Source organism: Leuciscus leuciscus (assembly GCF_965113295.1).
Source record: "Leuciscus leuciscus genome assembly, chromosome: 12".
NCBI classification, from domain to species: domain Eukaryota; kingdom Metazoa; phylum Chordata; class Actinopteri; order Cypriniformes; family Leuciscidae; genus Leuciscus; species Leuciscus leuciscus.
The window spans coordinates 22,442,981-22,515,069 of record NC_138736.1 but is presented as its reverse complement, the minus strand read 5'-3'; the positions used below and the strand labels follow the sequence as shown (position 1 = coordinate 22,515,069).

General features: G+C 39.2%; 3 protein-coding genes and 3 long non-coding RNA genes across 6 annotated transcripts; 4 read left to right on the top strand and 2 right to left on the bottom strand.

Annotated features, from left to right (window-relative positions):
* The first annotated feature begins 28,028 nt into the window (after positions 1-28,028).
* Positions 28,029-50,148, top strand: LOC309511566. Its single transcript, XR_014210678.1, has 3 exons — positions 28,029-28,256; positions 30,530-30,761; positions 50,037-50,148. It is a non-coding gene; the product is annotated as an uncharacterized lncRNA (long non-coding RNA).
* LOC309510319 lies at positions 32,390-33,374 on the top strand. The gene is made up of 3 exons (XR_014210310.1): positions 32,390-32,465; positions 32,558-32,774; positions 33,302-33,374. It is a non-coding gene; the product is annotated as an uncharacterized lncRNA (long non-coding RNA).
* LOC309510684 (uncharacterized protein) lies at positions 33,490-34,534 on the top strand (the record flags this gene model as incomplete). Its single annotated transcript, XM_082185557.1, has 5 exons — positions 33,490-33,776; positions 33,963-34,047; positions 34,183-34,271; positions 34,465-34,493; positions 34,526-34,534. The coding sequence occupies exons 1-5, from the start codon at positions 33,638-33,640 to the stop codon at positions 34,532-34,534; spliced, it is 351 nt and encodes a 116-aa protein (XP_082041683.1). The 5' UTR covers positions 33,490-33,637.
* On the top strand, positions 34,527-36,921 carry LOC309510392 (G2/M phase-specific E3 ubiquitin-protein ligase-like). The gene is made up of 7 exons (XM_082185137.1): positions 34,527-34,662; positions 34,752-34,838; positions 35,083-35,336; positions 35,617-35,745; positions 35,851-35,991; positions 36,096-36,207; positions 36,619-36,921. The coding sequence occupies exons 1-7, from the start codon at positions 34,560-34,562 to the stop codon at positions 36,837-36,839; spliced, it is 1,047 nt and encodes a 348-aa protein (XP_082041263.1). The 5' UTR covers positions 34,527-34,559; the 3' UTR covers positions 36,840-36,921.
* LOC309510863 (uncharacterized protein) lies at positions 37,757-48,056 on the bottom strand. Its single transcript, XM_082185799.1, has 7 exons — positions 47,424-48,056; positions 43,228-43,901; positions 42,772-42,817; positions 42,587-42,678; positions 39,384-39,494; positions 38,678-38,954; positions 37,757-38,186 (listed from the first exon to the last, which is right to left on the bottom strand). The coding sequence occupies exons 1-7, from the start codon at positions 47,460-47,462 to the stop codon at positions 37,971-37,973; spliced, it is 1,455 nt and encodes a 484-aa protein (XP_082041925.1). The 5' UTR covers positions 47,463-48,056; the 3' UTR covers positions 37,757-37,970.
* A 5,547-nt stretch (positions 50,149-55,695) lies between the features above and the next one.
* LOC309511828 lies at positions 55,696-66,476 on the bottom strand. The gene is made up of 2 exons (XR_014210786.1): positions 66,084-66,476; positions 55,696-56,522 (listed from the first exon to the last, which is right to left on the bottom strand). It is a non-coding gene; the product is annotated as an uncharacterized lncRNA (long non-coding RNA).
* Between the last annotated feature and the right edge of the window lie 5,613 nt (positions 66,477-72,089).

The following is a 72,089-nucleotide window of genomic DNA, read 5'->3' as shown; positions in this document are numbered from 1 at the left end:
ATTATATATATATATATATATATATATATATATATATATATATATATATGTATGTATATGTATATATATATATATATATATATATATATATATATGTATATGTATGTATATATATATATATATATATATATATATATATATATATATTTATATATATATATATATTTATATATATATGTAAATATAGCTGCGAGCAGCGATGGAGGGCCCAAGCTGGTGGAACCGCCACCCCGGTGCCTTTAGTGTAACTAAAGGCACCAGGGTGGCGGTGCCACCGGCTTGGGCCCGCAATCGCTGCTCGCAGCTATATTTACATATATCTATTATTATTCTTATTTTTCTGTCAATCTTTCGGGCACTTTTGAGACCCTTAACGTGCTCGAAAACTCTTGAAACTTTGCACACAGGTCAGAACCCGCGGCCATCAGGGTCGGGCTGAAGCTGGTACCCGGGCGTGGCAGGGGGGCTCAACAGCGCCCCCTTGAACGGGGTCCAAAAACTTGGTCCATAAATCAGACACGCTTGCATGTAATAATATGAAACTCGGTACATATATAGATCTCATCGGGCCGAACAACTTTCATACTTTTACTTTTTACGCCAGCCCAACAGGAAGTCGGCTATTATGGGTTGTTTGGAAATGCATGCTGTGGAATTTAATGTACTCCTTCTAGAGAATTCATCCAATCGCCTCCAAACTCGGTGTGCATGAAGACAAGACATTGAAGATGCTAAATTGCGGACGGATTTTTGATATCTTGAACGGTTTGGCCGTGGCGAGGACACGAATTGATGGCGAATAAGGGACACAGGAAGTGTATTATAACTTCAGCATACATTAACTGATCTTGATTAAACTTCAGCAGTGTGTTCGTTGTAAGAGGCCGATCACATGGATGTGACTATTGTGAGTCAAAGTTATAGCGCCACCAACTGGCAGCAGGAAGTGTGTCCCTTTCAATATGCTTTGAAATCACCCTCTTATTTTTACCCGATTTGCTTCAAAGTTTATGTGTATAATGTAAACACACGGCAGATGTAGACCTGTGAAAGGATTTTTGATATCTTTAATACTGTTGCCATGGCAACGCTTCAAACTTTAATATTCTTTTTTGATGCTTTTGAGACTCTTAACATACTTGAAATTGGATGAAACACGACAGACACATCACATTTATTAGCCCGTAGACATGTGCAAAGTTTCAGAAACGGGCGTGGTGAGGGGCTCAGTAGCGCCACCTTTAGTCATAAGTGGGGGGGTTAGTTTTATCAACAGCAACAAAACTTGGTATGTGTATTGTTCTCATCAAGACGGACAACTTTCTAATTTACATTAACGATCTCCGACCAACAGGAAGAGAGATATTTTGGTTTGAATGTGGATTTTCTGAAAAAATTTCTCTACCTCTCTCTGTGTCTCTGTGTGTGTGAGGGGAGGGGGGATTTGACTATTGCTTTTATATTGTTAATCAAGGTTTCAGGGGCTTTTGGGGTCCTTAACGTGCTCAAAAACTCTTGAAACTTTACATACAAGTCGGAACCCCCTGCCATCAGGGACGGGTTGAAGCTGGTACCCGGGCGTGGCAGGGGGGCTCAACAGCGCCCCCTTGAACGGGGTCCCAAAACTTGGTCCATAGATCAAACTAGCTTGCATGAATTAATATGAAACTCAGCACACATATAGATCTCATCGGGCCGAACAACTTTCGTGCTCTAAGTTTTGCGCCAGCCCAACAGGAAGTCGGCTATTATGGGTTGTTTGGAAAACGCTTGCTGTGGAATGTGAAATACTCCTCCTAGAGAATTCATCCAATCCCCACAAAACTCGGTCAGCATGAAGTCAAGACATTGAGGATGCTAAATTGCGGACGGATTTTTGATATCTCGAACGGTTTGGCCGTGGCGAGGAAACGAATTTATGGCGAGAAAAGAGAAACACGAAGTGTTATAACTTCTGCACACATTAACTGATCTTGATGAAACTTCAGCAGTGTGTTCGTGGTAAGAGGCCGATCAGATGGATGTAACTATTGTGAGTCAAAGTTATAGCGCCACCAATTGGTAGCAGGAAGTGTGTCACTTTCAAAATGCTTTTGACAAAAGTGGGGGGGTTAGTTTTACCCACAGTTATAAAAATCAGTACGTATATTGGTCTCATCAAGCCGGACAACTTTCTAATTTACAGTCATTAGCTCAGACCAACAGGAAGTCAGATATTTTGGTTTGAATGTGGATTTCTTTGCAAAATCAGCCTCTGAATTTTTACCCAGTCCTCTTAAGTGGTTTATTTTATTCCCACAAAACTTTTTCAACATGATGCAGGAAGTCAGATATTTTGGTTTGAATGTGGATTTCTTTGCAAAATCAGCCTCTGAATTTTTACCCAGTCCTCTTAAGTGGTTTATTTTATTCCCACAACACTTTTTCAACATGATGAAAATACATTAAAGATGCTAAATTGTAAACGCATAATAAATATCTCAAACGGTTTTGCTATGGCGAGGGATTAAAGTAATGTCAAAAAAGGAAACACTAAAAACCTCCTATCTTCTAAAAATGTAATTATACACCATGTATTTCTATATAAAATTATACAAATATCAGAACTAAACCCATTTTATTCTTTTTTTTTTCTATTTAATAATTGTTTAAGTTTAAAAACATCCAGAATGTTTTTTTAGTCCAAATTTTCTTTTTTAAATATGTCATTCATAGTGCTATACTGCCCTCTTGTGTTCAAAGTCAGGTAGGCCTATTGTATCTATATAAAATATACTAGGTACCGGTATGTGACGGTGAGGAATATTTTACCACCGGTTAATCAACGTGTGACACTGCTGGGGGCTTTTGAATTGCTAACTTAAAAATGAAAGTAAAATATGTTTGTCCGCACTGACATGGATAATGGTGCAGAGCGAGCGTTTTCAATTAATTCCTATGGAAGTAGGAATGAACTAAAAAACGTTCGCTCTTCTCTGCCCGTTCCTCGCCGTGGATGCACACCATATATACAGTATATATATATATATATATATATATATATATATATACATATATATATATATATATATATATTTATTTATTTATTATGACCGCCGCTAGCGTAGCTAGCCGGTCATATAGGGATTGTCAAAGTTTTTTTTTTTTTTTTTTTTTGTCACCTTACTGAATTTTTCGTCAACGATACCAGGGACACCGAAGCACCGGGGAACATGAAATTTGGTGGGCATGTAGCCCCACTAGACTTCTAAGGAAAAATTTCGTTTGGTCCCCGGGGGCCACTCCCCCCCCGCGCTGGGCCCCCCCAAACCCCCAAAAATGCAGTTTTTCCTAAATAACTACCTGAACCGTGGCACCGAGGATGAAGACATTTTTATGGTATGTTGGTCTACTAGACTTTTACGGAAAAATTTCGTTTGGTCCCTGGGGGCCACTTCCCCCCCCGCGCTGGGGCCCCCTTAAATTTTTCGTCAACGATACCAGGGACACCGAAACACCGGGGAACATGAAATTTGGTGGGCATGTAGCCCCACTAGACTTCTAAGGAAAAATTTCGTTTGGTCCCCGGGGGCCACTCCCCCCCCGCGCTGGGCCCCCCCAAACCCAAAAAAATGCCGTTTTTCCTAAATAACTACCTGAACCGTGGCACCGAGGATGAAGAAATTTTTATGGTATGTTGGTCTACTAGACTTTTACGGAAAAATTTCGTTTGGTCCCCGGGGGCCACTTCCCCCCCCTGCGCTGGGGCCCCCGTAAATTTTTCGTCAACGATACCAGGGACACCGAAACACCGGGGAACATGAAATTTGGTGGGCATGTAGCCCCACTAGACTTCTACGGAAAAATTTCGTTTGGCCCCCGGGGGCCACTCCACCCCCGCGCTGGGCCCCCCCAAACCCCAAAAAATGCAGTTTTTCCTAAATAACTACCTGAACCGTGGCACCGAGGATGAAGAAATTTTTGTGGTATGTTGGTCTACTAGACTTTTACGGAAAAATTTTGTTTGGTCCCCGGGGGCCACTTCCCCCCCCTGCGCTGGGGCCCCCGTAAATTTTTCGTCAACGATACCAGGGACACCGAAACACCGGGGAACATGAAATTTGGTGGGCATGTAGCCCCACTAGACTTCTACGGAAAAATTTCGTTTGGTCCCCGGGGGCCACTCCCCAATGATTAACTTGACAACCTCTGGGGGTATCCTCTGCTAAGTTTTGTAGAATTTCATCCATGGGGGGGTATAAAATAAATTCATTTATGTGCACATTTAGTGACTGTACACTCATCGGCCTGTAGATGGTGCTGTTGAGCGAAGGGTTGCTGGTTTAGGATGATACTGTCACACACACACATGCAGGAATACAAACAAACGCAAGCATGCACACACATTGACATCCACACGCACAGACACACACCCATACACACACATACAAATCCACATGCACAGACACACACACACACAAACACACACGCGCACACATGTACGCACACATACATACACGCACAGACACACACACACACACACACAGACACACACATACACAAATACACACACATACACACACACACACACACACACACACACACACACACACACACACACACACAGACAGACATGCACATACTATTACTTTTTTTAGGTATATACATAAACACGCAATACAGCCAAATTACTCCACGTCATTTATTTTTGTGGAAAGCCAGTGCAGGCCTGAGCGGCGGTCATATTTTGTACCGCGATGCGGTACATCTAGTTTATTTATTTATTGTTACATATATATAATGTATATATTTTTGTTACATTTATATATATATATATATATATATATATATATATATATATATATATATAAATATAAAGGCACCAGGGTGGCGGTGCCACCGGCTTGGGCCCTCCATCGCTGCTCGCAGCTATATTTATTATTATTTTTCTTACGACTATTCAAGCACTTTTGGGGCCCTTAACATCCTCAAAAACTCTTGAAACTTTGCACACGAGTTAGAACCCGCGGCCATCAGGGCCGGGCTGAAGCTGGTACCCGGGCGTGGCAGGGGGGCTCGACAGCGCCCCCTTGAACGGCGTCCGAAAACTTGGTCCATATATCAAACACGCTTGCATGAATTAGTATGAAACTCGGTACACATATAGATCTTATCGGGCCAAACAATATTCGTGCTTTAAGTTTTACGCCAGCCCAACAGGAAGTCAGCTATTATGCGTTGTTTGAAAAACGTACCCTCTGGAATTTAAAATACTCCTCCTAGGAAATTCATCCATTCGCCTCCAAACTCGGTCAGCATAAAGTCAAGACATTGAGGATGCTAAATTGCCGACGGATTTTTGATATCTCGAACGGTTTGGCCGTGGCGAGGAAACGAATTTATGGCGAGAAAAGAGAAACAGGAAGTGCTTTATAACTTCTGCATACATTAACTGATCTTGATGAAACTTCAGCAGTGTGTTCGTTGTAAGAGGCCGATCACATGGATGTGACTATTGTGAGTCAAAGTTATAGCGCCACCAACTGGCAACAGGAAGTGTGTCACTTTCAAAATGCTTTGAAATCATCCTCTTATTTTGACCCGATTTGCTTAAAACTTTATGTGTATAATGTAGACACACGGCAGATGTAGACCTGTGAAAGGATTATTGATATCTTAGATACTGTTTCCGTGGCAACGAATCAAACTTTAAGATTCTTTTCGGATGCTTTTGAGACTATTCACATGCTTGAAAATGCATGAAACTCGACAGACACATCACATTTATTATCCAGTAGACATGTGCAAAGTTTCAGAAACGAGCGTGGTGGAATGGCTCAGTAGCGCCACCTTTAGTCAAAAATGGGGGCTTAGTTTTTCCTAAAATCACATAACTTGGTACGTATATTGTTCTCATCAAGCCGGACAACTTTCTAATTTACAGTCATTAGCTCAGACCAGCAGGAAGTCAGATATTTTGGTTTGAATGTGGACTTTCTGGAGAATTTTCTCTCTCTCTCTGTGTGTCTGTGTGTGTGTGTGTGGGGGGGGGGGGGTTGTCTATTCCACTTAATCTTTGTTTTTCAAGGTTTCAGGGGCTTTTGGGGCCCTTAACGTGCTCAAAAACTCTTGAAACTTTTCACACAGGTCAGAACCCACGGTCATCAGGGCCGGGCTGAAGCTGGTACCCGGGCGTGGCAGGGGGGCTCAACAGCGCCCCCTTGAACACGGTCTGAAAACTTGGTCCATATATCAAACACGCTTGCATGAATTAATATGAAACTCGGTACACATATAGATCTCTTCGGGCCGAACAACTTCCGCACTCTAAGTTATTAGCTCCGCCCAACAGGAAGTCGGCTATTATGGGTTGTTTGGAAAACGCTTGCTGTGGAATTTGAAACACTCCTCCTAGAGAATTAATTCAGTCGCCTCCAAACTCGGGCAGCATGAAGTCAAGACATTGAGGATGCTAAATTGCGGACGGATTTTTGATATCTCAAACGGTTTGGCCGTGGCGAGGAAACAAATTTATGGTGAGAAAAGAGAAAAACGAAGTGTTATAACTTCTGCATACATTAACTGATCTTGATGAAACTTCAGCAGTGTGTTTGTGGTAAGAGGCCGATCAGATGGATGTAACTATTGTGAGTCAAAGTTGTAGCGCCACCAACTGGCAGCAGGAAGTGTGTCACTTTCTAAATGCTTTTGACAAAAGTGAGGGGGTTAGTTTTACCCACAGTTACAAAAATCAGTACGTATATTGGTCTCATCGAGCCGGACAACTTTCTAATTTACAGTCATTATCTCCGACCAACAGGAAGTCAGATATTTTGGTTTGAAGTGGGTTTTTTGGAGAATTTTCTCTCTCTCTCACACAGTGTTTTTTAAATAAGTTAGATTTTTTATATATATATTTTTATATTATTTTATGCCTAAACATACCCAGTCACAAAAAAAATATTAAAGCTATTCTATGGCTTTATATCACTTTAACACGTTAAAGGGCTCATACTGTAGGCCTACATTTTGGCTAATTATTTCCAATGCTATCACGGATCATAACCTCATCATCTAGAAACTGCCACTCAGAATACATACATAGGACATAAAGACATCATAGGGGATTGTGAACATATTTCACCATATTTCAACTTCATCTTCATTACATATATATATATATATATATATAATTTTTTTTTTTTTTTTTGTGACAAGACAGAGAATATTACTTGTCTGATATATATATATATATATATATATATATATATATATATATATATATATTGTTACATTTTTACATATATATATATATATATATATATATATATAAATATAGCTGCGAGCAGCGATGGAGGGCCCAAGCCGGTGACACCGCCACCGCGGTGCCTTTAGTGTAACTAAAGGCACCAGGGTGGCGGTGCCACCGGCTTGGGCCCGCAATCGCTGCTTGCAGCTATATTTATTATTATTTTTCTTACGACTATTCAGGCACTTTTGGGGCCCTTAACATGCTCAAAAACTCTTGAAACTTTGCACACGAGTCAGAACCCGCGGCCATCAGGGCCGGGCTGAAGCTGGTACACGGGCGTGGCAGGGGGGCTCGACAGCGCCCCCTTGAACGGGGTCCGAAAACTTGGTCCATATATCAAACACGCTTGCATGAATTAGTATGAAACTCGGTACACATATAGATCTTATCGGGCCAAACAATATTCGTGCTTTAAGTTTTACGCCAGCCCAACAGGAAGTCGGCTATTATGCGTTGTTTGAAAAACGTACGCTCTGGAATTTAAAATACTCCTCCTAGGAAATTCATCCATTCGCCTCCAAACTCGGTCAGCATAAAGTCAAGACATTGAGGATGCTAAATTGCGGACGGATTTTTGATATCTCGAACGGTTTGGCCGTGGCGAGGAAACTAATTTATGGCGAGAAAAGAGAAACAGGAAGTGCTTTATAACTTCTGCATACATTAACTGATCTTGATGAAACTTCAGCAGTGTGTTCGTTGTAAGAGGCCGATCACATGGATGTGACTATTGTGAGTCAAAGTTATAGCGCCACCAACTGGCAACAGGAAGTGTGTCACTTTCAAAATGCTTTGAAATCACCCTCTTATTTTTACCCGATTTGCTTAAAACTTTATGTGTTTAATGTAGACACATGGCAGATGTAGACCTGTGAAAGGATTATTGATATCTTAGATACTGTTGCCGTGGCAACGAATCAAACTTTAAGATTCTTTTCGGATGCTTTTGAGACTCTTCACATGCTTGAAAATGCATGAAACTCGACAGACACATCACATTTATTATCCAGTAGACATGTGCAAAGTTTCAGAAACGGGCGTGGTGGAATGGCTCAGTAGCGCCACCTTTAGTCAAAAATGGGGGCTTAGTTTTTCCTAGAATCAAAAAACTTGGTACGTATATTGTTCTCATCAAGCCGGACAACTTTCTAATTTACAGTCATTAGCTCAGACTAGCAGGAAGTCAGATATTTTGGTTTGAATGTGGACTTTCTGGAGAATTTTCTCTCTCTCTCTGTGTGTCTGTGTGTGTGTGTGTGTGGGGGGGGGGGGGTTGTCTATTCCACTTAATCTTTGTTTTTCAAGGTTTCAGGGGCTTTTGGGGCCCTTAACGTGCTCAAAAACTCTTGAAACTTTTCACACAGGTCAGAACCCACGGTCATCAGGGCCGGGCTGAAGCTGGTACCCGGGCGTGGCAGGGGGGCTCAACAGCGCCCCCTTGAACACGTTCTGAAAACTTGGTCCATATATCAAACACGCTTGCATGAATTAATATGAAACTCGGTACACATATAGATCTCTTCGGGCCGAACAACTTCCGCACTCTAAGTTATTAGATGTAGCACTCTAACTGCATACATTAACTGATCTTGATTAAACTTCAGCAGTGTGTTCGTTGTAAGAGGCCGATCACATGGATGTGACTATTGTGAGTCAAAGTTATAGCGCCACCAACTGGCAGCAGGAAGTGTGTCCCTTTCAAAATGCTTTGAAATCACCCTCTTATTTTTACCCGATTTGCTTCAAACTTTATGTGTATAATGTAAACACACGGCAGATGTAGACCTATGAAAGGATTTTTGATATCTTTAATACTGTTGCCATGGCAACGCTTCAAACTTTAATATTCTTTTTTGATGCTTTTGAGACTCTTAACATACTTGAAATTGGATGAAACTCGACAGACACATCACATTTATTAGCCCGTAGACATGTGCAAAGTTTCAGAAACGGGCGTGGTGAGGGGCTCAGTAGCGCCACCTTTAGTCATAAGTGGGGGGGTTAGTCTTATCAACAGCAACAAAACTTGGTATGTGTATTGTTCTCATCAAGACGGACAACTTTCTAATTGACATTAACTACCTCCGACCAACAGGAAGAGAGATATTTTGGTTTGAATGTGGATTTTCTGAAGAATTTTCTCTCCCTCTCTCTGTGTCTCTGTGTGTGTGAGGGGAGGGGGGATTTGACTATTGCTTTTATATTGTTAATCAAGGTTTCAGGGGCTTTTGGGGTCCTTAACGTGCTCAAAAACTCTTGAAACTTTGCACACAAGTCAGAACCCCCTGCCATCAGGGACGGGCTGAAGCTGGTACCCGGGCGTGGCTGGGGGGCTCAACAGCGCCCCCTTCAACGGGGTTCTAAAACTTGGTCCATATATCAAACACGCTTGCATGAATTAATATGAAACTCGGTACACATATAGATCTCATTGTGCCGAACAACTTTCCCCTGGTCAAGTTTTACGCCAGCCCAACAGGGAGTCGGCTATTATGGGTTGTTTGGAAAACGCTTGCTGTGGAATGTGAAATACTCCTCCTAGAAAATTCACCGTGTCCCCTCCAAACTCGGTGTGCATGTAGTCAAGACTTTGAGGATGCTAAATTGCGGACGGATTTTTGATATCTCGAACGGTTTGGCCGTGGCGAGGAATCGAATTTATGGCGAGAAAAGAGAAACACGAAGTGGAATAACTTCTGCATGCATTAACTGATCTTGATGAAACTTCAGCAGTGTGTTCGTGGTAAGAGGTCGATCAGATGGATGTAACTATTGTGAGTCAAAGTTATAGCGCCACCAACTGGCAGCAGGAAGTGTGTCACTTTCAAAATGTTTTTGACAAAAGTGGGGGGGTTAGTTTTACCCACAATTACAAAAATCAGTACGTATATTGGTCTCATCGAGCCGGACAACTTTCTAATTTAAAGTCATTAGCTCTGACCATCAGGAAGTCAGATATTTTGGTCTGAATGTGGATTTTTTTGCTAAATCAGCCTCTGAATTTTTAGCCACCTTTATCTAAGTGGTTTATTTTATTCACACCAAACTTTTTCAACATGATGAAAATACATTAAAGATGCTAAATTGTGAACGGATATTGAATATCTCAAACGGTTTTGATATGGCGAGGGATTAAAGTAATGTCAAAAAAGGAATCAGAAAACATCTCATATCTTCTACAAATGTAATTATACACCGTTTATTTTTATATAAAATTATACAAAGATTAGAACTAAACCCATTTTATTCTGTTTTTGCAATTCAAGAAGTATAAAAAAAGTTAAAAACAGGCTATTTAGTGCTATTTGGTTCAACAAAAAAGCAAACATAGGGCTATACTGCCCTCTTGTGTCCAAAAGGATATCAAAATAGTATATAAAACGTTTTACTAGGTAGGCCTATTGTATTTAAATATAAATGTATTAGGTATATGACTGTGAGGATATTTTCCCATCGGTTAATCGACGTGTGACACGAGCGGGTGCTTTTAAATCGCTAATATAAAAGTGAAAGTAAAAAACGGACGTCCGCACTGACATTGATAATGGTGCACGTTGGAAAGAATGATACTTTTAAACATAACACTAAACCGCCATTAGGTGTCGCCAGGCGACCATCTTAATGAGCGAGTCATTGATTCATTCGTTCAAACGATTCATTCGAATGACTGAGTCATTCATGATTGAGACAGATGTTTATGGATTGACCATTGAATCTTTGAGTCAACCGATTCGTTTTAAAATGCTGAATCATTCAGTAATGAGAAAACAAGTTGCTGTGAGATGCGCGATGGTTCGGCTGTGATCTTTGTTTAACTATTTATGCTGCTGAAACAGAACAAAAACAGTCAATATTGCATCTAAAATGTAAGTGACTTAATTGTAACTGTTTATTAACCTGTTGTATGAAATCAATGTCACAGTTTCAATCGTGATTGTATTCAGGAAATAGTAGCCTACTCGTCAAGTGAGGTTGCTTAACTCTGTTATAAAATATATAAAAACTCCATATTTGTAATTTTTATAGTCAGTATGTTGTTAACTGGGTTGCTTTTTTGTGTGCTGCGCACATTTGTTTACAATTCTCCTGGAGAAGCTGCATGAGCCTCAGCAGGGCAACCTTGTTACCATTGATCAGTAATACATTTATTATTAACTGCTGATTGCAACTTAAAATGAATGTAATGAAATTAGAATAATCTCTCGTTTTAGTGATTCCCAAGTTATTTTTTTTTGTTCTTGACGTTCTAATCAGGCTATACTCTGGTCGGGCAAGTAAAATTCTCTTTCAGGTAGGCCTATTGTATTTATATATAAATATATTAGGGATGTGACTGTGATAACATTTTCCCACCTATGGAAGTAGGAATAAACTAATACATTTTATTTATGTTTTTATGTGTCCACTGTTCAACTGCAACCGCGTCACACACACACACACACACACACACACACACACACACACATTCCAGAATTGCAATCTTGACATCGCAGCCTGTTCATTATAGCCCTAATACAATATAATAATAAAAATAGTCAACATAACATATACGAATTACACTGCTCTGTTTAAATAGTAAGTAGTACAATTTGTACCATTCACAGTAAGCACTGCTCCACTGTGATGTTTCCAAGCACATTTTTGCGCGTGTGAAGAGGATGATTTTTTCCATCGATATTGGAACACGAGTGAAGTACAAAGCCTATAATAAAGAATAGTTTAGCATCCAAATACATCGCAAATATTGAAACATTTTGATTCTAATGAGAGGGTTACGTGAGACCAACACGGCTTACTTTCGTTTTTATTTTTACATTAAATTTAAAGGATTTGTTGTGGAATATTTTGAGTGTATCATAAAATCAGAATAAGGTAAGACAAGTAATATTTTCTGTCTTATATATATATATATATATATATATGTGTGTGTGTGTGTGTGTATATATATATATAGAGAGAGATATAGATATAGATAGATAGATATTTATATATATATATATATATATATATATATATATATATATATATATATATATATATATATATATATATGTGTGTGTGTGTGTGTGTGTGTGTATATATATATATATATATATATATAAATATAGCTGCGAGCAGCGATGGAGGGCCAAAGCCGGCGGCACCGCCACCCCGGTGCCTTTAGGTAACTAAAGGCACCGGGGTTGCGGTGCCACCGGCTTGGGCCCGCAATCGCTGCTCGCAGCTATATTTATTATTATTATTCTCTGCATTTAATCACATTTTTGAAGGCCTAAACGTGCTCGAAAACTCACGAAACTTTGCACACGCGTCAGAACTGGCGAAAATTTACATCTGATATAGGTTTCAGAATTGGGCGGGGCAAAATGGCTCGATAGCGCCACCTATAAAAGTTCAACGGAGTGCGCCTCCCGCTATGTTCCACGTACGTTTACAAAATTCGGTACATACATGTAAGGACCTAATACCTACAAAAAAGTCTCTTGGAGCGTAGCCCTAAACACAACAGGAAGTCAGCCATTTTCAACTTCCTCTTAGATTTTTGTGCAGTTTTTGCCATTTTCATGCCTCGTACTTTAAGGAACTCCTCCTACAGTTTTAATCTGATCATCTTCAAATTTGGTGAGTGTAATCTTAAGGCCTTTGCGACTTTAAATTGCGAAGATCTTGAGTTTTCGTCGAAGGGCGGGTCCTCGGCGGCCTGACAAATTTCGATGTTTCGCCATGAAACAGGAAGTTGCTGAAACTCAGGCATGGAATGTCCAATCTGCCCCAAACTTCACACGTTTGATAAGCGTTCTGTCCTGAACACATGACCATGCTCATATTCAGTTACAGTCATAGCGCCACCTGCTGGCAACAGGAAGTGACATGTTTAACACTGTTGTGAACTCCTGATAACATATAAAAAAGTGCCAGCAAGTGCTAAGCATGCTAACAACATACTAGACACATGCTAAAACATGCTAGCAAACACTTAGCTAATTGCTAAAGCATGCTATTACTGCAATTAAATAGGAATTTGCTGTAACTCAGGCACGGAATGTCCAATCTGCCCCAAACGTCACACGTTTGATAAGAGTCATGGCCTGAACACATCTACATGAGAATATTCAGTTATAGTAATAGCGCCACCTACTGGTAACAGGAAGTGTCATGTTTAACACGTTGATGCCGTTCTAGCAACATGTTAAAAATGCCATTGACTTCTAAACATGCTAGAAACACGTTAAAACATGCTAGCAATACTTAGCTAAGTGCTAAAGCATGCTAATTCAATGAAACAGGATGTTGTTGTTACTCAAGAAGGCAATGTCCAATCTGCGCCAAACTTCACACTTTTGATAAACGTTCTGTCTTGAACACATGACCATGCTCATTTTCAGTTACAGTCATAGCGCCACCTGCTGTCAACAGGAAGTGACATGTTAAACACTGTTGTGGACATATAAAAACATTAAAAAGTGCCAGCAAGTGCTAAACATGCTAACAACATACTAGAAACATGCTAAAACATGCTAGCAAACACTTAGCTAAGTGCTAAAGCATGCTATTGCTGCAATTAAATAGGAATTTGCTGTAACACAGGCATGCAATGTCGAATCTACCCCAAACTTAATATGTAACATGCAAGAAACATGCTAGCAACACATAGCTAAGTTCTAAATCATGCTAGAAATGCTAAAGAAAGTTGTTGTAACTTAAGCATACAATGTCCAATCTACCCCAAACTTCACACGTTTGATAAGAATTATCTCCTGAACACAAGTCCATGCTCATATTCAGATATAGTCATAGCGCCGCCTGCTGGCAACAGGAAGTGATGTTTAACATTGTTCTGGACTCCTAATAACATACAAAAAAGTGCCACCAACTGTTAAACATGTTAGCAACATACTAGAAACATGCTATCAAATACTTAGCTAAGTGTTAAAGCATGCTATTACTGCAATTAAATATGAATTTGCTGTAACTCAGGCATGCAATGTCCAATCTACCCCAAAATTAATATGTAATATGCTAGAAACATCATAAAACATGCAAGAAATGCTAAAGGAAGTTGTTGTAACTCAAGCATACAATGTCCAATCTGCCCCAAACTTCATATGTTTGATAAAAGTCCTGCACTGAACACATCTACATAGCGATATTCAGATGTAGACATAGCCCCACCTACTGGCAACAGAAACTGACATGGTTAAAACAGTAATGCAGTACTAACCACATAACTATTGTGTACTAAGCATGCTAGAAACATACTAAACATGCTAGCAACTACTATATATACCTCCTTAAATGCACATTGCCCAACCATGCTCTGTCTTTCTAAAGCCACCGAGTGACGATGGCACGAGTGCGAGGGCCCTTTCATCGCTGCTTGCAGCTTTAATATTTCTTTGTATTTTTTATTTTTTTATTTTAAGATTGTTGAATCAACCATGGGGTAATGAATTGGTATGTTTTCCTACTAATGTGATCTATACTATTTCTTGTTTATACTGAGGTAACTGAGGGTCTGATCTAGGTCAGGAGTGCAATAGCAGTGCCTACTCATTTAGCCCGGCTCCAGAATAAACCTTTATTTGTTTGCTAAGTAATTAAGAGCCTATCCTTACGAAAATAGCCTAAGTTTCCTTCTAAAAATCTAATAAAGTAAAATGATCAGATATACGAAAATCAGACATGAAGGGTATAACTGTGATGTAAATGCTTGAATTAATCCTATTATTATGATTTAATAGTATAATGGGTTTGATTAAAATTAGAAAAAACAAGGGTGAATTTTATGCATAGTTTATCAGAGAATGATAAAGAGGAGGAAAACTGTTACGGAAAAATTCAGTATTACTGTTTCCAAACTGTTAATTTAATTTAATCATCTGTTTCTGTGAGGTTTTCTAGCAGCTGGAGGGGGGGACAAGCAAAACAAACGTAATAAAGGCAGATGGGCCAGGAAGATAGACACCTAGGGCACGAGAAGGGATCCAGGCAGGAGAATACAGGGGGTCATTTAGTAATAAAATAAAGTCCCATGCCCCCTCCTGAGGGAAAGCAGGAGGTAATTTAGGTCGTAAACGAAAGCCTTTTGGTATCTCAGAGACAAAGAACAGTTTGACCAGCCAAGGGGGGTTAGAAAACCAGTTGAAGATATCCCATATCTTTAAGGAAAACTACAGAAACTTGGAAGGAGGGGTCATGATGACAGAGAAATTGTATAAAATGTCTATGTTTTATTGGGTCACCAGGCATTTTGTTTCAAGGCTGGGTGGCTGCGGTCTGTGGAAAGAATCCTCAAAGAATAAACCTTTTCTCTTTATAACAATTTTGCCTCTTGAAAGTTTCTTACACCGTTGATGCTGTTTTTATTAATCTCTCAAAATTGCTCTTACAGGTCTCCATTCACAGGTGACAGCAGACAGTAAATGACTCATTCCAGTGGGGGTGCGATCGTGATCTAAGGGAAAATCTTGTAAGGATTTGAAAATGATTGGAGAGTGTTAGACCTGGGTCCAAGCATCTCACCTTAAACTACACCAACCAACATCAGCAACCCCACATGCCAACGCGAAGAATAAAGTGGGAGATCAAGGATATGTGCTAGAAACATTCCTCTCCTGCCCACGGGGGAAAGACCATTGCCACGGCGCGCAAAGTGTCAGAATGGTGAAGATGGAACGTCCATGGTGCAACGAGATGATCAACACATCTGTACAAAGATGTGGACCAACTGATGGTTTAAGTTTAGCAGAAGAATATGTTTTTGGTGATGATTTTGATGATTGTATTTGATTGAATCAAACTATGTATTGATTTGTTTGGTGCAAATGTAGAAAATCTATTAACTGATGTGTAATAAGCTATGAAAGACAGTCCGTAATGGAAGTATTAGAGTTAATTTTGAACAACTACATTGGTTAGAAGGATGCAGGGTTTGAAATGAGGGATTTTTATTCTACTTTTAATCTTTGAATTTTATTGGTAAACATTTTTATTCAAATCAACCAGGGGTGTTAAATTGATATGGTTTTCCTACTATGACAATCTATACTATTTCTTGTTTATACTGGAGTGACTGAGGGTCCGATTTATCGGGAATGCGGTAACAGTGCTTATCCATTTAGCCCGACTTCAGATAAAATGTTTACTTGCTTGCTCCTAAGTTTTTATTTTTATTTTATTTTTCTTATTTCTTTCAAGGTTCAAGTAGAGTGATCAGGTATATGAAAATCAGATATGAAAGGTAACTGTAATGTAAAAGACTTGAAACAACTCATCATTTATGGGTTTGATATAGAATTAGAAACAAGCGTGTTTTTAAGTTGTTATAATCAAAACTAATGTTAATGAAACCAAATCGTTTATCAGAGAATGATAAAGAGGAGGAATTGTTGTGGAAAAAAATTATTTTCTTTGTATTTTATTTTCAATGATTTAACAAATGAAATGCCATACATTTATTTGGCTGTATTTTGAGTTTCTTTTTATGATGTTGATACAGCTGCAGGGTGTGGGTGTGTGGGACTTCAGAGGTGAGAGTATTCCCGGGCTGGGAATGTCACAGTGTCTGGTGGTTCCCTGGGTTAAACACTAGAGGTCCTCAGTTTTCACGGTGCCTATGCATTTTCACTACAATTCCCATGATCCTGTCTGTCACTGATTGTTCATTGTCTTTCAGCTGTTTCTCGTCACCTTGTCAGCACTTGTGTATATATAACCTGTCTGTTTCAGTGTTTGTCACGGAGTCCTTGTCTTTTATCACACCACTTCTGTGGTCTGCCTTGTTGCCTGTTTTGGATTGTTTTATGTTTTGGATTGCTTCTTTGGTTTTGACCCCTGCCTGGACTGGATTATGATGTAACGGATTTCCCTTAATAAATTATACTGCTTTTGGATCTTCTCTCTGTTTCCCGTGTGATGGATCGTGACAGGGAAGGGGTCAAAGGGGGTCCCTTTTGTTTGGGGGGCTGTAAGAGATAGTTTTTGAAAAGAACACTATAAAGAAGCTGGCCAACCTCTGCTCTGGGTCTCACTCCGCCTGCAGCTGGACTGGGGTGGACTGGGAACTATTCTTGCAAGAATAAATATCTTTTAAGGACAATTTGAATCATGATGTCTCTTATGCTGTGATGCTGTTTTGTTAGTTATTGTTTTTGCTGCAACAGTGGTCATATGAGTGGGGTAAGATATCCACAAACAAATCCTGTTACATGATGTTCACGAACAAACGCAAATGTCATGTTGGAAAGTTAACATTATATCAGCAACCAATGGAGAAAGTAAATTCATTTGAGTACCTGGGTTTATGGTTTGATAGTAAATAAACATGGAAAACACACATACAGCACTTAGAAACTAAATGCAAAAAAGTTATCAACCTACCGAGAGCTGTGGCTGGATATGATTGGGGTGCAGATAAAATATCATTAATTGACATCTATAGAGCATGCATGAGGTTATCAATAGATTATGGTTGTATAATTTATGGTGCAGCAGCAAAAACATCATTGGAAAAAATTGACAGATTACAGTATAGAGCATTACGTGTATGTATGCATTGGAGCTATTAAGTCATTACCTACTAACGCAATACTTATAGAAACAGGAGAAACACCTCTGAAGTTAAGAAGAGAAAAACTTGCACTAGCTTATTGGATCCGATTGAAAGGAAGTGGGAAAGAGAATCCTACTGAGGAGACAATACAGGATTGTTGGGAAAAGAGAGTGAAGGAAGATGGAATAAAAGCCTTAGATTTCACCACGTCCACCCCAGTAATATTCCACCATGGTTTTTCCCAGAGGTAGAAACAGATTTTAGTATCCTGGAAAAGAAAAGAGAATGGAGAATGGACGAAGTGGGAATTAAGACAAGTATTTATAAGGAACAGTTACTATAATTATCTAAAAATTTATACAGATGGATCCAAGAGCAAACAGGAATGTTTGGGAGTTGCAATACATATTCCAGAATTCAAAATAAATATTTCCAAAAGACTATCTGACCAGTTATCTATATACAGCAGAAATCGTGGCAGTCATCATTGCATTACAGTGGGTTGAAGAGGTAAGACCTGATAGGGTGGTATTATGCACAGACTCATTAGCTGTCATTAAAGCATACAGTCAATGGAATCTGTCAGAGAAGACCTACTATTAGAACTTCATCACAGTTTGCTAAGATTACATTGGGGTGGCATAGATGTTCAGTTTTGTTGGGGTGCCAGCACATGAGGGAGTGAAAGGGAACGAGAGTGCAGATAAACTAGCAAAAGATGCATTACAGCAGGAAATAACAGTTCCAATTCCACTTGGAAAAGGAGAAGGAAAATCAGTGATTAGAAAGAAAGGTATGGAAATATGGACATTGACATGTTCAGCATTTTCTTTAACCCCACAGTTTTCACAGTATTCACTATTAATTTTCTCCATTAAAAACAAGGTGCCATTCAATCCTGTGCGGTCCACTCTCATTCTTGTCATTATAATTTCCTCCCGCCTAGTCCTTTCCTATTTTGTATTTTATGATATCCCCTCCTTTCGTGTCTTCTTCCCACCATTTCTGCCATATTTCTATACGTTTCTTTCTAATCACTGATTTTCCTTCTCCTTTTCCAAGTGGAATTGGAACTGTTATTTTCTGCTGTAATGCATCTTTTGCTAGTTTATCTGCACTCTCATTGCACTGTATATTATATGAGATGGAAAGACAGGTGTTTCAAGATGGGATTCAGGAAGCAGGGCAGAAGTGGAATCTGATGGGGATACTGGGAACAGAAGGAGAGGGAGAAGGGATAAGAATCACCAGAACTGCACTTTTTAAATTTCTTAAAGACACAGGGTAGATGGGTAGAATACATAGGTAGAATATGAGAACACTTAAATAAATAGCATGATGTTACACACTCCTGTACATTAGGTGGCGGAATGCACCTAAAAGTTGTTTGCAATCCGCCAAGAGAAGAAGAAGGAGAATGAACAAAAGATTCGTAAAGGTTTCGAAGCTTTCATGACGCAGTTAGAAACCATAGACAGTATATAAACTGGACACAGCGGATTCAACGGGGACAAGTTTTTTTAATTTTTTTTAATTTTATTTGTTATTGAACAATTTTTCAAGTACAAACAATATGGTAGTATTAGTAATTCTTTACATAAAAAAAACATACAAAACAGGTGCATGAAATAACCACAAATACAAAATAATAAAAAAATAAAAATTTAAATTAAAATAAAAAAATAAAATAAAATAAGGGGCTAAGGTTTTTCTTTTAAATCATATTCTTCTATGGTGAAAAAAAGACTAATTGCGTTTTTCTTTTTTATCACTTTGAGGGCTTTTGTATAAGAAACAAATTCACCATGAAATGCACAGAACATTGGTTTCATCTTTAGGTATTTTGATTTGTGAACATAAAATTTCCCAAGCATGAGGATATTGTTAACCAGGAAGTTATCCTGGTCCATAGATAATGTCCTTTGCAGTGAATTCTTCGAGGTGAGGTATCTTTGGGTAAAGCCAGTCATAAATATCAGACCATAATGCCTCCACATACATACAATGAAAAAACAGATGCTCTGTGGTTTCAATATCATCACAGAATAAACATTTATTTGAGTCAAATCCAAATCGAAGTCGTAAATATTCACTCGATGGATATATCCCATTTAAAATTTTAAAATGAACTTCTTTAACTTTGGGAGGTAAAGGGAATTTTAAATATTTGGTTCTAAGTATGTGAATGGTATCTTTTGAGAAATAATGTGAAATTGAGTTTCTATAAGCTAATATAGGAAAAGAAATGTTGTTAAATTTGTTTCTAACAGTTTTGTTTGAAAGTTGGCTTCCTTTAAAATCACGGCCTTCAACTAAAAGTGCTGGGATATGTGGGATCATAGAGACAGAATAAGAGAGAATTTCTTTAATTAGGCATATAACAGAATTAGGGATGGCTTTAGTAATAGATTCAAATTTGGCCCGATTGCAAATGAGATTATATTTAACACAGAAATTTTCATATAATTTCACTATTACTATCAATTAAATGGGACACTGACCAAATACCTTTCTCCATCCAGTTCTTGTCAAACAGAGATTTGTTCCTAACCGTAATATATCTATTATTCCATAATGGTGTATTGTGTGGTGTAAAATTGTGATTATATAAAATCTTCCAGTATAACAAAACCTGTTGATGAAATTTGGATAATTTAATTGTCAGACGTTGAACGGTGAAGTCACAACTTAGTAAAAATTCTATTCCTCCTAATTTCTTAAACAGTTCTCTGGGAATATGAAACCAAAAATGATTGTGATTTAAAAAGGATTTCAACCAGTTAATTTTTAGGGTCCCATTTATAGAATCAAAATCAATGGCTTGTAAACCTCCGTCTTTATAATCTTTTGTCATCTCTACCCTTCTCATGTAATGTGTTTTCTTCCTCCAGATGTAACCAAAGTTAACCTGATAAATTTTTTTAATGGCTCTATTTGAAATAGCTAATGTGTATGCAGGATAGATTCATCTTGAAATGCTTTCCATCTTAGTCAAAAATACTCTACCTAATAAGCTTATATCACGCAATAGCCAAGAGTTAAGTTTAATTTGACATTTATCTAATATTTTCCACACATTCATATATTCATTATCAATAGAATCTTTTGAAATAAACATTCCTAAGTACTTAACTTTAGATTTTATAGGGATGTTATAAGCCTCAGTTAAGTGACATTGATGAATTGGCATTAGGTCACACTTGTTCAAATTCATTTTTAAACCTGATGCTTGAGAAAAGGTGTGGATTATTTGTAATATTTTGGGGACCTCTGTTAACTGTTTCATGAAAATGGTAGTATCATCTGCAAACTGGCTGATGATTACTGGCTGGCCAAGTACCTGTAATGGGGCTATGCTTGAGTTCCTGATAAAGATAGACAGCATTTCTGTAGTTATAATAAAAAGAAATGGGGAAATAGGGCAACCCTGTTTTATGCCACGATTGATTGGAAATGTTGGTGATGTACCTCCTGATAAAGAAACCGAACTATTAGAGTTTTTGTAAATTTATCTCCAAAACCAAACAATTTTAAACAATCAAAAATAAAAGGGTGTTCAATAGAATCAAATGCCTTGTAGAAGTCAATGAAGAGAATAAAGCCATCAGTTTCTATTAGATGTCTGTAATCTAAAAGATCAAGCACTAAACGAATATTGTTGTGTATGGATCTCCCCTTCATAAAACCGGATTGAGAATCACTTATGATTTTGTGTAAAAATAATTTTAATCTGTTAGCATATAAAAGGGTTAAAATTTTATAATCAGTATTTAATAAAGTGATTGGTCTAAAGTTATCTACACACTAAAAAAAATGGTTCTTCAGCGGTTCTTCAGGGGTTCTTTGCGGTGGTTAAGGTGCTATATAGCACCACTACCATTTAAAGAACCTGTTAAGCCCAGTTTGGTTCTTCAGCGGTTCTTTAGCGGTTCTTTGGGGTGGTTAAGGTGCTATATGGCACCTCTTGGTTCTACATAGCACCATTTGACAAAGGTAGGTGCTATATGGCACTTGAAGTGGTTCCCCTATGATTACAAGCCAATGAACCACTTTTAGTGCTATTTAGCACCATTTTTGTTTAGAGTGTAAGATTTTAGGGTCCTTATCAGGTTTGGGGATTACGGTTATGATACCTTGTTTCATTGTGACAGGGAAAGTCAAACTTTCAGTTGCTTCCTTTAACATGAGCAAAAAAGGGTCTTTTAGTAAGGTCCAAAAGTGTTTATAGAAATTGGCCGTAAGGCCATCACATCTTGGAGATTTGTCCAAAGACAAACTACCAACTACTTTATCCAACTCAACAGAAGTAATATCAGCATCACACAGCGCTACAGATTCATCATCTATATGGGGAATGAGATCTTTAATATGGTCGAAAAATAATATTTCATCGTCCAGGGAAAAGGATGAGGAATATAATTTGCTGTAGAAAGAGACAACTTCCTTACTTATTGAAGCTTGATCTGTAATTACCTGGCCCTGGACCAATAAGGCTTTAATTGAAAGTTTCTCTTGCCTTCTTTTTTCTAAACGACAGAAGTATGAGGTACTTCTTTCACCATCCTCAATCCATTTTGCTCTGGACCTTATAAAAGCCCCCTCTGCTTTACGAAGATAGATTTCATCCAGCTTATTTAGAAGATTTTGCAGTTTCTGTTTATCATTATTAGTAGGTGAAGTTTTATTATAATAGATATTTATTTCTTTAATAATATTAATTTCAGATAATCTGTTACTTTTATTAATTGTTTTTCCAAAATGAATAGAATATTCTCTAATTTTAAATTTAAGGAATTCCCATTTGGAGACAGGATATTATAGAATTATCAGACATCACACTACAGATTGTGGCTTCGATACCTTCATTAAATGATTGGCTTTTTAATAAACTTGAATTGAATTTCCAATACCCTTTATTCTGAGGATTAAAAGTCAATTTAATAACAGCATGATCTGTGAGGGGAGCTGCTGACATACAACAGTCGCCGACAAAGTTTATAGCGGAGACTGAGGTTAACCAAAAATCTATTCTTGACTTTTCTACATTGTTTGGTTTAAACCATGAATATTGCATAGCATTAGGATATTTAAATCTCCAGGGATCCAATAAATTGTGAGTGCGACAAAGATCAGTTAAAACAGGGTTGTAAGAACTGTGACTACATCTGGAAGGACATCTATCAAGCCATTCATCACTAACCATGTTAAAGTCACCACCCATAACTATAATAGCTGTTGGATAAATTAGTTTGAGGTTTACTATGACATTAGAAACATCTGAAATCAACTGTCTATTTTGAATTAAATTATTGAACCCATAAACATTAACCAGAATAAAGTAGTGATCATACATTTTCAGAACAGAAATTAGCCAGTTACCATTATTGCTAAATCTAGATGTCACTATTTTACCAGGTGAGTTACATAACAAGATGGCCACACCTGCTGATCTAGTAGACCCATGATCAAAGATAATTTTATCACCCCATTGGTTTACCCAAAACTTTTCATCCTCTGGTTTTGAGTGTGTTTCTTGCAACAAAATAAAGTGTGCTTTTTCGCCCTTGCAAAACAAAAATATTGATTTCCTCTTAGTGTTCTCTCTTAAGCCCCTAGCATTAAGTGAAATGCACGAGAAAAAAAAAAATCATAACAAACAAGCAAACTACCTAACAACCGTCAGAAAATATTAATGTCCAACAGACTACGCTTTGAAAAATGAGAAAAGAAGCCCAAACAGGCAATGTCCCTTAAGTATGGATTAAATGTAGATGAAACCATCCAAAATTATCATAAAGTCAAAAGGCCATTCCAAACCTTGAACAACAAGGCCCCTTGATCCTATCACGTTACCTTGTGTGCTCCTAAGTGACTCTCTGTCCGTTAATGTATCCAGCACCACCTCTGAAGTATGCACGCTTTCCCGCATCTCTTGCTTATTTTATTTTAGGCCACAGAACAGCTCGGGTCTCCCTGTCGGCTTTGCAGAGGTCTTCGATGAAGCTGATACGAAGATACGTGATCCTTGGTCATTCTCCACAGCGCATCTCGATGCAATCTCTGAGTGAACTGAATTATGACGTGCCTTGTTTTGTTTTCTTCACGCCTCCCTATTCGATGAACTGAGTCCACAATCTGGTTGATGCTCGAGGACCATGATGGTGAGATTTTAACTAGTAAATCAGCGACCGCCACACGTATGTCTTCACCTTCTTTTTCTTTTAGTCCTCGAATCCTAAGATTCCACCGGCGTTTGTATCATTCAAGCTCAAGGACACGCTCCATTAGCTCTGCGTTGTCTTTCTTTACATCCGATACGTCGCGAACAGTCGATTGTAACTGGGTTTTGCAATCTTTAATTTCTGCCGCGTTGAACTCGACAGCCTTAGCAATGCTAGTCAACATGATTGAGTTCTGCTGCAGCTGGGTGCCTAGTCAGCTAGCTGCTTTATTAGTTAGCTGCTTTATTGCTTCCAGGACCGCATTCATACCTTCTTTCCCTTCCGTCCCTATATCCTGCCTTTTAGCAGTTGGTGTGCTCTTTAACAGTGAGAACGGATCTTTTCTTTTAGTTTTCTCGGTGGAATCCACTTCCATCCTTGCAGCATACTCATGGTCGTCAGTTGTGTCGTTGCTGCGGGACAAAGCCAGATTCTTTTTTTTTTCGACGTCATGGTGCACAATCTTTTTCGGTGGTTTAAAATTCGCTGTTATTTGTCATATCAAACGGAGCACATTATGGCCATTTGAATAGCGAAATTTTGTTAAGATCTGGGACAGGCCTAAGGAGCTCAAAACATACAATGCACCCAGTCCGCCATCTTGCCGGCCGCCCGGAGACAAGTTAAGTCAATTAGAAGCACTAACTTCCTGATGGTCGAGCGTACTGCGCAGACTCACACTGAGCTTGACGACGTAGATGTGACGTGAGCAACCCGTCTATCTACTAGTAGCTGTGCCGAGAGAAATCTGAATCATTCCCTTCCGAAACTTGCAGAGACGGAGAGTGTGAGTAGGAGGTGTCCATGAGCTAGAAGCAGGAGAAACTTTTGCCAAGTATTCTGATGAATTACTTTGTCATTTTGCCTCCACGTCCCCCCGATTGCGCGCGAGCTTCTCCTCCTGTCCATACGGTAATCTCTCTACAGTTCGACAGAGAGTCGCGTGGTTATGACGCAATCGTTAGCTTCTACGGGGCCATAACGTAAGATACAAGGTAATGGAGCCTTTTATACATTTTCGTGTTTCTTTAGAAATAAATAATGGACAAATGGAGTCTTTAAACGCCTCAGATGTAAAGTTATTCGCTGTCAAAGTGACGCCAAAATGAATGGGAGTCAATGGGATGCTAACAGCAGGTGATGGTCCGCTAGCCAATGGCGGCGCCCGGGGAAACTTCAAAATAATATGAAACCCTGCCCCCCTGTTAGAAACAGGTTAGAAATCGCCCATCACCGCCATTTTCTGCAACCAGATGATTACGGTCGTGATCTTGAGTTCTTGAGTTCAGACTGACACAGTAAACATCAGTGGAATTAGCCTAATCAGAAGATTATAAATCATGGAAACGGGTGTCGTGACAAAGAGTTTTAATTTGCTCTGCTTTGCTTTTTCTTTCTTTGTGGGACTTTGTCTTCAGTTCAAACGGGTAACGTTAAATGATTACATTATGCTGCGTTTGTTGGAGAAAGTGAAAGTAACATTTTACGCATCCGGTCTAAAAAATGCATTGGAGCAACAGAATTGAAATTTGATTACGAATTTATGTTACATAGTACATGGAATTTAAAAGTGTATCTATACTTAGCCTACATAATTAAATATATAGGCTAAGAGTTTTGTCAAATAAAAAAAGCTTACTTTCCATAATTTGACATCGATCAACATGGCAGCATGGCATGGCAGCGGCCTAGTTATAATATTGACAATTGGAGACTAAATATGTCTTTTAAACAATGACTATAAAATCATGGCTTTAGTGTTGGCCAGAAGAATAAAAGTTGTATTAGATGATATTATAGACGAAACTCAATCTGGCTTTATGAAGAATAGGCATATCTCTAATAATCTCAGACTTGTTTTTGACATTTTGGATTACTCAGATCTGATACAGGATGACTCATTTATCCTCCTCTTAGATTTCAACAAAGCTTTTGATTCTATTGAGCATGAATTCATATTTCTCTCTCTTAAAAAATTTGGCTTTGGTGATATGTTCTGTAATGCTGTCTTGGCCCTGTATTCAAATGCTAATAGCTCCGTTAGAATGAAAAATGGCACAACGTCAAGATTTAATCTTAAACATGGGATCCGACAAGGATGCCCGATCAGCCCTTATTTGTTTTTACTTTGCATGCAAATTCTTGCCTCTCATATTTCTAATAGCATCATGAAAGGTATTAGCATAGCAGGTAAAGAAATACTGATCAGCCAACTAGCTGATGATACGACAATTTTTCTTAAAGGAACACTCCACCGTTTTTTGAAATAGGGCTTATTCACATTCTTTCATACATTTAGATAGGTGGGCAAATGCATTTTTGTCTCAGTGCATGCATTGTTTTAGTTTGACAGGGTCGGCGCTAGCTTAGCTTAGCACAATGAATGGAATCCTTTGTTGCCAGCTAGCATGTCCTGAGTAAAAGTGATAAAAATAAAAATAAAAAAAAATAACGTAATTACTTCTTGTGGCCTGCGTATTCACAACGAGTACAAATAGTGATGCAGATTAACACTAGGTGATTTCCTAGGCAGATATTGACTTGGGACTATATTATGGGGAAGCACAGGCGAAGCCAATGTAACTGGTCTTTATTGTCCCTCTGCGTTGTTTTGTGTTGTTAATAAAACTCGTGCTTCAATAATCAGGTCCAATCAATTTTATTCTCCTGAAAAACATCGTGTAACCAGGGTGAGTGAGTCAAAATAATTCAGCCTGCGTCACACCACTCTGGCGCGCGCTGGCTTTACACGTGTGAACTGGTAGTTACGACACAGGACGCACGCAGCAAAGAGAACCAGCCAGCCAATAGGAAACCATGTCACTCATATATTCTATCCAATCATCCCCAAGTGTGATAATTTAACAGAACATTACCCGCAAGTGGAGACACACACACATTTATATACAACTCTGTTACATTCTCCCCTTCTGAACTCCACTTGCAAATAAGCAAACATAAAGTATCATGGCATAATACATCACCCACGACTAATCAGGTAACACTCAGGTACAAAGAACATCAGTAATCATAACAGATCTGTATATACTTATACACTTGTAAAATAACAACAAAAAATGGAATGCAATGCAAATACATCTCGCAGAAAAAAATTTGTAGATGAGTATTCCAGTTCATAAACTATTCTTACGAAGAATTAGAAGGAAAGGTTAGCTACGCCCCTCCAAACTCATATCTGAAGACTGATAACTGGAGACGCATACAAGACTGATGCTGTAGCTCACACAGTAGAGTGTTGGCGCTTGGAACAGAAGATCATGAGTTCGATTCCCAGGTAAAGCGCGTGTGTGTGTGTGTGTGTGTGTGTGTGTGTGTGTGTGTGTGTGTGTGTGTGATGGCTCAAGGTGGAGTCAGCTGTGTCGTCACTTGGTGGCCATCTTAGGTCAGGAGACTGCGCTGCTGCTCCCTGCTGCTGTGGACGGAAGGTGAGTGACATACGCCAACTAAAATGCTCGTAACTTGCTGAATTCTTGACGGATTTACAAACGGTTTGGTTTATTACAAACCTTATTAACGTGGCTATGATTTGTGCTGATGCCGTTTGTGGCTATAATTTTTCACAAGTATGCAGTTAAATAGCCGCATCCCTGACGTTTATGACACACCAAGCCGTTTGAAAATCGGTTGAAAATTGAGCAAAATATAGTTATTTCAGCACTACATGCACAATAGACTTTAATGTTATAACTGGACGAGCGGTCCTGTCCTAAGATGGCCGCCGTGTGACGTCGTCGGGTCCCATTGGCTCTCAGCGCCGGTAAGCTATCTAGCCTTTCTATACATGTCTATGGAGAAAGACGTCAACATTAGACGTGCGGAAGACGTCGAAAAAAAGACGTCGCCTGGCGTTACAAAACAACCCCTTCAATGGACCAAATTTGGACGTCCAAAAATTACATGAAAATTACGTCACTACGACGTCACATTGCGCAGTGGGTTGGCACAATCGTACAGGTAAGCTTGCTTATAATGTTCGATATATGAATGAATTGTACCAAATCAAATACTGTTAGGCTGATCATTAACATGATGGTTAGTGTAGTAAGTTACTACTAGTAACTGATGCAGTGCTGCAGTCACTGAAATAGATTTTTATTTTACCAACGTGTCAAAATCTGCCAAAAGTACTTCGTGGTTCTCTTCTAGGTTATAAAATTAGCAAAACCTCCGAGTCCAGTCCAGGGGCCTGTTTCAGAAAGGAGGTTAAGTGAAAACTCTGAGTATGTTAACCCTGAAATGAGGGAAACTCTGAGTTTTCTGTTTCAGAATGGGAGGTATGTTAAACCTGAGAAAGCAGAGTAAGTCAAGCCTGTTTCAGAAAGAGAGGTAACTTATACTCAGAGTCAGTTACCATGGTAACTTACTCTGTGAACCTAACCTGGTCGGGAGCAGGTTTTCTTCAGTAAACCCAGAGTTTCTTTCGGTCTCCTCCTCTTTTTAAAGAGGAAGTGGTGTTTAAACACCTCATTCATTCTTTCAGTACATTTTTATTAATAAAATTAATCTTTTATTAATAAATAAAATATTGCTTTTTTTTTTTTTTTTATAAGATGAAGTCTATATAACTCCTTAACTGGCAACTGAAAACACAGTAGTATATTAGAGTTACATAATGTAGTTCTAAACAAATTCTACAGAATTAAACTGTGGCATTTACTGGAAATCACTGAACTGTTCATCTGTGCAACAGAAGTTGATGGACTGTCCTCCTGCTGTTCTTGCACACTCTGGGGGCGCGGGGAGAGATAAGAATACCCGTTTATACTTAGACTTAAACTTAGATTTAGACTTAGATTGAAAAGTAGCTTTCCTGTAGCTCAGTGGTAAGAGCACTGCGTTAACAATGCAAGGTTGTGGGTTTGATCCCAGGGGATTGCACATACCTATGTATAAATGTATAGGATAATGCAATGTAAGTCGCTTTGGATAAAAGCGTCTGCCAAATGCGTAAATGTAGATTCTATAGGCTACTCCACATAAAAATGTGAAAGAATGTGTAGACACATAATGTTAACATTACCTCTGTAGCAGCAGAAACTCTTTATCCCCATGTGATGAGCATTTGGTTGAGTACACTTTATAACACTATTTGTCATAATTTCTGGTGTATTGAGTAGGCAACTTACAACTACCTGGGTTTCTGTTGGGACAGGAGGCTCCAAAAGACAGATATTACCATCAGAATCTATTGGGACCAACAAAAATCCTAACCCAAAGTAAAATAAATGGAAATATCAAAAATAGCCTATATCAAAAATAACACATATGTAAACCTCTTACATTTTATGAAGGCCCTTGGATCTTTGGGAGTGACTGGCTCTGAAGTCCGTCCAGGAATTCCCTCAGCCAAAAATGCTGCTGCACTGCTAGACACTGGATGCTTTAGTTATTTAATATGTCACATGTTTGTAAAGCCAGGTAGCCTACACTGCAGTAGGCCTTACTTGACTGAATTATGTTTTTATATTTAAATTTCAGCTGCTGCCATGTTCTTTTAATGCCTGCAGGATTGCACCTACATGAAAATTAAAATTAGGTCGAATAACATACTGTTCTTCCAGTTTCACCTCTGATATTATAACAGTTGGGCAAGTTACTTGTATTACTAACTACAAATGACATCTTCAACATTGTAATTAGATTAATGTAATAATGACTATCTTTAGAAATTATTGGTCTACTTATTACTAATTACTAAATCCCATGTCAACCTTAAACACTTGAACAATACAAGGAGAGACAAGAAACAGCACTTTTAATGCTTTCAAATAAACAATATACAATTGCATGAATTATTCTTGAATTGACCAAAGTGTGTAGAGGGAGAAGGTTACATTAAAAATATAACTTTTAAAAATGTATGTTAAATAGCCTATACAGAATTGTTCTATAGTCTAATACAATTACATCAGATTTAACTTTAAATTACAGAAGAATTAAGAGTAATCCCTTTAATTAAATTACAGTATTTAGATTACTTGGTAATTAATTACACCCAACACTGTATAACAGTAATTAAAATGTGAAGAAATATGCAGACCTCTTTTTGTCTGGCGCTGTTGCCATGGTGACTCATAATATCTGTGCTCCATTGATAATGGCTTTTTATAGTTGTGGCTCACGCGCTTAACTCAGAGTCAGTCAACTCAGAGTTGATTGAACTAACTCATTTCAGCTGTTCTGAAACCAAAAACTCAGAGTTTCCCATCTCAGGGTAAGTCAACTCAGAGTTCAAGTTTTAACTCAGAGTTGGTTGAACCTCTTTATTGAAACAGGCCCCAGGTAATTTTATATTTGTTTTGTGTGTATAAAAGTGGTTGTTATACATAAACGCGTTAACAATTCCGTTTTTGTGACGCATGCGCATTATTAACAGCTTGTTTACGTTCAGTGTCTTATAGCGCGCGGTGCAAACCAACAAATGCTGTCTTTTTGTAGACCGAGGTGGGGAAGCGTTTAAAAACTTTTTATTCGCCCTTTGTTCTTAGCACTGAATATCATGTCGTCATATCAGCGTCAAGAGTCAAGACACAAACATAGCCTACTAACGTTACGATCAAGTTTTTTTATGACTGTTAAATTCAAACATTGTGAAAGTGAGTTAAAGCTAATCTGTAAATCCGTCTGTCTTCATTCAGTTTACAGGTATTTGTGCAAGCACTGGCAGAGCAAACAGGTACTTTAGCTTGAAATCATTATTTGTCAATTCATACTGCATGTTATTTTGGGATAAATTATGTCCTAACTATTTATCTGTCTGTATTTTATTATTATGAATCTGTATTTTCTGTTCACATTATAAATATCATTAATAAATTATGTGTAAAATAAATTCTAAACATGTCTTAAAATCTTATGTAGTACACCAAGTTCAATTTAAGATGCCTACACGAGTCCCCATGAGTCTGTGTGCATTCAGGTTTAAGTCCCCACCGGTGTAGAAAAACATGTCCACACACACACACACGCGCACACACATACTGTTTAAAAGCAAAAAATATTTATCCAACCCCATTTAAAAACAGTCTGTTGGTGCCATCTTTTAGACATTCATCATATTGCATTGGTTTTCATTTCTTGTCCTCAAACAGAGCACAAATCTGTTTATTTTTAAGTTACTCATTCTACATTGAAAGAAAATCAAATGTGTTTTTAATGGTAGTATTATTTTATACAGAAATAAATGATTTATGATTAAGATGAGAATAAAGTTAGTGTTAATTAAAATTTTAAGGAAAACAAATATATTGATCTGAAATGTAGCAAATTAATTTTAAATTCATTCAGGTACAATTACCAAACATATCTCAAGGTCTTTTTGTCTTTTTATTAATTTAATGAATAAACTAATTATATAAAACAATTGTCAATGCACTACAAATAAACTGGGTCTATGCCTTTACTTTATTAATAAAACCTATTTAAAAAATACAAGGCTTAAGACATTTATTTTCCTTTGGTGGTCCAGCCTGAGACATGCACAATAAAAAAAAAAATTGCCTTCTGCATTTTTGTTTTGCTTTTTCCTCCATTGTACCGAACTCGTACCGAACCGTGATGTCTGAACCAAACCGTGACTTCTGTGTACCGTTCCACCCCTACAACACGTTATAGCTAGCAAGATAACCTTAGAGCTCAACGGTGGCCGCCCACTTTTTGGCTGAAAGCTACATTAACGTTTATAAAAAGGTTTAAGCCTGGAACCAAGCCAACAGCTCTGAGATGAATCTTGACAATAAAACATTTGATTTGGCGCCGATTTTATTTTTAAACGGCAAAAAAAAAAAAAGATTTCAATGGTAGAAGCTCACAGACAGACTGGGAGCCATTAATGTAGATGGATACGGTTAAAAGAGTCAACACATACAGTATAACGTAACGTTACAGCGGGGTATTTGTGTGAAATAAACAGCTGTCTATGCAGATTACACTTTAGCTTTAACATCAGTCGTATGGTCAGTGTGTTTAAAACTTTTTTCTCTCTTGTGATTGTTATTTTGTATTTTCTGTATGATATTTGTGTTGACAGGGTTCTAGTCATGCTGAGCTGTTACGATCAGCCAGGCACTTAATGTCCTTATTGACCGAATCTGAAAGGGGAGGAGGTGCAGCCAGTAGTGATGTTCCTTGCAGCAGTCAGGATATAAGGTTGTGTTTAAAATACATTTTTAAATCTGTTCACATGGATATTTTTCTAATCTGTGATTAATGATTATTTTTGGTTACTATACTGCAGGGAACAGAGGCAAATAGGCCAAAATGAGAGGTCAGGCATTCAGCCGCCAAGACCTTCTATTCAGATGGAACAGAGGCAAATAGGCCAAAATGAGAGGTCAGGCATTCAGCCACCAAGACCTTCTATTCAGATGGAATTGACAAGGTTCAGCATTATATTCTCTGGATTAATTCAATCTTATAAAAACTCATGGTTTGATAGTATTAAGTTTTAACAGACTGTGCTATCTCCTACAGGTCGTTTCCAGGTATGTTCACTAAGGGAAAAGGGAAGAGGCGTTTTCCGGCAGTGAATCTTGTTCCTGCTAAAAGGCCTAAACCAGTAGAAGTTGCTTTCCACCTTTTGCCAAAACAATATGAAAAAACCCCAAAAGAACAAGACCAACTAGTCCACTTGCAGGCAGGACTGGGCCGCAGGACTGTTTATTTAGATGAGAGCACAACACATGATGAGGTAAGCAGATTCCATAGATGTATATTTGTGCTAGTTATACTATGACCATGAAGAATTCTGTTAATTAGTCCTACCCGATTCCTTTTTGAGATGTGGCAACCAGGACTGGCAACCATTTTTTTATTATTATTATTATTATTATTAACCTTTATTTTACCAGGCAAGTTGACTGACATCCTTTTCTCATTTGGAAAGAAATCTGTTTGGAAGAAAGCTTCTTAGTAGTTATGCAAACTACTGTAAATTGTATGAAGTAGTAGTCATCGAGTTTATAATGGTCAGATAACAACTTCCATAATGACTGAATTTAAACTTTTGGGTAAATGATACCTTTAACATAGTCTGCATTAATGTATTTGAAAATTATAATCCTTTGGCACAGGTTTTAATTCTGATTTCTAATAAGCTAAAATGCATCTAATCAAGACTGATGTTCTAGTACAATCATCCTTCATTTCAACAGTTCAGCATCCTTTCTAAGGATACATGCATATTATTAATGTTCTGTGTATCTGCTTTGCTTACAGTTATGTGAGACACTCAAAGGTGTCTTTCCTCAATTGGAGGCTGTAACTGGAGGCTGGATGATTTACAAAGCAGCAGGTATGCACAACTTTTTCTGTGTGTGTAAACAGTTTATATCATATGTAAAGCATTTTTTTTTTTTTTTTTTCATGTTCATGTTTTCTATAGGAGGATGGGGTTCCCAAAAGCTCTCCCTGGTGGCACCTGATCATACTGGATACACAGGCAAGATCGTAAAGGCTGCAAGCCAGGGGGGTAAATCTCCTCTTTACATAGCTCCAATTCAAGACGAACTTAACACTACTCCTTTGCAACTAAGTAATGAAATATTCAGTGACATGCCCAAGGCAATGTGCCAAAAGTGTGGAGCAGCCATTCCACTGCAGCTCCTGATGGAACACTTGAAGTCTTGCAACATCATTGATGTTGACAATGATGAAGACAACCTGGATAATGTGGAGGATAACAGTGAGCAAGGTGAGAGACAATGTAAAAAATAAATGTAGCATTTTCAATAGATTTGACATTCAATATGGATGGCCTAAAATCACTATTTTTGATAAGGGCAAATGGTTTTGTTGAAACATAGAAAGCTATGACTAAATTTATTGGTTCTTGCTGAAGTCAAATTTTTGATGATCTTTGCTAACTCCATTTTCTCAGCACCAGCTCAGGAGCCCTGTCCCATCTGCATGGAAATGTTTACCGCTGACTTTATTGAAGCACATGCCGCTTCGTGTGGTGAAAGGTACATTATACTGCACATATACTGTAATTCAGTTTTATTTGTATGTACTTGTTTCACTCACCATCAGATATAAACCATGAAGCAGTTTCACAAATATAATTATAGTGTTTGACATTGTGTTGTGAATGTGGGCAGTGATGGAATGTATGAGGTGTTGGATAGGAGTACTGTTGAAGAGCAAGCAGCAATGCCTGGACCGTCCAGTAGTGAAAAAGTTACAGATGGTACACATAACCTACATCATATTTGACCATGTGAAACATTATTACGGTATTGTACTGCTTTTAGTAGTTTCTATTTATTACAAGTAAATTTAATGTCTGATTTTTAGAATATGTAATTGCAGAAATACTCTTTCCATAAGTTACATATCCAAAGTAATTTTATTGGTAACATTTTCATTTTATCTCTTACTAGAGTGGCTCACGGTACAAGACCCTACCGAGGCCATGTCTCTGTTTCGGGATTCTATTCTTAGCCATCATGAAAGGCAGAATCCCTTACTTCTCAGCATGGATATTAGAAAGAGCCCTGCTGAACAAGATGCTGCGCTCATCTGCTTCTATAAGAAGCCGAATGTGGAATGGGCACGACCCTTGAATTGCAGACTTGAAGGTAGCTTCAATTTCATGTCAAAGTAGTTAAAGCCTACCTTAAGTATTGATTTTCCCTTTTACTTTATCAAACCCTCCATTGTGTTACAGGTGATGCAGCCATTGGAGAGGGTGTGAGTCGCTTTTTCCTCTCAACTTGCATGAACAAGCTAAAATCTGGGTTTTGCTTCAACTTTGGTATGTTGACTGTAGCTATGTGTAAGCTGACTTGTCATTAGCAAATATCATGTTATTAAAGTCTTGTTTAAACATTTTTTTCTTTTAAACATATTGTAATTCTGTTATGTTTTTATATCTTTTTTTTTTTTTTTGCTGTAACCTGATACTTAAAGTTGATAGAATATGTACTATAATGCCTACTATGCAGAGTATGTAGTATTTGGAATTTTCTTTTGTCTAAATTTGTAAATTTCTTAAACAGCAAACACTGCTGTTACACATCTCTTTGATGGACAGCCAGGCCATTTAGTCCCCTCAGCCTCTCAGTTTCTCGTGGAAAGTGACATGTTCGCCATGGCAGGCAGAATGGTGGGGCACTCCTTTGTTCATGGAGGACCATGCCTGTCAGGGCTTAGCCCTGCTGTTGTGCATGTCCTGTTTGGAGGAAGCCCGGAAACTGCAACAGTAACACCAGAGGACTGTCCAGACCTAGACATCCGTGAAACAATCAGGCTTGTATGTTTTTTATCGAACCTCATTATTTCTTCCCTGTTATATACAATCAAGAAAGAAAGTCTCCACCCCCTTGGCCAATTTGTTTTTTTCAGTGGGCTCTAATATTTTATGGAAAAATGGCTGAGGTGGTGAAGACTGTGCTATTTTAGCTTTTTTTTACATTCTACTTAATGAATGTTTTTACAATTTAAACTGCTTTTTAATGTTGTATGCAAAACAATTTAAATAGTGCTATATAGATAAACTTGCCTCGCCTTTTGCTTCCCTCTCTGTCTTAAAGCTTGAAGGGGAATCTGAACTCTCAGACAAGGACAAAACAAGTGTCCAGGAGTTGGCCTACGCTTGGGATCTCCCTGGCCTTAATGGAAATAACCGAAGATGGCTTTTTGAGAAGATGTTGATCCATGCTGTGTGTAAAATTTAAAGAAACTGTCACATATTGGCAAAAGTCATCCTCAGAACTTGCTTTGGGATAATAATAAAATCATCTTCTGTCCGGTAATGTCATTAACAGGTAATTGGACGTGTCACACGACAAATCAAACAATTCAGGCGTGGTCTTAAAGAGACACCAATTTGGACATTGCTGACCAAACGACCTGACACAGTGGCCCAGCTTTTTCCACAGGAGAGAGCAGTGGATTGTAACCCTGCGGTAACTTTTTACAATTCGATATTATTTGTGTGTATATTATATAGATAGAATCCATGATAAAGTGGTAAGATTATTAAATTCATGTTTTTTTATTGTCAATGTAGATAATCCTGCAGCACATCACCTGGCCTCATGAAGAAGATGATGATGACGACGATTATTCACTTGACACAAAATGCCGCATATCAGGTTATCTTCGCCACTTCATTGAAAATGGTATGTGTACAGAGTTCGAAATCTTGCCAACGTGTTATTAAAATAAGTTAGTCACCCAAAGTTTTTATTTATAAGTGGCAGGTTACTTTTTAAACAGTTAGTTATAGAAATTGTTCAATTCATTATTAAGGTTATTAAGACCATCTTTGCACACCTGTATATAGGACAGGAAGAGTAGATAACCGCACACTCTTCACACACAGCTTTATTAACAGTATTTTTTCATACCTTTTTGACATTTCACCAGGGTATATGGTGTTATGGTATTTCTGTTCAAGAAACTGCTTTATTTGTTACATAACAGAGCTACTATGATACATTTATTGGATACTAAACATTATTTAAATTTTCTAAATTATTAACCATTATTTGTAGCAACCTATCATTTGATCCATTTTGTTTAATCCACAGCATCACCTGATGAATTGACTGACCTGTTGAAATTCTGGACAGGGTGGGAGATTATGCCAAGGAATAACCTATCCATTGAGGTGGTTAAAGGCAGCTTCCCAACAGCCTCCACCTGTTTTGAGACCCTGCGAATCCCAGGACATTACAAGGACTATGCATCCTTTAAAAATGACATTCTGGCTTGTATTGGCACTTGTCAAACAGGATTTGGTCTTGTGTAGGGACAAAGCAGTGGTGAATAATGTTACTGTTACTGAATAACGTTAATGTTAAATGTTTGCATATTAATATGCCAAATTACGAATACAAAGTCCATTATGTTTTTTGATGGACAATTATATTAATTGGCATGCACCCTGCTAGCAATGGCAATGTAGCAACTTCAAAGTTAATGTCCTTTTAAAAAAAAAAGTTTTAAGGAAAGTTAAGTTATTTTAGTTACCTACAAATGCAGTTAAGCACAGAAATATTTGGATGAAGTATATTTTGCTGCCGCTGCTTTTCTCAGATTGCTTCATCAGTATTTGTCTGTGAGGTTCTTATAATAAATGTATCATTGTGTTCATGACAGATCTGTCAGTGTTTTCATTACATAATTCATCAGTGATTGACATTCATCATTTCAGATTACAATGATGGAATCTCATAGATTAACTCATATGCTGCCTGTTTTATATAACTGTGCTTAACATCTTATGCAGAAATGCATCTGTCTCCAGAGTGAATGTTCAATGCCTAGAACAAATCCACTATAACCTTTGTTGCTTTTGCAAACATGCTTTTCCAATCTGTGGTACCAAATAACTTCTAAAGACATGACACTGATCATCTTAACACCCATCTGTGCTTTTAAGGGTTATTTGACTGCAACTTTGCAACAGTTTGCAGTCTGATTAACTTCATAACATCCTAAATATGAAAATAGTGCATGTGTAATCCTCCAGTTATTCAAGGAAAATGTGTATATTGTGATGCAGGGTCAGTTTTGATCTTCAGTGGTAAATAGCACATTTGGCAATGGATGTCTGTCAAAGTGATGACTTGTCAATTGAATAAGAGTCATATATGGTAGGTCACTACAACTCATGTAATGATTAATTTGTGGGGCGTTTGCTCAAATGGACACATTAGCAGCTGCTGCCAGTCTTACAAAGGGGTTTTATTGCCATTTTAATTAAGTTGTTCACATCTGTACAGTATAAAGGCCCGTTCATAAAACTAAAACAATTACAAGAAATGCCTAAAATGTATTTATGTCTTGTAAATGTTGGTAGTTAGCTTGCCCTGATCTGACACACTATGGAAAAAAAGTTTCAAACAGAACAGAAACAAGGGGGGCATGTGTGTGTCTTTCAGTTTTCAGATAGAACATGCTCACAAAATTGAACAGCAGCAACATAGATATCACAGCCAAAGGACTGGGATACAGCTCTTGGGTCAACAACCTCTCTTAAAGCTGCCATTTGTCCATCAGTCAGTGGGCTTTCTGTGTCTGGGACGATGACACTTGAGTAGCCATCAGCAGTAAGTCCACTGTTTTCCCACTCAATGTGAGGAATATCCATACCCTATCAAAGCAAAATAGAAAAATCTTACTTGTTTGCAGTATTATTTATCCTAATGGCTTTATGGCACTTATTGTAACCTACACTTTTGTAAACCACTTTGCTAAATATTTATTAACTTAAAGGAATACTTCACCGATTAGCGTTAGGCTTTGTATCCGTAGTATCTCGGTAGTATTTTCAAACGAACGTGCGTCATTCCCTCATATCCATTTCTTTTTTTCGCATCATCGGAGGGAGGCATTTTTCCCACACACAAAACAGAGATTTCTCATCGCAGTGGGATATGAGGGACCGATGCACTTTCGTTCGAAAATACTACCGGCATACTACGGATACAAAGCTTAATGCTGATCAGTGAAGTATTCCTTTAAGGCCAGCCTTTGGTAAGGGAGTATTGACATACATGCAATATCTTCATAACTAATGTTTGCAAGCACAAATGTAGGGATTTATACTATTGAAAGTATTCAAGTTGTACATTTGGTACATACCTCCAAATTTTCTGGGCCTTGAATTGGGTGATGGATTCGGCCCAGCTCCCACAGCTGATTAGGGGTCATATGGCCTTCTGTTCTTATTGGATGATTGTCCCAGCCACTGCGGAAAGTGTCCAGGGAATCTTGCAGCCGTGGCAGGAACACATAATGGCAACAGAGGAGGTGTGTAGCATTGGCGATGTTGAGGAAGCCCTCTTCTTCAAGGTAGTGGAGAACATCATAGTAGATGTTTGTGACAGCTACCCACAGGTCTCTCCAAAGCCTCTCGATTCTGGAAAACAGTGAAGTTCAATAGGAACCTTTAAACTTAATGTACAGGGAAAATTCATCAGATTGTTCAATGCATAGTTGTGTTTTTCTTTATCTACTTTATTTGTTTAGAAGACACAATGTGTAATGGAATATAATGTCACTGCATACTATCAAAACAGAAGTGACATACAGATGTAATTCCAGACCCATTGCCCAGCAAAAAACTAACTTTTTTAAGGTTGTTGAATTTGCATGCTAAGGAGGTTGCTATTCAGTACCCTTTAACTGACAGCAGCTTCCACTGGAGATAGGACTTTCAGCTCACACTCCTCAAATAGTAGTCCTGCTGCAAGCTGATATACTGTATTTGTAGCAAATAATAATGTTCTTGCATGGCAGCAGTGAGGTGGTATCTTTCAGCTAGCATTATCTGAAGTTTTGGACTGACCGTTGATTGTGAACACTCTTGCCGGATATGAAGCTGCCCCTTCCAGTGCCACGGACTGTAAACATGAGGCGTGCAATGTCTACATTTTCCACGCCCTGATCAGCCCGTACCCTTAAAACAGAGTAACATTTACAAGAGTTATTTTTTTATAGATATCTCAACAAAACATTGATGTGGAACATGATGCATGCTTTTAACTTAGTTATAAAGGGTACCCCATTATATCTATATAGACTTTGCTTTAACAAAAACAGATCTATACAGTCATGCAAAAATAACTGAAATCGTCTCTGTTACTAACGTAACCTCAGTTCTCTCTTAACCCTTTATCGGGCGAGGAACCATATTTGGTAACTTAATCGCGCATTCAAACTGAGTCTCCCCTGCCTGTTTGCGTTGTCATATGAGCGCATAGATTTCTCCTAGCCAATCAGCAAAGATCAGGCTACGTCACTGATAGTCACATGATGGCATCTGACCAATCAGAAGTTGCGCGGAGCATTTCAAACTTCAGTGTCGTTCCGGAATTTGGAAAGTGAGGTTATGCGCCACTACCTACTCCCACATCAGCGCTAATAACTTCAAAACAAAAAATGGTGAGTTGATGAAAGTCACACATTCTATGGTTGAATAGTTGTGCAACATGTTGAGATAGGTGTTGTTTGCATAGATTTCTTGAAAGTATTGACATTTGTGGCATGAAAAATGGTGAGACCATATTTGATCATACGCCCTGTTCAGGTAAGATTAGCAAATGTCCATATTTAGACATACGCCCCATGCGTCTAGAAAAGCCGTACTAGGGTATTTTTTCTACAAATAATGCATTATAACCACAGTCTATGATTATAATGTAGGACAATAGTATTTACTAGTGCATTGGATGTTATCACAGGTTTGAATAACATTATAAAGTGATCCAGTGGGAAACGTAACACATTTATAGACATTTTCAAGCCATAGATATTGAAATATGTGTGGTTTTGGTCAGTTTTATGACCTTTATAACAGTTTTTAATACTTATAATGATATTTTGCACTTCTTATTATATATTTACCCTTTATGTGTAAGTTTTATGCCCTTGAAACAGTTTTTATCATAGTTAAATGCCATGTATTGGTGTTTTTTGTAATGTAATGTAATTATGTAATGTATTAAAATAAACATTTTTAATAATTTGAGTAATATTTCAAAGGATTTATATTTTTAGCACTTAAGTGTTATGACAGACCAGTCCAATGTTACTCACTTATTTTTCTTATTATTTATATTTCAGTAGATCTGCACTTCACAGTTACTCAACAAATAACTCAAACTGGGCTTGATATTGACTCAAAAATGTCGCAAATGTCGCATCCCCGAAGGAGCTCAGCATCTCAAGGCAGCCTCAGCACTTCTGTTGCCATCCCCACACCTGTCCGGGGACACCGCAGCACAAATCCAGCAATCCATGTACGGTTTGACATGTCCCTGTTCCACGCCCCTGTCTACACAAACCGCCAGACCTGCAAGTACTGCAGCCGGAAGGGGAATATCATGAGGTCGAACGTGGTCTGCAGGGTCTGCAAGGTCCATCTGTGCCTCAATGCTGGCCGCAACTGCTTCCTTAAGTACCACGAAGCAGTGGCCTAATTCGCTGGACTTGAGAATTTTTTTTTTCCTAATAATAATTTAAAATGTTCCTAATAATAATTTAAAATGTTCCTAATAATAATTTAATTTAAAATGTTCCTAATAATAATTTAATTTAAAATGTTACTAATAATAATTTAAAATGTTACTAAATAAATATTTTTATGTTTGTAACAAGTTTATGTGTTTTTATAATATTTTTTATATATACACTTTTTAAGGGAAAAACATTACCCTAGACTGGCGAGGAACCATATATGGTAACTTCATTACCCTTGATTTCCAACCTAAAAAAATTTAAAAATTTAAAAACTCACAAATGTTTAGAAATCTTATAATACCCTCCAATAACACTCTATGGTTGAAATTGAGAATTTCCAAGTATTTCAATGAGTGCCCTATAAAGGGTTAAAGAGGGAACGATCCGAGCCCGGTATTTATAGCCATAAGCCACGCCTATTTCAGCAGGACATGACGTGCTAAGGCGCGATCGCCCTCACTGGCGCTGACGTCACTGGCGGCTCGTCGATAAAGAGCCTAAGTCCCTCCCCTTCCGGTCGACCACCATGGGACCTTATTTTGGAAAAATATTGTATGGTAGTCAATGGCGAGAGACACCAAATATTTTGATCTCGTTTGAATTGTGCCCTGAATTACACATATGATGTTTGTCAATTTAAAAGATACATTTTAAAGTCAAGAAAGTCGCAGTTTGATGTAAAACTGTTGAGGTATAAGACGTGAAAATACGTAATTACAAAAACTACAAACCCAAAAGGCGCACATGTGATGTCATACCTTTTCTCTCAATGAATGAAGCTAACTTTACTGAAGCTAACGTCTGTCATTTTTTCTATAGTCTTACGTTATAATCGTGCCGTTACGCTGTCATGCCTGAGTGTTTTGTACCAGACTGCACACAAATGAGCAACGGATCTTGCCATGTTGGTGACGTACATAGTGCGAGACGCGAGTTGTAGTTCATTGAGCGATTTTCACATAAAACTAAATGTTACTCTTCTGTTTTATGACAAACTGCGACTTTCTTGACTTTCATAATTATCTTTTAAATTGACAAACATCATGTGTGTAATTCAGGGCACAGTTCAGACGGAATAAAAAGATAAGTTGTCTCTCGCCATTGACTACCATACATATTTTTTCCGAAATAAGGTCCCATGAACCGGAAGCGGAGGGGAGGGACTTAGGCTCTCTATAGGCTGCTGCAGTTTGCTGCAAAGCAGCCAATGGGTGCGCAAGCTAGCTCGCCTAGGTCTGCTTGCTGCTGCAATGCACTGACAAGAAATGCAAAATTATGGATAATTTTTGGCTTCAGTATTCTCGAGAAAAGGAGGTTTTCCCGTAGCGTAAGAACACAAGAGTCCTCTCGTAAGAGAACCTGTATAAATGGCTCCAGAAATACAGCATGATCTTTATCCAATTCATACAAATATCGAAACAGTGTTTTAGGCAAATACCACACAAAAGTGTACTTTTGGTTATTTCAAAGAGGTTTAAAACCATTCAAGCATGACTGTAAAACTTAAACATTCCAAAGTAAAATACTTACCTAAGAGGGAAACCAAACTTCTCCACAGATTCTTGGAAGAATGCCAGGGATGTTGTGGCAAGGTTGTTGGAAGCTGCACCAAGATACATAATCTGCAGTACAATGCAGTACACTTATATACAACACAAATGTATATAAGAATGACAAACGTGTACTGTGTATTTATCACTGAATATTGTGTTTACCTTCCGTGAAAAGCCATCTATGCCACCAAAGATGACAATGTTGTAGCTGTAGGAAAACACACATACAAAAAAGATAAATATAACTTAGAGAAAATGTTAGTTGTTTGCTTTTTCACAGGTAAGCTTTTGAAAAAGCATCTGAATTGTGAACTTATACTTGTGAACAAGTTAAAAAATGTTTTTAACAACTGCAAAATGAAATACAGCAATTTCTAAAACCCTAGATTATTACTGTCATTTTTAGAAGCAATCAAAAAGTAATTTAGTATGTCAAAAGTGAATGTGTGAACAACACGGTTATCATGTTTGATGAAGAAGTAGCATGAAAGCAGCACTATTAAATAAAGATGGTATGATGAATAGGCCTATACAAAAGTATAATTATTTCATTACAATATTATCTTACTGTTTTTAATTAATCTGTCCTTTGTCAATAAAAGGACTTTAAAAACTTACCGGATTAGTTTATGATTTGTATCAATGTGCATCAAGGACTGGGGGCTAGGAACGGAGTAGGTTCTTCGAACAATGCAACCTAAGTTGGTAATTCGGGATATGACTCCGATGGTATCAACACGGTGCATGGAAGCTCTGACCCGTTCATACTGCACCCGCAGTCCTTGAGCTTGAAGAAGTCCTTTCACCATTCGATATCCAGAATGAGGCTGCCTGGATTTTATGTCTATCACACACTGGTCCAATTCTTCATCTGTCAGAGTGCTGTACAGTGCCCTAACTGAGAGATCAGACTCGGCCATGCGTCGATGGACTGTTCGTCTTGACACCCCCAAAAGTGCAGCTATGCATGGGACGGACAGATTAAGGTCCAAAAGGCTGGAAATGTACTCCAAAGACAGAACCATTCTCGGTCGTCCAACTGGTCCTTGCTCAAATTGCACAGTTTTATAGTGTTGCTTACTTTTTTCTTTTTCTACATTTACAAGGCTATGTAGCTCTGTCAAGGCATCTAGAATAGGCTGTGAAACAGCTACATGACTGGATATGGCATTTAAAAACACAAATTCTTGTGTGCTAATGAACTCTAAGTAGTCCAAATCCAGAGGCAATTGTCCAAGAATATGATCTAAACGAGAGCGGAGTCGTTCCAAAATGTGGTCAAGCAGCCGTTCCTTAGAAACAAAAAAATGGAAGTCAGAAAAATCAGCTGCACCCTAACATTCTCCCAATAATTTAAATGCAGTCTCAGGGCTCAATATTCAGCAATATGTTTAAAGCAATGGTTATTATCTTAGAACTATGATAAGAGTGTATTAGTAACTTAGTAGGCTAGTAGTAAATCACTGAAAACTCACACACAATGGATGAATCCCCAACTTTAGCTTATTCATTACCATGACTTATCCATTATCCAACCGATTCCCTAAAGCTAATATATTCACTCCAAGTCTGGCGTGATGTATCTTTATCCTACTCTGAAAAGCGTTTTATGTGGGATATCACTGACCAGCCTACAGGTATGGTCAGTATAGGTAATATACTGTTTATTTCACACAAATACCCCGCTGTAACGTTACGTTATACTGTATGTGTTGACTCTTTTAACCGTATCCATCTACATTAATGGCTCCCAGTCTGTCTGTGAGCTTCTACCATTGAAATCTTTTTTTTTTTTGCCGTTTAAAAATAAAATCGGCGCCAAATCAAATGTTTTATTGTCAAGATTCATCTCAGAGCTGTTGGCTTGGTTCCAGGCTTAAACCTTTTTATAAACGTTAATGTAGCTTTCAGCCAAAAAGTGGGCGGCCACCGTTGAGCTCTAAGGTTATCTTGCTAGCTATAACGTGTTGTAGGGGTGGAACGGTACACAGAAGTCACGGTTTGGTTCAGACATCACGGTTCGGTACGAGTTCGGTACAATGGAGGAAAAAGCAAAACAAAAATGCAAAAGGCAATTTTTTTTTTTTATTGTGCATGTCTCAGGCTGGACCACCAAAGGAAAATAAATGTCTTAAGCCTTGTATTTTTTAAATAGGTTTTATTAATAAAGTAAAGGCATAGACCCAGTTTATTTGTAGTGCATTGACAATTGTTTTATATAATTAGTTTATTCATTAAATTAATAAAAAGACAAAAAGACCTTGAGATATGTTTGGTAATTGTACCTGAATGAATTTAAAATTAATTTGCTACATTTCAGATCAATATATTTGTTTTCCTTAAAATTTTAATTAACACTAACTTTATTCTCATCTTAATCATAAATCATTTATTTCTGTATAAAATAATACTACCATTAAAAACACATTTGATTTTCTTTCAATGTAGAATGAGTAACTTAAAAATAAACAGATTTGTGCTCTGTTTGAGGACAAGAAATGAAAACCAATGCAATATGATGAATGTCTAAAAGATGGCACCAACAGACTGTTTTTAAATGGGGTTGGATAAATATTTTTTGCTTTTACAGTATGTGTGTGCGCGTGTGTGTGTGTGGACATGTTTTTCTACACCGGTGGGGACTTAAACCTGAATGCACACAGACTCATGGGGACTCGTGTCACCGTGGGGACCTAAATTGAGGTCCCCATGGGTACAAAAGCTTATAAATCATACAGAATGAGTTTTTTGGGGAAATGTAAAAATGCAGAAAGTTGTGTGTGATGGGTAGGTTTAGTGTAAGGAGATAGAATATACAGTTTGTACAGTATAAAAACCATTAAGTCTATGGAGAGTCCCCACAAAGATAGTGAACCAGACGTGTGTGTGTGTGTTAGGGCTGTCAACGAATATTCTAAATTCGAATATATATTCGAATAGTTTTAAAAAACAGAAATTCGAACGTGAAAATTAATATTCGAATGTGAATTTCGAATATGGAAAAACACGCCCGCGGAAGCAGAGGCGCGGCTGTCTGCTTTGCGAGTGGGCGCGCGCGCTGCCTGAAGCCTTGTTTATACTTTCGCCTGTCTCCACAGCGCGAGTCTCCGCAGACTGCGCGCGCACCTCCCCCAAACGGACGAGGCGTTTATACTCGACGCGCTCGCCGTTGTACTATTCTTTGAAACGATAGGGTGCGATTCGCGCTCGTGCGGACGCGTCGAGTATAAACAAGACTTGAGGGACAGGTCACGAGTCGCACTGTCTAGCACAGCGTCACTGCTGAAAGTTGACAGTGCACTAAAAGACAATGGAATAAATTGCAGTCAGTTTTTCCTTTTTTTAATACAAGCACCAATAATGTAAGTAGCCTTTTTCTTTTTTAATAGCACTTTATTTTTTATGAACCTCAGGGTAAAAGTTCTTTGTTGTCACATTTCTCGGAATTGTGTGCCTCATTTTATTTAAAGTTAAACAGAAAAGTTCCATGTTTACCACAGCTCGCTCGGAGCGTTCAATGTCGGTTCTATACTGTACAACTTCAATTAATGTTAATACATTTGTTTCAATCACTGAATGAAGCCTGCTATATTTGGGGCAAGAGTCGCGACCTTAAATTGCTTGCACAAAACTCTTGATCAGCACTCAACATGTGCTTATTGTTGTTCATTTAAACCGTTATGAGCAGAGAGAGCGTGAGCGCGAGGGCGCGAGAGAGAGAGAGAGAGAGTGCCTGCGAGTGAGCGAGACTGAGGTCTGCGGTCTTGGCCATTAGTTTATTTACTTGGTTTTGTGTTGGTAATACATTGTCAAATATGTTTAAACTTAAATTAACTACCTATACAAGTTATGTATGTCTCTTTGTATTAATTTGTCCTGTTATTGACGTAATGCGCGTCATTGAAAAAATGCGCAACCAGATGTTCGAATAGTTCGAATATTCGTGTGTTTTTTAGAGGGAATATTCGAACGTCATTTTTGAGCAATTTTGACAGCCCTAGTGTGTGTGTGTGTGTGTGTGTGTGTGTGTGTGTGTGTGTGTGTGTGTGTGTGTGTGTGTGTGTGTGTGTGTGTGTGTGTGTGTGTGTGTGTGTGTGTGTGTGTGTGTGTGTGTGTGTGTGAGTGAGTGAGTGAGTGAGTGAGTGAGTGAGTGAGTGAGAGAGAGAGAGAGAGAGAGAGAGAGATTTTGGTTTGGTGACAGTTGTAGGTTACAGTTTGACAAGAGTTTATATTTTGACAAAAGCACAATGTTGTATTTTATCGCGAGTGTACACAATTATAAGTAAACACTTTGCAGTTTGAATGATGTCCTGTATGAACAAAATGACGCAGTATGTTTTTATGTTTCCACTGTTCGATCGCGCCCGCGCCTCTCCCTGCCTCTCCCTCCCTCTCTCTCCCTCTCTCTCACACACACACACACACATAACAAATTCCAGCATTGCAATCTTGACATCACAGTCTGTTCATTATAGCCACAGAGCTTCAGAGAAAGGCAGAGATAAGACAGCTTAGGCGTCCCTAAAGAACCCGCGTATCTAACAGTAGTTTCGCACTACATTAATTAATTTGCACGCGAGTTTTATTTATATTTATACCGTGTATTCTCCGTGTAAATTCATGCACCGAACCGTGACGCCCGTACCGTTTCGGTTCAATACGAATACATGTAGCAGTACCGTTGCCTAGCTGACTTACCTACATAGAGAGACGAGTCACACAAACCATAGCTATGTGTTCCAAACATAATTAGCAACAACATACTTATGTACTGTCGAGCCCTGAGTCCGATTGTACATAAACGGCAAACTTACCGGGGCGCCTTCGTTTTCCCTGGAACTTCTGGAAGTCATCTTTACAACATCCTCCGTGCCGATCGACTGCTTGGATCATTCACGACCATAGAGTTCACGACAGACAGGTGGTCGTGCTCTTCTTCTTCTTTCCGTTTCATGGCCGTTCACTCCTTAGGAGTATTACCGCCACCTACTGTAGGCCTATACCTTGCGCGCATGATCGTCGTGCTCTGATCGGCGCTCAACTGTTTTTCCTATCCTGGGTAGCCCGGATGTTACCATGCGAATATTTAACTTGAATTTTTTGATCTGAATTTGAGCAGTCGAATTAGACTGATGTTTTCTTTGAAAAATATTAACTTGAAATTTGAGATCTGAATTTGAGCAATCAAATTTGATCAACTTGAATCTATTTTATCTGAAATTCTGTACGTTGATTTTTTTTTTTTTTATCATCTGAATTTGTGAGCATTGAAAAATATTCATCGAAATTCAGGTTTTGAGAGGTAAATTCGAAACAAATAAATTCATTACATGGTTTCCAAATGTAAAATAATTTCAAAGGGGTGAATTCAGAGCAAATAAATTCAGATAAATGTTTTTCAAAATAAAATATTTCAAAACTAAGTATTCAGTAGCTGTTAAATTTCAAATAGTTCTGTCTCTTATTTGCTTCCATACTCGTGTCACCGTGGGGACCTAAATTGAGGTCCCCATGGGTACAAAAGCTTATAAATCATACAGAATGAGTTTTTTTGGGAAATGTAAAAATGCAGAAAGTTGTGTGTGATGGGTAGGTTTAGTGTAAGGAGATAGAATATACAGTTTGTACAGTATAAAAACCATTAAGTCTATGGAGAGTCCCCACAAAGATAGTGAACCAGACGTGTGTGTGTGTGTGTGTGTGTGTGTGTGTGTGTGTGTGTGTGTGTGTGTGTGTGTGTGTGTGTGTGAGTGAGTGAGTGAGTGAGTGAGTGAGAGAGAGAGAGAGAGAGAGAGAGAGATTTTGGTTTGGTGACAGTTGTAGGTTACAGTTTGACAAGAGTTTATATTTTGACAAAAGCACAATGTTGTATTTTATCGCGAGTGTACACAATTATAAGTAAACACTTTGCAGTTTGAATGATGTCCTGTATGAACAAAATGACGCAGTATGTTTTTATGTTTCCACTGTTCGATCGCGCCCGCGCCTCTCCCTGCCTCTCCCTCCCTCTCTCTCCCTCTCTCTCACACACACACACACATAACAAATTCCAGCATTGCAATCTTGACATCACAGTCTGTTCATTATAGCCACAGAGCTTCAGAGAAAGGCAGAGATAAGACAGCTTAGGCGTCCCTAAAGAACCCGCGTATCTAACAGTAGTTTCGCACTACATTAATTAATTTGCACGCGAGTTTTATTTATATTTATACCGTGTATTCTCCGTGTAAATTCATGCACCGAACCGTGACGCCCGTACCGTTTCGGTTCAATACGAATACATGTAGCAGTACCGTTGCCTAGCTGACTTACCTACATAGAGAGACGAGTCACACAAACCATAGCTATGTGTTCCAAACATAATTAGCAACAACATACTTATGTACTGTCGAGCCCTGAGTCCGATTGTACATAAACGGCAAACTTACCGGGGCGCCTTCGTTTTCCCTGGAACTTCTGGAAGTCATCTTTACAACATCCTCCGTGCCGATCGACTGCTTGGATCATTCACGACCATAGAGTTCACGACAGACAGGTGGTCGTGCTCTTCTTCTTCTTTCCGTTTCATGGCCGTTCACTCCTTAGGAGTATTACCGCCACCTACTGTAGGCCTATACCTTGCGCGCATGATCGTCGTGCTCTGATCGGCGCTCAACTGTTTTTCCTATCCTGGGTAGCCCGGATGTTACCATGCGAATATTTAACTTGAATTTTTTGATCTGAATTTGAGCAGTCGAATTAGACTGATGTTTTCTTTGAAAAATATTAACTTGAAATTTGAGATCTGAATTTGAGCAATCAAATTTGATCAACTTGAATCTATTTTATCTGAAATTCTGTACGTTGATTTTTTTTTTTTTTATCATCTGAATTTGTGAGCATTGAAAAATATTCATCGAAATTCAGGTTTTGAGAGGTAAATTCGAAACAAATAAATTCATTACATGGTTTCCAAATGTAAAATAATTTCAAAGGGGTGAATTCAGAGCAAATAAATTCAGATAAATGTTTTTCAAAATAAAATATTTCAAAACTAAGTATTCAGTAGCTGTTAAATTTCAAATAGTTCTGTCTCTTATTTGCTTCCATATATTACTCAATTTACTCATTTAAATTATATAAATGTATTTAATAATCAGATTAAATGCATATTTAAACTGTTTCAGGCCTCCATGTGAACAATGCTCAAGGTTTTGTGGCTATTAACTTGAATATGTGAATAAGAAGTGTACATCTACAAGTGTAGATGTGTGAATATAAATAATTTTACATTTTGACACCCATGCTTTATAGAAAGCTCTCAGCATAATCAAAATTAAGGGTAATCACAGTTATGTTACCATATTTACAGCCCTAATTTAAATTGTATTACATTACTGAATTTTGGAAATATTAGCCTCAACTGACTTTTTCATTTTTTTCAATAGATTTGGCCTCGACTAGTCAAGTGAAGAAAGCTCCTCTCATGAGATTGCAACAGAAAGCAAGCAAGAGAAATGAAGACGAAAGCAACAGAATGCTGAAGATGAATCCAGAATTGTGAGTGTCATATATATATATTTTTTAATTATTATTACATGACGAATGAACATGAAAAATTTAAACCTAACTGGGCAACCACACAATGCCTTTGTTCAGACCTGGAATTTACATGTGTCTTGGGTGATTTATGTGTCTTGATTGCCATAATTTATGATGACACATCAATCACTATAACAAAAAGTTAAAGGGTTGACCCAAAAGTGTAAAATTGTTGTCATTTCTCACCCTCATGTCATGAAAAGACTTTCGTTTATCTTCGAAACTCAAATGAAGATATTTTAAATCCGAGCAATTTCTGTCCCTCCATTGACAATCCACACAATTACCATTTTGATGCTTCAAAGAGTTTATAAAGAGATCCTAAAAATAACCCATATGAATTGAGCGGTTTAGTCCAAATTTTCGGAAGAGACTCGCTCGCTTTGTGATGAGATTGAATTTAGACTTTTATTCACGTATAAACATTAATCAACAAACATAAACAGAAGAAAAAGCAAATGTGGACTAAACTGCTTGGTTCATATGGATTAATTTTAAGATGAACTTTTTGAAGCATCAAAGTGGTAGTTGCGTAGCTGTCAGTGGAGGGACAGGAAGCTGATTTCATCAAAAATATCTTCATTTGTGTTTCAAAGACGAAAGAAAGTCTGGCCACGAAGACAAAACCTCTTTGGGTTTATAAATTAAAACTACTCAAAGTAGTTTTATAATATAGAGCCTGTAGCTTTATAGATCTTTTGTTTCATTGACTTTATAAAAAGTGGGTTTTCAAACACAGAGACAGTTAAAAGTATAAATGGGTTTATTAATAAAATGGCACACGCTAGAGATTATAAGCTACAAATATAAACGTACGTAAAATGCAAACGAGAAAACAGACAAACATTTAACCGAACAAAAACATAAAACATAGCATGACGTGATCGGAATGAATGACATGAAAGAAAGAAAGAAAGAAAGATATAAAGGGAAGATAGAGGGTAACTTAAATCACAGACCTAAGACCTAGACACCTGGAACAGCTTTTATAGGAATCAATATACTTGCGAGTTGTGGTACTCTTTCAGTGTGATGCTGAAAAGGGGACGCGCGCGTGCGCGTGTCCGGCTGGTTTGCGTCTAGCTTTGTCTTCTGGGTCGTTTCGCAAAACGATGTAAAGGCTCACTTGAATTTAACGTTACCGAGAAAGTTCAGATTCGTCTCCCGGGATGGGAGAGGCTGGAAATCTTAGTTGCAAAGACCGGCTGTTACGACTCGAACATGGGTTCGTTCGATGGAGAAGGCCAGGGCCTCCTTCAGATGTTCCTTGGAGAAGCGCTGCGCCGGGGAGGAGGGTCCAGAGAAGTTGGATGAGTTGAGAGGAAGAGAGAGCGAAGAGAAGAGGTTTTGGACTTTTATCAGTGTCCCAGGTGCCGTCCCCTCCTTCGTGTAGGACGAATCAGCTGTCGAGATTTTTCGAGCGGGAAGATTCCTTTGTCCGGTTAGACACGCCCACTCGAATGAGTCATGATTGACTTTAACTGGAGAGGATTTTCTCCAGACATATGAACTTATAAAACAATGCGCATCACTGAATTCTGTTATTGGAATTCAACTCCGTTAGCTGGAGAGGATTACAGAGATATCAAAAATAGAATCTAGGCGTTGTAGCCATGCAACGATACATTATTATGCATTTGTATAGGCAATAGCAGTTCTATTAAGGTCACAAATAGGACATATGCTTTCCTATGGTTTACACACACCTCTTAACACACAAATTTATATATTTAGTACCTTTAGGAGCGACTTTATGGGTAAAAGTCCTTTTCTGTAGGGGGTTTCTGTTTCACAGTCCAGAGTGTGTTTGTATGTGTGTGTGTGTTGGAATGTTGCGACCCTGTTATCTCATGCATAGGGCTGGATAGCTCTGTGGTCAAATTTTATGACCTGCCAATGAGCTCGGGTTACGGAATGCGATTCTACTGGGAGAACATCCTTCAAAAATACATTTCAGATCCAAACACTCGAAGATCAGAACTATATGATCAAAACAACATTAATCACACATACATTCAGGAAGTTCAGATACCAGTCTGAGTTACACACATTTTAAGTTAAACACAAAAGGATGTTGGTGTGTGTGTGTGTGTGTGTGTGTGTACGTGTGTGTGTGTTCTGGAATGTCACGAGTCTGTGAGGTTGTAAAAGTCACAGGGAGTCCAGAGCTGAAATGGGGGTTTTAGAGGGGATTCTAAGAAAACAGGGTTTCCTTATGTGACTCAAATGTCCCTCGGGGGAGCCACAAAGATGCAATTTTGACCGTTCAAGCAGACTTGGAGATCAGGATTTACTAATTTGAACAGCATGTGACCGCATGTCATAGTCATTGTCGTTACAACGTTGATTCAATTACTTTATCGTTGACAGCGGGATGTTGATTTAACATCGTTTCAATTACTATTTGCTATCTGGGTTCGGACTCAGTGTGCAATGGCCTTTAATCAAGGAGTTGCGAAATTATCCCGAGCGATTCAAAATTTACCTCAGAATGTCAGTGGAACAGTTTGATGCTTTGCTAACGATACTGAGCCACATATTAAAAAGAAGACCACCAATTTCCGTGAACCAATCGATCATGAACAGAGACTGGCAGTATGTCTAAGGTATGGATGGACACACACACACACACACACACACACACACACACACGGCCGGCGTGTGACAGTCGTTCGCTTGTATGGTGGCTTTGAATGGTCAAAAAACCTCTCAAAATACTGGCTGTGGATACGAAAAACGCAGAAAATCGAACCCGATCCGATTTTTTTTATTACGGATGAAAGTTTCGTAGACAGTGTGCAAGCGACAACGTGAGGTCGATTTTTTTTTTTTACGTGCGAAATTTTCGGATGCGAATTTCGGACTGTTCGTGGAGAGGCAGCGGATGCGAGGACGTTAGGGAGAGGGGGTTCAGCGAAAAATCGGCAGCTGGCAGCAGGAAGTAGCTGCCAGCAGGAAGTAGCTGCCATTGACAGCCGGAAGCCCTGCCATATTAGGAGGGACCTGCTATGTCGTGGCAGCCAATCAGTATCGTCCAACGTAGTAGCAACCAATCACATTTACCTGGAAGTCAAGCGACAGCAGCCAATGGTGGCGCCGGCGAATCTTCAGTAATGGCGGCGGTATTTGGCTCGGTAAGTTCGTATATTATCAGATTAATAAATAATTGTTGCTCTGTACGTTGGAGTTTAACTTTTATGTTAGAGACAGTGCATCTGTGACTACTTAAGTTGAACTGGCTAATTTAATCATTTGTAGAAACGCAGCTTGTGCACCGTGTGCTCCTGGTTTGTGAGGGGCTATCATTAACTTCAAATACTACGTTACCATTATCATTAAATATTAGCATTTGTTAACTTAATCTATTGATTAGAATAAAGCTCATGCTGATTTATTGGAATTGACAAGCTCAGCCTTGATGATACACGTGTGTAAGGCCCGCTATATTCGGCCCAATCTCCGGTTCGCCAATACACGGGGAAGGTTGTCACGTGTTCTGTCCTCACTCATGCAAAGTATTTGTTGGTTAAATTTGCAATACATTAATCATATGTATTTACTCGTTAATTCATCTGACTCCATAAATGAAAGGTTTTAATAATATCTGTGCCTCACTAAAAGTGAGCGAATGTTTGACTATTCCTTTTAACCATTAAATAAACAATGTCAAACCCAGTTGGAATAATCACATTGTAGCAATTTAATATTTCAGATATCAGAGATCAATTCCACAATCAATTCAAATATCTAGAACATGGTTATACATTGGTTACACCAAAGAATCTTACCCAGCTTGTACCTGAGATAGAGAGAGAGAGAGAGAGAGAGAGAGAGAGGGAGAGAGAGAGAGAGAGAAACCACCTATCCAATTCCACGTCCAGCCAAGAAGAAGAGACAGAGAGAGCCAGAACACCTTCCTTTATCCTCTGACCAGGTGAGAAGGGGGATGGGGTGAGACCACCCTCAAATGGCTTCTATCCCACAGAAGGGGGGTTGCCTTATCTGGCATTATCTCTAAACCAGTTTCCTATGAACTTCTATAAACCTTATTTCCTTTTATTTTATCTATCTGGATATGAGATATCTGTACCACTCACTTTGAGACATTTCAAATGACACCAAAAGCATAACAGTCAATGATAAACATTCACATTAAACCATGCTCTTGTGTGGGTTCTTTGTTGTTAGTTCGTGCTTCTGTGAGTTCAAATGTTAATTAGCCAGCCGGGCCCTTTTGTCCCATAAATCAGGCCTCAACCAGTATTTTCAGTCTTACAGTTTCCCTCCTTGATCCCGTGGGTCACATTCCGATGAACACTTACGGGGTCACAGTAAGACGTTTGTTATAATCCTTGAAGATGTAGCACAAAAATTGTCTTTGCAATGTTGGCATCTGTAGAAGCTCAGTGGGCTGTGTTCACCTGCAGAACACCTGTTCTCACCAGGTGTATAGCTTGAGTCCAGCGGGTGGATGAATGCATTCAGGTTCTCTTCCTGTAATCCTGTGACGTGAGCAAAGTTCATAGAGTCAATCTGGACCTTTTGTGACTTGTTCAGTTGACGTGTCATTCCTTCATGGAGAAACTTCCGCTTCCCTGGCACCTTCTCCACGATGATGATCTGACCCTTCTTGACCAACCCTGTCACCTCCAGCGGTACGGTTGTCTGGGCAGACCTCAGTGGATGAAGGGCTTCTCCTTTGGTCCACACGGCTTTGTGTGAGACACCTGAAAAGCATCTTAAATGTCCGCTTCACGATTGAGCACATATGAACTTACAGTCGTAAGGAAATGCATAGGAACGCATAATGCAATAAGGAAAAATCATGTCATGTTCAATGTAAAATACCATGTTCATGTCAGCAATTGTGAGTGGTACGTTTGGTCTCATTAATTACCTGATTTTTAATTACCACGTCAATAGTACTCCTATAGAGGGTCAAGGAAGGACAAAGGAAGATCTTACAAGCTCTTACCCTGTTTCTAGAAACATTTAAATAAATGGCATTCTAACAAAACAACCAGTGCTATTTTGGTGTAACCAAACATAGAGATTCAATTGAATTAATGTCCAAATACATTGTTGCAAGTAAAATGGACAATATACAAATATGCAGATAAGTTTCAGAAATGTTTTTCTGAATTACTCAAAGGAAATCAAAATAAGTTTCAGAAATTAAAATCAAAATAAGTTTCAGAAATGTTTTTCTGAATTACTCAAAGGAAATCAAAATAAGTTTCAGAAATTAAAATCAAAATAAGTTTCAGAAATGTTTTTCTGAATTACTCAAAGGAAATCAAAATAAGTTTCAGATATTAAAATCAAAATAAGTTTCAGAAATGTTTTTCTGAATTACTCAAAGGAAAAAATGCAGAAATCAAAATAATTTTCAGAAGTGCAGCAAGAGGTCGGTGTAAACCAATCAATGGTTTTGTGTGTGAATTTTTTAGAATGTCAGAGTGTGTTTTTGTCTGTGAGTGTTGTGTGTGTGTGTGTGTGTGTGTGTGTGTGTGTGTGTGTGTGTGTGTGTGTGTGTGTGTGTGTGTGTGTGTGTGTGTGTGTGTGTGTGTGTGTGTGTGTGTGTGTGTGTGTGTGTGTGTGTGTGTGTCTGTGAGAGAGTGTGTTTGAGAGTGTGTGTATTGATCTGGCTAAGTCACAGTCGATGACAGAGTTGAATTGTACATTTTTGTACTTGATTGAATTGGTCTCACTTCAGATTTATCCATTTTAATTATGTTTCTGTTATTAGTGGTAAGTTGAGAAATCAGGGGCCCTCTGATCTTCCAACTCCCACCAACAATCATATAGTTTGAAATGTAATGGCAGGTCTGCCTTAGAATTTGTCTTGATTTGTGACTGTAGCCATTCAGTTGTTCATGTGTGTTACATAAGTTAGCAGTTTGTTGTGAATAGCGTATGCTATTCTCTGTGTCTCTGTTAGACCATGATCATGAGATCAGCTCCACCCTGTGTGTGTGAAGCTATCTGGATCTGTTAGTGTGAAGATGACACATCTTCGTCTGATGTGCAGTGTTCAGCCTGGATAGACCATCTACCCCAGGTGAAGTTGCTGTGAGGGTATAGTGATGGAGGGGTGTGTTCAGTGTTCATGTCTAGGAGATGGGTGGAATCTAATCTATAACAATTGTGTTGCAAATTTCGATCCAGTTCTAAACTGGGAGGCCATATTTATGCAGTAATGTGATAGTGTGACGTGTGAAAAGGCCTTTTATAATGTCTTTTCACCCATCTCCCGAGTCTCAGGTTATGTTCGAACAATTCCGCTGTCCTGGATTTGCTCCAGGTGGGCTCCACCATTTTGCAGAAGTAGCCTAAGCCTGAGACAGAAAACAGAGGAGAGCGAACCACAGATAATTCCAATATTTCAAAAGCATTAAATTCAGACGCGTAGAATTCTTTTACTTGTTAGCAATTTTAATTCCAGATGTCACATGAAACCGAGTTTCATTGACCACGCCTGGATTGTTGCTGTTGTCTCAGTGTGTTGTGACACCTGAAGCTGCTTTTTCAGTTCAGCCTTCAGTTTGCTGCATGTGCAATGCATTCACATTTTTTAATTTGTGCAGATATTTTTTGACCTGCAAAAAACTGTGGTGCTTCTGTCTGCTGTTTAGCATTTCACACCCTCCTCGTAAATTTACTTATCTTATCAGATTCAATTCAGTTGGTGCACCCCAGTCAAGGATTATTTAGCGTGCTATTACCTGTGCCACACTCCTAGCCGTGTTTTCTAACGGTGAAAAATAAAGGCATACTCCGCCCCTTTTTGGCACTGGGTAGCACACAAATGAAATTCTGTTTCAGAAATTCAATTTTAATGACGAAAGTCGCACTTCTCCAATTATTGTCCTGCTCGGCGAGTGTAATATAATGTTTATTATAATTCAAGTTATAATATAATTATATTCTTTAACAATACAAGTCAAATTATATTGTTTTCGGTCTCTGAAGAGTCTCTGGAACAACTTAACGCGTGGTCAAATCTCTACTGGTTCTCATGTCAATACATTTGAATATTAAAAGGCCTTTTGGCTCAGGGCTGATAAGATGTACATTCGCTGTTTTTCTTTTTCCCTTTGCTAGGTTTCAAGTACCTTTTCTTCTCATTTAGTCTTTTTAAATGGCCATTATAACGTTTGATTCTTCTATTTACTCTTACTTTATATTTTTCCATTTATAGATAAGGAAAACTATATCGCTTTGCAGTCCTTCCCAAGGATGCACGACACAAGTGGTCAGCCCCGAAGATCAGAAGCTGAGGCAGTTGGCTAAATATCTAGGGATTTTGCGTACACGCGCAACAACCAAAGATATATACATTAGCCCCCTTGGATGCCCTTCAGGAACTTAATTCAACCGTTTTCCAAAACTATTAAATTAGAACAGAAGTCATCGGAAGCGTCCAAGCTAGGTTAATCAACCAGCGTAAAGCTGATCCTAGTCGGACTAACCCATCGTCTCATCCAAGTCGCCCGCACACTTCCTGATATCAGCTATTAGCCGTCCCGTCGCCAATCTCTGACACAATCTTGTGGAAACATACGAATCCGTTAAATGAAGTTTTATGTAACAAAGTTCGGGAGGAGCATGTTCAGGTAATCATCCAATCAGCACAAGAAGAAGCCAGTATAAATAAAGCCTTCCCTTACCTCCTGTCTCATGATCTCATTTCTCAGCATCGGACTCCGCCTTCGTGCCGTCATGTCCGAGTTAGAGCTCTTCCCCTCCGACGATGAATCTTTCACCACGGAGGTGTCTCCATCGCAACCCCCCGTTCCAGCGACCTTTCCCTCTCCAGCAGCTAACAACATCGAGCCTCCATCCTCAAACAGGGGACGCCGGCTCTCCAGATCATCTCCGCGTACTCCGAGACGCCGAAGACTCCCCTCACCACCGCCAGCGAGGAACTCATCATCTTCCTCATCATCTTCCTCCGCGCCTTCCCACCTTTCAGTGCCCCCAAACATCCCTCCCATAGGGAAGTGGACAGTTAAGGGGCTGAGACAAGCCTTAATTAATTCTGACGCAAATTTTTCCCGCAGGATGAAAAAAGCAGAATTGTTTAATCTATATGTTACCTTACAATCTTCTCACCCTTCTGTTTCAGCTCCAAACCCATCAGCTCAAACGAGCAAGGCCCGCCGGGCCCCGATCGCTCGTCCCGCAGCATCTACACCTTCCTCGCCTGCAGCGCCGGGCCCCGCCCCCACGCCACGTCATCGCAGACCTTCCGCTAGCCTGGGCCGCGCCCCTGATCCAGTCGCGGAAGGGCGCCAACCTTTTCCGGGTCAACTCCCCTCAGCCCCTCCCACCGTGGTACCTCACGCTCCAGATCTCTGCAATTCCACTTTCTCACATGATCCCCGAATGTTTGTCTTCCCTTCTACTTCTTTCAGTTTTCCTCCTTCCCAAGCGCCAGGTGCTCACCCTAACGTGAGGATGCCTCCGTTAGCCGGTCAATCGCCGGCGCATTTTCTTCCCCTTCCCCTTCCACACTATGCTCTTCCCATCCCTCCTCCATCTATCTTTGGGGCCGATCTCTGCGCGAGGATGCCTCCGCAAGCGGCCACAGCCCCGACTTTCCCTCCCTTTAACCCTCTCCAAGTGCGATCTCCTTTCTCTCTCTTCTCAGCCACTCCTCAACCAGCCCCTCCGAATGCAGTTGCCGCAGAACCTCCTCCAGTGACGAACAACATCAGAGCCCAAATCCTTGCAGGTGCAGATGTAGATTTGGGTTCTCTCCTGTCCTTGTTTCCCCCATCAGAGTCCAACCGCCAGGTGGACTGCGGCGATATTTCAGTTACTCTAAAAAATAACACACAGGTTTCATCTCGTACTTTATCACTGGCCGAATTCTGCATTGCCTTCAGCCGCTATACAGAAATCATATGCTCGTCTTTTTCCCATAGACGACGCGAGCTGAACGATTATCTTTCTATCATAGCGGAGCTCGCGTTGTCTTATGGGGGAAGTCATTTTTATACATACCACAAATTGTTCTCCGCAAAATGCGCCGTCCGCGTTTCCCAGTGGAATCAGTGTCCTTATTGGGGAGCGTTGGACACTGATCTCCACAACCGAGTCTTCCTCGGGTGCAGAAATATCTCCTGCGCAATCTGCAGATCCACAAGCCATGTCACCACGGCATGCCCCCAAATTAATCCATCGATCCCTCCCTGCTCAGCGCAGAATGCCATTAAATCCACAAGTTACGCTCCGCGACCCGCAAGAGAAGATCTTTCGATCAGAGCACCATACTCGGCACCCGACAGACAAGTTTGTAGAAACTTTAATGAAGGAAGATGCCCAAGACAACGTTGTCGTTTTCTTCACGTCTGCGACTACTGTGGCGGTGCGCACGCCCGCGTGGTATGCCCAGTCAAAAAATCTGTTAATAAAAATGAAAAAAACTATCTCTCGACTCCTGTGAATGTTTTCCGCCTGACCGAGGAATTATCACTCCACCCAGATGTAAACTTCACAAATTATCTGCTGACAGGTCTCAAGCAAGGCTTTAAACCCGGCGTAGAAAGCTATCCCACGCAAAACATTATCTGCGCTAATCTTCAGTCCTCCTTAGCGGAGCCTGAAATAGTAGATAAACTAATTAAAAAAGAAATTGAATCCGGTTTCATGATAGGCCCTTTCGAGGCTCCCCCGTTCGACAAATTTCGCATCAGCCCCATAGGCGTGGCTACCAGGAAATTCTCGGGAAAAAAGCGGTTGATAATCGACCTTTCAGCCCCCCATAATTCTCCATACCCGAGCATCAATAGTCTCATCCCTCTCGAAGAATATTCTCTCAACTATCACGATATCGAACAAGCCATAACTATGATTAAAATAGCTGGTCGAGGCGCATGGCTTGCAAAAGTAGACATCTCCGCTGCTTTCAAAGTAATGCCAATCCACCCTGATTCGTGGCACTTATTCGGTGTAAACTGGCGGAAAAAGTATTATTTCGCCGTGCGCTTAACTTTCGGCTGCAAAAGCAGCCCGAAAATCTTTGACACTCTCTCTGAAGCCATATGTTGGATCCTTTCCAATAATTATGCAATTCCTCATCTGCTCCATCTGCTCGACGATTTCCTAATAATTTCACCATACAACGCCATCCCCGAGGCCCACCTCCTCACAGTGCAAAAAGTTTTCGCCGAGCTAGGGATTCCGTTAGCCCAGGAGAAAACATCGGGTCCGACTACATCTATCGAGTTCCTAGGCATCAATCTGGACTCAGTAAAATTCCAGGCCTCACTGCCGAAGGAAAAAATCGATCGTATCATCTTAATTGCATCCAATTTTACAGACAGCTCAGATTGTTCAAAACGCGAACTTCTTTCGCTGCTGGGCCACCTAAATTATGCTATGCGCATTATTCCGCAGGGCCGCCCCTTTATCGCGCATCTTCTCGCCCTCACTTCATCCGTTCACGCGCTGGAAGATAGGATCATCCTTTCCGACGAGTCCAAGAACGAGCTAAAATTATGGATTAATTTCCTTAACCAGTGGAACGGCTTAACTTTTTTTTACGACGACTTTATCTCTCTCCCCCTCGACATCAAACTGTTTACAGACGCAGCTCCCTCGATCGGCTTCGGCGGCTATTACCAAGGACGCTGGTTCGCGTCTCCCTGGCCCCCTCAGATCCTAGACACACCCCAGTTTTCAGCCTCCTCGGCCCTTTTCGAGCTCTACCCGATCGTTGTCGCAGCTTCCCTATGGGGGAAAGAGTGGTCAAACAAAAGCATCCAAGTCCATTGCGACAACGAAGCAACTGTACACTGTATTAATAAAGGTCGTTCTCGCTCACCTGCGCTAATGCCACTCCTCAGACGCCTCATCTGGATCTCCGCGTGCGACCAGTTCTTAATAACTGCAAAACACGTGCCAGGGGCTCAAAATCAAATAGCTGACTCTCTCTCCCGTTTCTCTTTTCAGAAATTCAGGATGCTGGCACCAGAAGCAGACCCCACTCCAATCCCAGTACCTCCTTATTTTCAGCTGATCTTCCCATAAACCATCCGCTAAAATCCCTCCTGGACACGTCCATCGATTCCATCCTCCAAGCAGTTTCTCCCAGAACCCTGCAAACATATTACACCGCGTGGAAATCGTTCAAATCATTCCATGTCTCTCACAACCTGTCATTTCCCGAATTTTCTCTTTTATCAGTTACTTCATTCATATCCCATCTTCATAGAGTCAAAGGTCTCCAAGCCGGATCCATAAAAAGTTATCTAAGCGGCATTCAATTCTTCCATAAATTAATCCACGGTAAACCTGCACCTGCGCTTAATAACTCCCAAACGTCCCTTCTAATTAAGGGAATCCAAAGAACCCGCCCCACTCGCCCAGATACTAGACAACCAATTACAATCGATATACTCACCAGATGCATTTCCTCACTCCGTCTTGGATACCACTCCTCCAACACCGCCTATACACTAGAAGCCATGTTCATCCTGGCATTCTTCGGTTTCCTCCGCTGCTCCGAATTGACCATCACTTCCTTATTCGACCCAAATACTCATCCTACAATTTCAGACTTACAGATCGTAGATAACGAAACCTTATCATTCTTCATTAAACAAAGTAAAACCGACAGAGCTAAAAAAGGTCACTTCGTGTATATTTTCAATCTTCAAACTCCCATCCAACCGTACCAAGCTCTTTCTAATTACCTGCAGTACAAACGTTCCACGTCCAAATCCCCATGCGACCCACTATTCACTAACGACTCCAATCATCCAGCTACGAGATTCTGGTTCCAAAAGCACCTTAAAACAGTCCTCAACAAATCCGGCATCACAGCAGATAATTTCTCTAGCCACTCATTCCGTATCGGAGCAGCTACCACAGCCGCACAAAAAGGTCTCTCCCAACAACAAATCAAAACCCTCGGTCGCTGGTCATCGAATGCCTTCAAAACTTACATTAGATCCAGCCGTTTCCATATCAGAAATGCTCACCAAGCTCTCACTAATTAGTCGTACCTGCTGCGCTTCATTTTAATTACTTCCGCTACACCAAACCTTCCGTTGCATCTGGGCTCGCCGCTTGCACGCTCGCGTAATATTCATATGAAACGTTTCTCAATCATATGCAGACTCCCCCGTTTCGCACGCTGCGATGGCTCACCCGTTCGAAGGCCGGGCTCCGTCCCCCTTCCGAAGCGCTGGTTGTGCCCTCCCGTTCGAATTGCAGTGAGAGTCTGCCCGTCTTAGTCGTCGCCGGACGTCCGCGCTCGTGTCGCCAGGTGGGCTCCCCATTCGGCGGGCCGCGAGGGGTCTTTTCCCGTGCCCCAGCCCCGTCGAAGCGCCGGTCGAGCCCTCCGGACCGAGTTCAGCGGGCGCCCTCCGTCCAACCTGGCGAGGCTTACCCGTCCGATGCCGTGAGCATACAAGTTCCCGTCGGACGCTGCGAGAGCCCTCCTGGGTGAACGGTTAAACTCGTCCACAAATTCACGCTCGCATAATCATCGCGTCATCGAGCTGTTAGTTCAACTGCAGAACGGGCTTATCCGTCCGATGCCGTGAGCATCCAAGTTCCCGTCGGACGTTGCGAGAGCCTTCCCAGTCGAACAGGCAAGCTCGTTCCTTGGTAATACATAGGCTACCCTTCACATTTTGGGGGGATAAATTCTTCGCTCGCTGTCCTGCGTTCATCTGGCCTTTTTGGGGGGAGTACTCTGGGGTCGGGCCGAATTCCGAGCTCGGAGCCCTCCCCCCGGACAGCAAGCCAAATACGCATTATAATATTACATCAGATTTCATTAATATGTGAACTCGTGAAATGAAGTTTTATGTAACAAAGTTCGGGAGGAGCATGTTCAGGTAATCATCCAATCAGCACAAGAAGAAGCCAGTATAAATAAAGCCTTCCCTTACCTCCTGTCTCATGATCTCATTTCTCAGCATCCCGCCGCCTCCCCATCACCTCACTTTCGGCTGGGTCTACTCATAGATACCTACGAGCTATACATTCATAGGGGGGAGTACTCTGGGGTCGGGCCGAATTCCGAGCTCGGAGCCCTCCCCCCGGACAGCAAGCCAAATACGCATTATAATATTACATCAGATTTCATTAATATGTGAACTCGTGAATCTATTTTGGAAAAAACAAATCTCAGAGTAATTCAGAATACATTCAAACATAAAAATATTTAGTTCTCTGAAGCCTTAAATATGAGATGTGTTCGCTGTTTCTGATTTTCAAATTCATTGTGAATCACATTATAGCCATCAAATTCAGCACAGACACACGCGTTTACTTCAGTTTACACAGGACACATGGCCTAGAATACAACATCTACAACCTTTTACCTAAGTGTTCCAAATACACCCACAGCAAAACAATAGAATACATCTATATCACCTTTGCCTAAGTGTTTCAACTACACTTACAGTAAAGTAATCCTGTGTTTAAAGAATAAACTTTAAATTAGCCTATGTGCATGTTGTAGCACAAACAACCAAATTGTGTTCTATGTGCACGATGTGTAGGGCACGATGCGTTAAGCACAATTTCAAATTTGAAAATGCAGACAGGTTCAATGAATTTAGATGTTAAACATTTAAGCTATTTGCTATTGGGCTGCTACCCGACTAGCAAATGACGCTAATAGCTGAAGGCCTTGAGCGTCCAAAGTTGTTAGGTCAGTAAGAGTTTTAGATGCATTTGAGCTTTGGTTACTTGCAGAGTGCTGGTTTTTGTCATTAGATTGTGATTGTCTGCGTTTTATGAAATAGGGTGGAGGTCTGCCTCTGCCCAGTGACCAACACTTTTCCTCTGTATGGCCTGTTTTGTGACAGGAATTACAAAATCTGTTCAGTTTGCCACAGTGTGGCTTTCTGAATTCTCCTGCAGATGGAGGATCTTCATGACATTCTAACACAGCTACCTCACCATGCATTTGTTTTCGTGACTCAATTCTTGTTGCCCAACTAACAATACCTTCGAATGTGTTTTGTGCTGGAGAAGCACCACACATGAGTGATTGCTGTACACGCGGCCCTGCATTTGTAAGCAGGAATTCAAGGACAATTAAGTTGTTGTGGTTAACACCTTCAATTCCAGAATACTCCTCAAAAAGTTCAAACATATTTTCTGCATATGTCTCAAACGATTCTTCAGTACTCTGTTTCCGATTGAAAATCAATTCCCATCCAACAGGACTACAACCACGCAGCTCGCGAAGGCATTGTTTTAGTCTATTCAAGATTTCGCTCTCAGGCTCATTTTGATGCATTGACTGCACAATGGTGCCTGTCATCAAAACCTGTGGTATCTTATAGTTCAGAACATCTGGAATTGAGCTGATAACAATTTGCCAAATATCTTTTGGTTCGAGCTGAAATGCATGTTTTAGACTAACAATGTGTCTCCACCATGGTTCGAATGGCCCTTTTAAAGGGAATGGTCCGATCTCTGCTTTAAACAAGCTACATTCAGTTACTGTTAAAGGACGCCGAATGAGTGACTCTGTGCCGTTTGGGTGCTGTATCACCTTAAGGGCAGAAACAGGCACTCTTTTCATAACTTTATCACATGCTTCATCTGTCTGAAAAGATACAAGATTATTAGAGCAGGCTGCCTCATCTAAGAAGTGTAAATTTTTTGCCCAATCGCTGTTAAGCTTGTTGGGAGACTTGCTTTTAGCATTTAGCTTAGCCTTAAGATCCGCAATGGTGTCTTTGTGATTTTTACACTTTTTAGTCAGGGCTAACAGCTCAGCTAGTAATTTATCTAGCTGTGTTTGAAGATCTTGAATCTTTTCCTCAGACTTTTGTGCCTCTGCATTTTTAGAATGCACTTCTTCACATTTAGCATCCATAAGCGAAGATAGAAATTTTGTTAACTCATTTAGCCGTTTATGACTTATGAAGTTTAAAGCCTCAATTATTTCACCATGTTTTGATTTCTTCTGTTTACTACCCACTGTTTTCCACCAAGTGAAAATTTCATTGTCAATAGCATCCATGTTAAGACCTTTTCTACTGAGTTTGTACAGTGTAGGCTGAACCTTTTCGGCCCATAATGTAAACAAGACATGATCAGTACACATGCTTTCACAATAATGGGCTTACAGTTAATTTTCCCAGATTTTTGACTAGATAGTCTTCTTTCTAAAAAAGATCTATTTCCATCCCAGCATATCAAATACTTTAGGGGTTTACTTCTCAGAGGAACTTAAATAAGCCAAATTAAATTGAATTACTTAATTTAATTCCATCTGTGTCAAAGTTTAAGATTTTAATGGAATATAGAGTTTGTCAAGATTAGTTTAGGTTTAGTATAGGATATTAATGTTTTCAATGTGGCTTTTGGGCCTACCAGTCATCCAGTGAGACAAAACATGGTTTAAGCGTTTGGACGCAGCATGGCTTTAGCCTTTAGCATTAGCCTTGATATTTGAGTTTTAGCTTGTAAATCATATCATCCTGTTTTCTCCAAATTTTCTTTTCATAAACAATGCATCGATCTGCCTTTTTATTTATAAAATCACGTGTTTTCCGATCTTTTACAAACTTAGATTTTTCTTTCTCTGTTTTCTGTTAGTTTGCTCATTCTCTTCGAGTGTTGCTGGTTTCAACAATGGCCGGAAAACATGCGCCTGATTTTAAAACTTTTAGGCTTTACTTTTTTAGCTCTTCATCGATTATTCATTATTTGGAAGATGCTATACTTTAGGTTTCGTTTCTTGTTGCTTAGGCAAAACAAGGAGATCTTTAAAATCTAATGCACAAGGGTTTTCATTCTTCATCTAGCTACCGCATCACGTTCTAAACAAAGGGCTTTAATTCCGACCCGTAGGCTAAACAATGCAAACATTTCTTCAACACTTCTATAAAGGGCAGAACAAGTTTACTTACCATCGCGGCGGAAGAAAGAGAAGATGTTCAAACCTCTTGTTGATTTTAAAATCCCAAATACTTGCTGAAAAGGACATTTCTCGTGAAACTGTTTTGATCTGTTTTGAGATCACGTCCGAGGTCACCATTTTGTAAGGCCCGCTATATTCGGCCCAATCTCCGGTTCGCCAATACACGGGGAAGGTTGTCACGTGTTCTGCCCTCACTCATGCAAAGTATTTGTTGGTTAAATTTGCAATACATTAATCATATGTATTTACTCGTTAATTCATCTGACTCCATAAATGAAAGGTTTTAATAATATCTGTGCCTTACTAAAAGTGAGCGAATGTTTGACTATTCCTTTTAACCATTAAATAAACAATGTCAAACCCAGTTGGAATAATCACATTGTAGCAATTTAATATTTCAGATATCAGAGATCAATTCCACAATCAATTCAAATATCTAGAACATGGTTATACATTGGTTACACCAAAGAATCTTACCCAGCTTGTACCTGAGATAGAGAGAGAGAGAGAGAGAGAGAGAGAGGGAGAGAGAGAGAGAGAGAAACCACCTATCCAATTCCACGTCCAGCCAAGAAGAAGAGACAGAAAGAGCCAGAACACCTTCCTTTATCCTCTGACCAGGTGAGAAGGGGGATGGGGTGAGACCACCCTCAAATGGCTTCTATCCCACAGAAGGGGGGTTGCCTTATCTGGCATTATCTCTAAACCAGTTTCCTATGAACTTCTATAAACCTTATTTCCTTTTATTTGATCTATCTGGATATGAGATATCTGTACCACTCACTTTGAGACATTTCAAATGACACCAAAAGCATAACAGTCAATGATAAACATTCACATTAAACCATGCTCTTGTGTGGGTTCTTTGTTGTTAGTTCGTGCCTCTGTGAGTTCAAATGTTAATTAGCCAGCCGGGCCCTTTTGTCCCATAAATCAGGCCTCAACCAGTATTTTCAGTCTTACACGTGCAACGCTAACAAAACATATCCCAAATGATCTATGTTTTAATACAAAACACCATTTTAATCAACATTACTTCACCATATTCTAAACTTCTGTTTTTTTGTAGTTTCACCAAGTTCACCACAGCCTGTCACAGATTGCTGGGGGCGGACAAACATACGTGCCAGGAAGGAAACCCCAGATTTCCCGTTGCAAAACCAACCAAACTCACTGGTATGTTTTCACATAAGGAACATAATGTTCAAAGTATTATATCCTGTCTTGATCAAAGCAGGCAAAAGGCATTCTGTTTTTTATATATTTTTTTTTTATATACAAATTCTAGATTGTATCGAAAATTTGACATTTCAGTGTCTGTTTATTTTCTTAGTTTGATCATGTTTTGGATGGGACCCAATCACCAGATGAGACCAGAATATATATATATATATATATAATTTTATATAAATCTATTCAAAATATACTGGAACTGTTCACTTTTTCCATATAACTTTCACCCCCAGTTTCACAGACAAGGCTCAAACTAGTCCAAGACTAAAATGCATGTTTAACTGAAAGCAAATTACACTTGCGTATCTTAAAATATCAGTGCCATTGTTTCTTTTAAGATTCACAACAGTAATGTTTTTTCTAAGGCATATTTATAAAAGTCCTAATTGCACTAAGGCCTAATCCTGGCATAATCTGACTGCTCTGGGGGAAGCTATTGGGGGCTGGTGTTGACCAACACCTGTCTGCATGGACCATCAGTTACCTCACTGACAGACCACAGTATGTGAGGCTCCAGGACTGTGTGTCTGATGTGGTGATGACCAGCACAGGAGCACCACAGGGGACAGTGCTCGCTCCTTTTCTCTACACCCTGTATACAGCGGACTTCAGGCATAACACAAGCAGCTGTCACATGCAGAAGTTCTCCGACGATACTGCCATTGTTGGGAGGGTTTCAGAGGAGAATGACCAGGAGTACCGGGAGGTCATCGGGGACTTTGTCAACTGGTGTGAGTCAAACCACCTTCACATCAACGCCAGCAAGACAAAGGAGATGGTAGTTGACTTTCGCCGGAGGCCACCTGGTGCTACACCGGTGAACATCCAGGGTGTTGACATTGAGATGGTGGAGACATACAAATACCTGGGTGTTCACCTTAACAAGAAACTAGACTGGTCCACAAACACAGACGTCCTGTACAAGAAGGGCCAAAGCCGTCTCCACCTGCTGAGGAGGCTGAGTTCCTTCGGTGTGTGCAGGTGATGATGATGATGAATTTTATTTATAATGCACTATACATTTGACATCAAATCTCAAAGTGCTACAAGGCTCAAACAGATAAAAATAATTAAAACAAATACACAAACACTTAAAAATACGCTTTTCTGAAAAGGAAGGTTTTCAGTTCTTTTTTAAAAAGGTCTCTGTTAAAAACTTTTTATGACTCTGTGGTGGCATCTGCAATCTTTTATGCAGTAGCCTGTTGGGGAGCTGGGAGTACAGAAAGGGACAGGAAAAAGCTTAATAAACTGGTGAAGAAGGCTAGCTCTGTTCTGGTCTGCCCTCTGGACACCATAGAGGAGGTGGGGGAGAGGAGGATGTTAGCTAGGCTGACATCTATTATGGGCAACACTTCTCACCCCCTGCATGAGACTGTGAGCTCCTTGAGCAGCTCCTTCAGTAGCAGACTGCTGCACCCTCGGTGTAAGAAGGAGCGCTTCCGCAGGTCCTTCATTCCAGCAGCAGTCAGACTCTTTAATGCAACATCCTAATGTAGCACTGCTAGCTGCTTCTGCACTTTGAGTAGCACCGGACAATTATTCTGCATTATGTGTATTTCTTTATCTATTTATTACTTATGTCACCTACAATTGTGCAATATGTTACCTCCGTTCACATTATACTTATCTGTATATTTGTATATTTGTATTTATATACTGTCTGTTTACATTAGGTTGGTTATTGTGTGAATACAGTTGTTTTCTAATCATTATTATTATTGTTATTGTAACTAATCTTATTCTATTCTATTCTATTTTTCATTCCCTATATTTTTGTATTTCTTACTTTATTTTTTATTTTTTGAGCTGCTGTAACACAGAAATTTCCCCAGTGTGGGATTAATAAAGTCTATCAAATCAAAATCTAAACCCTATCTGTGAAACCAGGCTTCAAAGTTTTACATATTAGTCCAATGGTTCAGTTCAACACTTTGTTCTCTGGCTTTAGATAGGCATAGACAGTGGCATTTAAAAAATAAATTACACCTGCTCCCTAGTTCAGGTATGCTACTGTTTACTGCTGCAACATGGCTAAGTGGTTCAACACGGAGTTCATCTCTCTCTTTCTCTCGTGTGTATAAAATAACTAACTTTTTCCCCCTTCTTTTAAAGCTCAATTGCAATAAAGATGGATCCGGGATCTTGGAAGCTTGTTAAAAATAAGGTATTGATTTCATGTTACAACAATTTTGATTTCTTTGCTATCTTTAGTGTATAAATAAAATGTTAGTTTTTCCATTTAGAATTTTTTTTTTTTTTCAGGGTGTTCCAGCTCAGTTGGGATCTGTGGACTGCAGTGTATTCATGCTAATGGTAAGTTATTATGGTGGTTTTGTTTCCCCATAACAACATTTATTTTACGGATAACCCAACATCCATAATAATTGTCATCAAAAGACATCAGGCTGATCCCAATGAATTTTGTTTTTCAGGTGTGTGTGTGTGTGTTAAGGTTAGTGATGTCACTAGCCCAGGAGGAAGCTTGTGTAGTCCCCACCAGTTGTTTGTTGTAGTCCTTAAAGTGATTTCTGTAAAAAAAAAAAAAAAAGTCTCCCTTTGCTTTGAACTTTGATCGTCGTAACTTATTCATATTGCAGATATTGTTTATGCTCTGACAGCAACATTAATCTAAAGTTTCTTTCTTTCTTTCTTATTCTAACATCTGTCTTTATTTTCTTTCTTTCTTTTTCTAACGTCTGTCTGTCTGTCTTTTATTTCTTTCTAACTTATCTTTTTCTAACATCTGTCTTTCTTACTAATCTTAAGGTTACAGGGGTTAAACACTATGTGATCTGATTCACAGAATTGTACTTTTATGTGTATTTCTTTAAAGTGAACATTATCTGTACTACTTTTGGAGGAACTGCGATTCCATTGTGTTTGTGTGTGTGTGCGTTGAATGCTCTGTGCAGGTCTTGTGATATGCAGCAGCTGACCCCAAGATGCCTTTCTACGACCTCCGAGGTCATCACCGGACCATCTTGGACTCGGATGACAGTGTCGACTTACCCTCCTATCTATCCATAAGTGTAGAATTGTTTTAACTTTGTTCTTTTGCCAATGAGAAGTAGCCAACCTGTATGTACTGATGTCAGTCATGCCCTTGGAAATGGTATAACTGGTGTGAGATTTTGTGTACAGTAGAGTCTCTGGCCTGCGACCCCGTGAGACTTTGACGCCTGGCTCTACCGATGAAACTATTCTTCAGTAAATTTTTACTTATTTGATTGAACCTCACGACTCCTGGTCTTCTTTCATCATATCTGGTCCTGGGTCTTTAAGCTGTTATTCCCTAACACTAGAAACATTGTAAATCATGTTAAACCATGCTAGAACATTGTAAAACGTTTTCAAACTTTCTGGCTAGGCTTTTTCAAGCCAACTTAGTTTTTCTATGAACTTTAACATCTAGTTCAGTTGTTCATTCTGATTTCAGAACAACACATATCAAGTTATCAATTTTCAAAGTTACAGCTGTTTTATAAAACAAAGACAAGAATGTATTGAAATACTACAAATGTAAAACTGAACTTAAATGATAGCAAAATAAGATTTTTAAATAAAGGTCATTGAGAACATTTTTTTTTTCTTCTTTCAGACAGGACTTCATTATTTGTTTAATGTTTATGTACGTTTAATAAATATACAATATTATTATATAGGCATTCATTTATGTATATACTTCATTATTTGACAAACATATACACAAATTATATTTATACACGTACAAATTCATAATTTCAAGTGTAGCTTAATGTTTGTTTTTTTGTACTATGTCTATGATCTTCGTTACTTAATTTATATTTGATAAAGCTTTTTAAATCAATTACAAAATAATTACAAATTTAAGTATTTTATTTAAATAAGTACTGAAATTATATATATACATTGATATAATAATTTATTTGCCTTGCTAAAAGCGGCATCCACCTCCGACTTCCGGTTATAGTGGCAGCTACTTCCTGCTGCCAGCTGCCAATTTTTCACTGAACCCCTACTGACGTTAGGTGCACCGGTGCGACCTAGGAAAAATTTTAGTCGCACCCTTACAAAATTTGGTCGCACTCTAGAGCCCTGACACCTTTTCAAAGATCTATAAACTTTTATTTCTTAAGAATATTAAACATTGAAAACGGAAAACATTTTAAATGTCCACAAAAAATGAACAAAACAACCAAAAACAATAAAAGCAATGTCTGTTAACAAAAAAATTCACTTGAATAAATACCAAAAACAATAAATAAAATGGATGTAAACAAAATTGCACTTCAAAAATTATGAAACATTAGGCTCAGACATAAATAGTGATACATTCCATAACAGGCAAAACTGCCGGTTAGGACATTTGTAAACAAATTTTAAAAAGCCTCAACAGGCCATATCACACCATTTTGCACTGTCCTCCTGTTACTTTGTCGACTAAACAAACGCCCTAGCGTTTACTGTCGGGAAGACGGAGACGCACTTTATTGCGTGTATATGCTACGCACTGAAAATACTTGGTTAGGATAGGAGTGCGTGCGTAGGCTATTACACGCCATAAAGTGCGTATCACTATTTTTGGCGTAAATCAATATTGAAATGGCACGAGAAATAACATTCGTGGTATAGATACGCATTTTCATGAGATCGGGCTCGCTGTCGCGTTTGGCTTTGAAACCAATTCCATCTTTTTCTTTTTTTTCCCTCCAACTCACAACTAGCACAACTCTCTCTCCCGGCAGTCGCCGCAAGCAGTCCCGCCGGCGCTTTCCCATAC

Bases quoted from the DNA above. Each gene is read 5' to 3' on its own strand.
- LOC309510392 (XM_082185137.1), top strand. From the start codon at position 34,560: ATGGATATTAGAAAGAGCCCTGCTGAACAAGATGCTGCGCTCATCTGC. The intron at 35,337-35,616 runs GTATGTTTTTTA...TCTGTCTTAAAG, and splicing joins TCCGTGAAACAATCAGGCTT to CTTGAAGGGGAATCTGAACT. The intron at 35,746-35,850 runs GTGTGTAAAATT...TGTCATTAACAG, and splicing joins AGAAGATGTTGATCCATGCT to GTAATTGGACGTGTCACACG.
- LOC309510863 (XM_082185799.1), bottom strand. From the start codon at position 47,462: ATGACTTCCAGAAGTTCCAGGGAAAACGAAGGCGCCCCG. The intron at 42,818-43,227 runs GTAAGTTTTTAA...GTTTTCCTACAG, and splicing joins ACAAATCATAAACTAATCCG to CTACAACATTGTCATCTTTG. The intron at 42,679-42,771 runs GTAAACACAATA...ATTGTACTGCAG, and splicing joins TAGATGGCTTTTCACGGAAG to ATTATGTATCTTGGTGCAGC.